At 41.3% G+C, this 72,089-nt stretch overlaps 1 long non-coding RNA gene across 1 annotated transcript; it reads right to left on the reverse strand.

Moving 5' to 3' along the window:
* Positions 1 to 7,827: 7,827 nt before the first annotated feature.
* Positions 7,828 to 57,340, reverse strand: LOC150039764 (uncharacterized). Its single transcript, XR_016534248.1, has 3 exons — positions 57,254 to 57,340; positions 40,521 to 40,630; positions 7,828 to 7,928 (listed from the first exon to the last, which is right to left on the reverse strand). It is a non-coding gene; the product is annotated as an uncharacterized LOC150039764 (long non-coding RNA).
* Positions 57,341 to 72,089: the final 14,749 nt, after the last annotated feature.

Raw genomic sequence — 72,089 nt, forward strand, 5'->3', positions numbered from 1 at the left:
ACACCAGTGGACTGGATGCCAATGGCTCCCGTCTGTTATCCCAACTACTCAGAATGCAAAGATCTGAGGACCACGGTTCAAAGCCAGCCTGGGCAGGAATGTTCATAAGACTCTTATCTCTAATGATGATGATGATAATATTAATAATAATAATAAAGCAGAAAAAAAGCCCAAAGTTAAGTTGTGGCTCAAATGGTAGAACACTAGCCTTGATCAAAAGAGCTCAAGAACAATGACCAGACCCTAAATCCATGCCCCAAGACTTTATTAGTTAGTTCAACTTCCACCTATGAGAGAAAGTATACATTTCTTTTAAAGCTCTGGGCCTGTTTCACTTCACTTAACATAAAAAAAACAATCCCAGGTGATTTTATTTAGAGGGATCAGTCGTAGGACTTGAACTCAGGTCTGGGTGCTGTACCTAAACTTTTTCACTCCAGACTAGTGCTCTATCACCTAACCCACAGCTCCACTTCTAGATTTCTGGTCATTCATCGGAGATAACAGTCTCACAGACATTCTTACCCTGGTTGGCTTCAAACCACAATCCTCAGACCTCAGACCTCCTGAGTGGCTAGTTGGCAGGCATGAGCCTTGCTTCCAGGTAATTTAAAAACAAAACAAAACAAAACAAACCATCCATCCACCCACCTCCCTTCACCTGAATAACTTCAGAATCACTTTTGTCTCAGGATGCCTCAAGCTTCCAGAAATTTCATCAGCGCTGAGGCAAGACTGTGGAGAGGATTCTTTCCTAAAGGAGAGAGATGGAAGTGGGGGTAAGTGGTTGCAGCCACACAAGCGTCCTCCCTTCCCATTTGAGTGTGCCCCTTGTGGCCCCTGCCCCCAGGGACTGTGCAGGGTGAGCAGCAGCCTGAGCTCACAGATGCCACTTCTGAATAGTCATTTAGTTGCTGCTGCTACTTTCCACCATGTAAATGTTCATTTCATGTTTCAAAATTGTTTCAATGAATGAAATCAGAAGACATCCTCCTTGGGTGTGGAAGAGAGAGTCAGGACAAAAACACCATAGGTGAGATTAATGTCACTTAAGACACCCATCCCCTACAGCTGCCCCTTCACAATTCAATGGAGATCCCTGCCAGGCTTTTCCTATAGACTTAACAGTCGATTCTCAGCATCCCAAGGGACTTGGTTTAAAGGCTAAGTCCCACCCCGCAAGCAAATGAGCCATTCCACATTTGCATCCACTTTTGCATATCACCCACACATATTCTCCTACCTATGTTCAAGAATCTCCAGGTATGGAAACAAGATGTTTATCTTGGGTGGTTGCTGTTCTTAATGTACTATCATATTTCTCTTCTCTTATTTTTGCCCTTATGGTTAATCTCATGTTGTTAGTGTATCTGGCTTTGTTACCTGGTATATTGTATAAACATTTATTTGTTTATTTGAAATAGGGAAGGAAGGGGGAAAAGAAGATGATTGGGAGTGGGTGGGAGAGGGAAATGGAGACAAAAACATGAGAGGGGTTATCAATGTGTGAGAAGTAATGCACCTACTACCTGAGGAATGTAAATGCAACCCCTCTTTATATTATTCAGACAACAAAATAAATAAATAAGTAAGACTCTCCAGGTGACTTGTAATGTAAGACCCCCGACTCAGCGGGACGTCTTCCAGAAGGAGACCCTTCCCAAGGAACAACGAGACCACGCAGTCGGATGCAAACAGCAAGAGGTTTATTTGGGTACACGGGCGCCCGGGGCGACAAAGTCTCCTAGAAGACTTGCGCGCCGAGGCTGGGGAGAGGGGAGTATTTATGGGTAGCTGAAGCGTGGTTACAGAAGCAGAAGCATGGTTACAGTGTAGGGATTGGTTAATTCGAATAAGGCTAGGGGGTTTATTCTGGACAGTAGTGGAATTTTCCTTTTTGGCTAGAGAAGGGCTTACGTGTCCTTCTTCTGGTCATAAGATGTTTCACACACACTCCTTATCTTACTCCTTATCCTGTTTATACAATTTCAGTTCTCGGTCATCCTGACCGTGAACATCTTGCTGGTTATTTTTCAATTTCTTTTTATGACTAAACTGCAGCTGCTACACAAAACGGAGTCACTTCTGCTATCCTGGGAATTACAGTTAAGGCTATACATTTCTCAGTAACACTTAACTCAGTGACAATTACAATTCACAAACCAGTCAGTTTTCCAGAACTCTGTTTTGTTTGCTTGGGTTTGCTCCACGTTGGGCTGTGTGTCCCTTAGGGAGAGGGGCAGTCCTGAGCATTGCTTCGTACTCAGGGCTTATTTCCTTGTGGGGGGCCTGTGTCCCACCTAGGGTTAAGCAGTCTTGCGCTGGTCCCTGCTGCCTGACAGGTGAGTGCCTTGTGTGTGGTGGGGCTGGACATTTCCCACCCCTCCCACAAGTCCCCTTCCCCTCCCTGACTGGGTTTGCTTCAAACCTTCAGCTCCTTCCCCTTCCTCCCACTCCTCTCCCCCCCTTGCTCCTCCACTTCCTCCTCTGAGCCCTCAATGGCAGCTCTGAGTCACTGCTTCTTCCCCCTCCCCCTTTTTGGCAGATGGGTAAATTGAGTTACCCTGAACCAAGTCCACTTTCCCGGTTTTTTTTTGTGGTTAATCAAAGAGTCTTAGGTCCTTTTGTGCCGTGCTGGCTTTGAACCTTGATCCTCACATCTCAGCCTCCTGACAGGCTATTATTACAGTTGTGAGCCACTATTCCCAGCCTTTCAAAGGATATATTTATGTATATATTATTTTGTCAGTCATTGTGGGTTGGAAATCTAGGCCTGTGCACTGTCCTTGAACTCTTCAGATCAAGGATACTGCCCTAACCCTGGGCCTGGATTTTTCCCCTAATCTCTTCAGTTGTAGGCTACCACCCTACCCCTGGATCTACAGCACCACTCTTGGTTTTGTAGTGGTTAATTGGAGCTAAGAGTCTCTAGATCTTGGGTCCGGGACTATGGTCTAGTAGTAGAGAGCTTGCCTAGCATGCACTAAGACCGGGGTTCGATGCCTCAGTAACACATATATAGAAATGCCCTGGCTCAGGGGCAGGGCAGTAGCCTTGAGCTGAAGAACTCAGGGACAGAGCCCTGGCACACATTTCAAGCCCCATGACTCACAAAATATAAAAGAAAGAAAAAGGTTTGAAAGCTGAACATTGTGGTTTGAAGCCAGCCTGGGCAGGATATAGTCCATGAGAAACATATTTCCAATTAACCACCAATGGGCAGGAAGTAGCAGGGCTCAAGCCATGAACAAACATCTCAAATTCAAGCCTTAGTCCTGAACACTCTCCAAGTTTCATGAACCTCACATGTTACTCACAATGAGCAGCTTGGATTATAGGTATGAGTCTCCATTTTAAAATCTTTAATTGGCCCTTCTTTGCCTTCCTTGTCATTTATTATTGTTCTTGATTTTTTTTGTTAGTTAAGGTCATATGACTTGTTATTAAAGACTTGACCACACTCCTTGAAGTTCTTCTCTCTATCTGTCCCTCTCTGTGTCTCCCTCTCTCTCTATGTCTCGGTCTCTCTCTGTCTCTCTCCTCTTTCCCTCCCTCCTTCTTTAAAGGATTAGTACCTACAAAGTCTTTCTTCAATAAGAATTTAGAGATTGTGAGAAATCTATCATGTTGCTTTTCATTGATGTTTGGGTAGATTTTTTTCTTTCTAATATATTTTTATTATTTTTTGTTTATGTATACCGAGGAATCTAACCCAGAGCCTTATGCATGCTAGCCAAGCAGTCTATCACTAAGGAAATTGTTCCTCCCTTTCTCCCTCCCTCCTTCTCTCTCTCTCTCTCTCTCTCTCTCTCTCTCTCTCTCTCTCTCTCTCTCTCTCTCTCTCTCTCTCCCTCCTCCCCACTCTTTTTCTGTCAGACAGATTTTGGTGCTGGGAGTTTGGCCTAGTGGTAGAATGCTCACTTACCATGCAGGAAAGGCCAGGTTCTATTCCTTAGCACTACATACATAGAAACAACCAGTACTGGTGCTGTTGCTCAAGTGGTAGAGCTGTGGCCTGAGACAGTACTCAGTCTCTGAGTTACAGCCCACATACTGGCAATATATATATATATGTATATATATATATATATATATATATATATATATTTTCTGGTTTGTAAAAGGTAAGTCCTCTGAAAAGCCAAAGACAATTTGTAGAGGTTTCAAATCTAACCCTCTTCAGTTCCAATCCAGCCTTGGCAGGAAAAATCAGTGAACCTCCAAATAACCTCCAAGAGGCAGGAAGGTATAGAGCTCTAGCCATGAGCAAAACACAGAAAGTTCAAGCCCACCCATGTTACACATGAAAAGTATCATGGAGTTTTCTTCCCAGACTGGATTTCAACCTCCTCATCCTCCTTTTGGTGCTGGTACTTGGACTTGAGCTTAGAACCTGGTCAGTGTCATCGAGTTTTGGTTGCAAGCTCTAAACATTCAACACACCATGCTAGAATATAATACCACACCCTATAATTCGAATATCTTAACTGAAAATGGACAAATAAAATGAAGTCATGTTTTTAAATTATAATATGTGGTATAGCTTTTCTCCTCAATTATTCAAACCATGGTTTAGGTGATAGCATTGACAAATACAATGCAATGGCTAAGGTAGTGATTTGCATAGGATTTTGTGTGTGTGTGTGTGTGTGTGTGTGTGTGTGTGTGTGTGTGTGTGTGTGTTTTCCTTATGGTGGAACTCTTCACTAGCCATATATTCAACTTATTTATTTATTTATTTATTTATTTATTTATTTATTTATTTATTTTTGGTGCTGTCTGGGCACTCTACCACTTTAGGGAATTACTTGGAAATAAAGCCCCTCATTAGACTTTCCTGACAGGGCTGGCTTGAATCCATAATCCCGACATCTCAGCTCCCTGAGTAGCTAGGATTATAGAAGGCATGACCAATTCTTCCCCACCCAGGTAGGGTGGATTTGACTTATAGCAGTCCAGAGCACTTTAGATGGCCATGGCTCTAGTGGACTCACACACTGGCAAGAGCTGGGAGCAATACAGTAGGTCCAATAGCCGGCACCTCCAGACTCAATTCAGCATCTAGACTCCAAAGAATACCCAGAGTTAACTCAAGATGGAGGTAAACTGGTAGGCTCCTAAATCCTGGGGTTATGGCTTATTTGCTTTTAGAACTGGGGTTTGACTTTTCTGTGAGGGGGGATGATCTCACGATCTTTATGAAGGGCTCAGGTGTTTTCCCTCTAGTTAGTTTTTGGGGTCAAACAGATTTGGCTGGGGACAGCCTGAATCACAGAGTCTCCCACTTACACAAAGTTACAAATAATGGAGAGGACAAAATAAGGGGATGCCCTGGCCTGCAGGGTAGTCAACTGGAACTCGAGGAGGAGTGGACCTGAATGACAGACAAACCAGACACGAGAAAGGAGACCAAGACAGTATTCTGATCAAGGTCTCAATCTTTATTTTTGCACAGCAGAATATATATGTTTAGCAGAAAGGTGATTGATGCAAGCAGGTTGCCTAGTGATATTGCTTAGTAACCATCTCTATACAACATGTACCTGAAACAAACTTGGGGAGGGGGTCAGGAGGTGGTCATACTGTTTTTTCCAAGCAGGATACATAAATCAATTCTTTTTGCTTACAGAATATTGCAGTTGGGTCATCATGGAAGGGGTGGTAGAAACAATAAGCAATTCTTTCAAGTTGCAGACAGAGTCTTACAGTTACTAACTTCTTTTAGTGTACAGAAACTTATAGTTCTGGATATCATAGTAACAGGTATTTGGTTCCCAGCATCTCCTCCCTTTTTATTTAATTTATTAAAAGGCCAAATATCGTTATAATACAGGTGAAGCAGCTTGAAGCAAAGCCATATCTCAAGGAAATCAAATTTTAATCAAGATTGGCATTAACCCATGGAAGGAAGTAGGGACCCATCCCCCTGAAGTGTTTTACAGGGTCCTTTTGAGGGGAGGGGATCCAACCCCTGTGCAGATGGGTTTGCTTCCACTAACGCGAAAGGTATTTTTGCATTGAGCCTTCATCGGTAGATACCGCTTGGTTCTACCCTTCCATAGGTGCCCATGGCCTACATCTAGCCGGTTCGGGTTCCAGCCACCTTGGTAGAACTGCTGTTCTTTATTGATCTGCTTGGATAGTAGGAGATGGTGGCCTCCGTGCCTTCACCGCCTCTTAAGCAGCTAAATCTATCCTATGATAATGAATTTGAAGGGATTTAGATGCCAGGGAGTCGATTTGCTGTTTTACAAAGCTCATAATTCTATTGAATATGTATGGTCCTATGGATACAATAATCAAAATACCAAACAAAGGACCTAGGAGGGGAAGGATATAAGGCAACATTCCATTTAATCCAGTCCAAAAGGGGTTATCAAACAATTCTCGGCATTGTTTGATCAAGTCCTCCTGGAGGTTCTTAATCTTGTCCCATCTTGTCTCGCACAATCCCTGACTTGTTTGCATAAAAGCAGCACCGCTCCTGTAAAGCCAAACAAATTCCTCCATGTTCTGCGGTGAGTAGATCTAGCCCTCTTCTATTCTGAAAAGCTACCTCAGCCAGGGAGTCAATCTGATCCTGAAGGTCATTGATAGTGCTGGACAATGCCTGAACATCCTCTATTAACTAACTGATTGGACAATTTAGTGTAAGAGTGTAGTGACACTCCCAATCCTGCTATTCCTGCACCTAGGGATGCATGATTCCCAATCCTGCCAGGAGGGGAATAAAAACATCCCACTTATGTCTTCCTCCTATCATTTATAAGCAGGGAATTGGCAAAGGTTCACCTCCAGGAATAATGTCTATATCGGGGAGCAATGAAGCAAGTACACAAACTCCGGTCCAATTTATAGGAAGTTGGGTAAAAGCCAGGTTGCCTCCACAAACAAATACCTTTCCTACAGGAGGGCAAAGGGAAATAGGAGAAGAATAATTAGTAAATGCTAAACAATCGCTAAAAGAAACTACTCCTACATTCATATCAAAGGTATTATTCTGAGATTGACCAAAAAAGCACAAAGAAGCATTAAAGCCAACAGGTTGAATTTTAAAGAAATGGTTAAGGCTGCAATTTAAGGTAGATTTAATAGGGCTAAGGGAGTTATTGCTTGGAATAGTGATTGGGATTGGTGTGCCCATTGACATACACAATCAACAATTTTCAGCTAATGAAGGACTGGAATAATTAAGCATGCTATGAGTAGCCTCTAAATATTAGCAGTATGTACATCCAAATCTGTCTGTTTAGGCTTGGGAGGGCTAATGAATGGTAATTAATTTTAGGATATAATTTTCTTTTTAATTTTATTAACCTTTTATGAACTTTGGCATCTCTGATAACATCATTTGGGCCTCCTCCATCCGAACTGTGAATTGGTGCATGCTTGGGCCAATGGCTGTATTGTCCTGCAACTCCCAAACAGGAGGCCTGGGTATATTTTTAGTGGAACCCAACACTTGAGGGTTATTACTTCAGTCGCCACCTGCTACAGCATTTTTGTTTGTTTTAAAACAACAATGAAATAATAATTATTTTTAGAAACACATTCCTGTACTTTATCATAGCAGGAGGAATGCATCTGGGTTACATAACATAGTTACATGAAGGAGGACATGGTCCCAGTTTGCCTTTTAGGGGGGAATGGTCTTAGGCTTATCAGCACACTGCCATTCTGGTTGCTGAAATCTTCCCACACTACTGCTTATGAGTGGCAAATAAGCATCAAAAGCACCACAGTCTACATGTTGAAGGTATTTAGTGGGAATAATACTAATCCATCTCCTATGGCAATTACAGTGGTTACCAAAAAGGGAATGTAGGAGGGCTTTTTTATCTAGTAGAGGTCCGAATCCTCCGATGACTGATGACAGTAGCAACAGCAAGACTGACATTTGTAGGATCCACAGCATTTTTGATGATTTTCTAGAATAGAAGAAAGGGTTTTTGTTCTCAGGGAGCTAGCGTTCCCTGGAAAGTGAGTTATCAATATGCTTTACAAGTCCTTCTGGGAGCCAACGAGCCATGCCTTCTTTACTATCAAATATACAGACTGATCCTCTTCCCCAGATTAACACTGGGTCAGGGCCCTTCCATTGGGAGGACAGAGGATCCTTCCACATGACAGTGGCATAATTATTAATGGTTTGGGGGTGCCAAAGGCAATCAGCTGCAGATCTTTCATTAATGTCCAGTGTTAAAAAATTAATAACAAACAGAGCATGATGAAGAATATTTTTGGAGTTCCTTTTGTGGAATAAAAGGTTTGGTTTTTAACTTTTGAAAAGTATTTTTAAGGGTTTGATGAGTTCGTTCAACAATTCCTTGACCTTGAGGATTATAGGGAATACCAGCGATGTCTTTTATTTGCATCTGGTGGCAGAAATGTTGAAAATTTTTGCCAGTATATCCGGGGCATTATCAATCTTAATAATCTTAGGCTTTCCCATAACTGCCATGCAATTAAGTACATGGGCGATAACATTCTTGGAGGCCTCGCCAGAATGTGGTGTGGCAAAAATAAATCCACTAAGGGTATCAACAGTAACATGAAGACATTTAAGAGTACCAAAAAATGTAACATGAGTGATATCCATTTGCCAGAATTCATTAGGAACCAATCCTCGGGGATTGACACCTAAATGGGGTGTTGGCAACAGGGTAACACAATTTTGGCATTGTTTGACAATTTGCCGTGCCTGCTCTCTGGAGATTTTAAAAAGAAGACGAAGAGTCTGGGCATTAAGGTGATATAGCAAATGAACTTCTCTGGCTTGGGCTATTGGATCATCTTCAGCTAAAAGTGCCAATTGGATAGCTCGGTCTATTGTTTCATTGCCTTTTGTAAAAGGTCCAGGGAGGCCAGAATGGGCACGGATGTGGCCTATAAAGAAAGAGCAACTTCTAGTGTGAATATATTGTTGAATTAAGAATAATAAGGGAGCAGCATTTGTAGTGGCTTAATAAAAGACACTGTTTCAAGCAAAGGCATAGAATGAGGAGTATAAGAGCTATCAGTGTACAGATTAAAAGAGGAAGTAGGTAACTGAGCAAAAACTTGTAAAACTGCAAGCAATTCAACCAACTGGGCAAAACAATAGGTGGATTTTAAGGAAGTAATTTTGCCATTAATAGAAAAGGCAGCTTGCCCATTGAAGGAGCCATCTGTGAACACAAGGGAGGCATTAGGAAGGGGCTTTTGGGAGGTCTGTACAGGGAAGGTAATGGGTTGATATCGCAAAAATTGAAGAAGTTTATCAGCAGGATAATGATTATCAAAGGTGCCTAAAAAGGAAATGCATGAAACAGCCCAATTATCATCATTTTGAATTAACCATTGAATCTGAGAGGGGGTATATGGTAAAATTATTTTATCTGGTTCTTTGCCAAATATTTTTCTGCTTTGTTCCCTTCCTATTTTAATTAGCTCCATCACCCTTGTAGGTAGGGTGTAAGGACCTTAATTGGTGCAGCAGGCAGGTGTAACCAATAAAGGGGTCCTCTCTGCCAAAAGGCTCCAGTGGGTGTGAAACTAGAGGTCATAATTAACAAAGGTAATTTGCTGGTTGGAAATGGCTGCCTCTACTTTGGAGAGAGCTTCTCAAGTAGGAGCATTCAAAGAGCATTTAGAAAGGGGGTCGGAATCTCCTCTAAGAATGTCAAACAAGGGTTTAAGCTCTCCAATTGTCAGTTTAAGATAGGGGCAGAGCCAGTTGATGTCACCTAAGAGTTTTTGGAAATCCTTTAAGGTTTTAAGATGATCGGTCCTAAGTTGAATTTTTGGGACAATATTTTATTAGTAAAAATCTCAAAGCCTAAAAATAGATATGGAGGTTTTAACTGAATCTTATCTGGTGCAATTTGCAGACCTGCACTGGTAAGAGCATTTGATAATTGCTAAGAAAAATGAAGAAAGGTAATCAGCATCTGGTCCAAGAAGAATATCATCCATATAATGAATTATATATAGAGAGGGATCCTTTAATCTGAATGGATCTATAATTTGAGTGACAAATATTTGACATAATGTAGGGCTATTGGCCATCCCCTGGGGCAAAAATTTCCACTGAAACCTAGGCATAGGGCCTTTAAAATTTACTACTGGTAAACTAAAGGCAAGGTATTGGTGATCCTGTGGATGAAGAGGGATGGTGAAAAAGCAATCCTTTAGATCAATGGCAATTTTATAATATCCCTTAGGAATGGCAACCGGAGTAGGAAGGCCAGGTTGAAGGGCACCCACGGGAATCATGGCTTTATTAATTTCCCTAAGATCTTGAAGAAGTCTCTACATTCCTGATTTCCTTTTTATTACAAAAATGGATGTGTTCCAAGGGGAAGTCGTAGATTCAATGCGGCCTGCAGCAAGCTGTTCCTGTACTAACGCTGTGGCTGCAGCCAACTTTTCAATTGTTAGAGGCCACTGATCAACCCGCACAGGCTCTGTCCTTTTCCAATAAATCTTATCTGCATGGAGTACAGGCATGTCAATGGTCACTAAGAAAAATTTTTATAACCTATGCCAGCACGATCAGCCTTAGAATCGACCTGAATGGGCGACATAAGACCCTGAGAATTTTTTCCTTTGATTAAGCATCTGTTGAGTAATTAATTTATTGGGGCTTCACATAATGAGTCCCATCTGAGAAAGAATGTCTCTGCCCCATAACTTACCTGGAAGGCCGATGACCACATAAGGCTGCACCGTGCCTTGGTTTCCTACCTCGTCTTCCCACAGAATAATTTTAGAACTGAAGAGGGTTAGAAGTTTGTCCCAATTCCTTTTAGGTGAATCATAGAAGGGTTAAGGGGCCAGGATGAAGACCAATCCCTATTGGAAATAATAGTAGCATCTGCTCCTGTATCAACAATGCCCTAAAAAATCCTTCCATGTAACTTTAACTTTAATAAAGTCTCTTATGTGTAATTTCCTGTGCCCAATAGGTATCTGAGGAACAAAAATTATGTGTGCCTCTCTGGCGTTTGTGACTAGGGTTGTCAGCAATGAGAGGTAGCAAGGCCAATTGAGCAATCCTCTGACCAGAGAAAACAATTATAGGTCCTTGAGAAACAGTTGCCACTATTTTTATTTCCCCAGTAAAATCATTATCAATAATGCCTGGTGAAATATTAAGACCCTGGATACTGGGGCTTCCACGTCCCAAAATTAAGTCAAATGTGTTCGGGGAAAGAGGGCCAAAAATTCCAGTGGACAGGATCTGAGTCCTGGAATCAGGAGTTAATATTGATTGAGAGGTGGCACAGACATCCAGTCCTGCATTACCTGGCATTCCTCGCATGAGGGAGATGACATTAGATGAGCTGGAGATTGGGGGACACACCTGACAGCCCCAGGGTTCGATCCCATGGTTGCTCCCAAACACCCATAGGATGGGCCCCTCATCAAGTTTCCCTGTTTTGGGGTAATGGATTTACCTGATTATAAGTTTTTGATCGGCATTCCAAGGCCCAATGTTTCCCTCTTTTGCATCGGGTACAAAGGGGCGGGGTGGGGGGGAGGCCACTCTGTCTTAGGGGCTGTTCATTCTCTCAAAAAGTGGCCAAGCTGAGGACAAATTCGGGCGGAAGGTGGCAGCGGTTCAGGGTGAGACGTACTGAGCTCCTGCCAAGATTCATGTACTGGCAGTGCAGGAGACAGTCCGCTAACAGAAATTGATCCTAAGTAAGCTTAAGACCACAGAGAACTCAGGCAGAGAGGAAAAAAGGGAAGAATACCAGCTCAAAAAGAGAGACTGCAGACAGAGCCACACAGAGCCTGAGCAAGCCCAGTGCCAACAACTGGCCGTGCACGGACCTGCCAGCTTCACAGAACCGGAGAATACAGCAATTTGTGAGTACCTCCGAGAAGTTTCCACTTCTGTTCAGGGAAGGGCATTGGGTGGGAGCCCCTCCCCCTCCAGCTGAGAGCAGCGCCATCTTAACTGCTAGCAACGACTCAGGCAAAGCAATTGGAGCGTGAGAGGTGATGCTGACAGCTCCATCTTTCTAACTGGCAAAGGATTTCCCAGAGATCCTTTAGCCTGAAATCCAGCCCTAATGCTGCTGAAGTCCATCCCCTGCGCCTACCACAGACCTGGTAAACGAAGCCGCCCTCGGATCTTTCAGCTTTGTTTTACCAAACAAGCAATCTCAACCGAAAAACCGCAAAGCCAAATCACAAGAGAAAAAGACTTTGTGAAGTGTTTAGATGCCGAATTTAGTGGAGACACAAGTTTCCTATCCTGCCACCCCCCCAAAAAAAACTGAATAATACCCTTTTTTAATTTTTTTTCTTTTACCCCATTTCATTTGCATTTTCAAATGTTCTTATTTTTCTCTTTGCCATTTAACCTACACCATTTTTTCTAATGTTATGATTCATTACTTTTTTTTTCTCCTCTCTTTTCCTGCAATCCTGCTGTCACTGTGGTCATTCCTAGAAACACAGTGACAGCTCTGGGTACAGTCTGAATAAAATGATATCCATATTGATACAGTGACCTGTTTTTTTATACTCCTGGTTCTCAACCCTAGTATCTCTTGGGTAAGAACTCAGAACAGTGAGGAATCTCCCCCCACTTTTTCTTTTTTGTTTTTTTTTTTTTGTGTGTGTGTGTGTTCTGTTCTCTTTTGTTTGTTTCTGTTTTGTTTCCTGCCGGGGCCAACCGGCAGCAAACCAGGGTTCGCAGATTGGGGTTCCTGAAATAGGGGGCAAGGACTAGGAAAAATTAGAAGAGAGACAAACAGATGGGGTTCAGGAGGGCTACAGCCCAAATCAGGAGCCACAGCTTAAGAAGCCTGTCGCCCAAGACCGTAGCCCAGTTTATTTCCAGTTCTCAATCTTAAATACACATCTTTAAACTAGGGAACTGCCAGGGGCTACATTCGTACAAACAGTATCAAGTCTGAAATAGGTTGAATGAGAAGCTATCAAGTCCCAAACAGGTTAAATGAGAAGCTATTGACACAGCCCAAAATCATGATAAGAGCTTACTTCCTTGTGTACTCAATTGTGCGGGTCCAAGGTCACTGACCCCACAGTCAGTCCCCAACATCTCCCCCGTCTTTATTTTAAAAGAAACACAAGTGCAATTTTTTTACTCTTTTCTATACCCCTAATTTATCCTGTCACATTTTCCAAAAATGACTTTGGTCCCTTGGTCTGACGGGGATTGATGGGCGGAGATTCAACTTCTGTGACTTCTTCAAGCTGACTCAGGGGTGTTGTCTCTGTGCTTGACGAGGGACCTTAAGAAGCCTAGCCTGTTTTAACAAGGGGTTGCAAGGATTAGATATTAGGAACAATAATTTACTCCAAACTAGAGATCATATTTGACATTTAACAACTGCACAAACCATCTTTGGCTACAATAGTGTAGCTTACATAGCACCCATTTGCAAAGGCTTTTTCTTGATTGTCTGGGGAACTAAATTTCTGCAACCTTAAACAATGCTTTAGTTGTCAGATCCACAAACTTTCCTGAATTTGTGGCTGGAGTCAAATCAAACTTTACTCAGAACTTTAAACTACCACTATCACAGATGATTGACAAGTTCCTGCCCAGTTATGGAAGGCACGGGCATTAGTAAGGCATGCTTACAAACTATTCTATGACCTCCCGGCTCTGATTAATATTGAATGGCCAAGCACGAGTGACTCTAGGATCTGACACCATCTCTGCCATCCACGCAGAGGCTTTCTGCATCTGGATGCTTCGTTGTCCCAGTAGTGTCTCTCCACACAGGGATAAACATCCCATGGGCATTTCACTTGCTTGGTTGCTGGACTTGAACTCGGGGTCTGGGTACTGTCCCTCAGCTCTCCAGCTCAAGGCTAGCACTCTGCCACTTTGAGCTCCAAAGCAACTCTGCCTCAATTAGCACTCTGCTGCCAGATTAGACACCACAGTCTCACAGGGACTTTGCTTTGCCCGGGATTGGCTCAGAACTGCAGTTTTCAGATCAGTGAGTCCTACAAAAGGCCACGTTACTCCAATTAAAGCAACAAGGTGGTCAACACAGAAATAGTCTCTAAGCATGAGCTTACCTAGAACCTGGTAAAAGCCAAAGTTACATCTGAATAAGGATTGCTGTACTTCTCCATGGGCTAGCTGGAAGTTATTTTGGTAGTCCTGATTTTCCCTTTTTCTCTTTCTTAAAACATTTAAGACAACTTCACTTTCAAATATTATTCAGAAACCCAATTCTAATGTTCTTTAAAATGTTTACACTTTTTAAACTTAAACACTTAACATTTTAGTCTTCATTTGCATTTGAAAAACCTTTAAGGGCTCAAGGCACTCCCTTTTCTCCAGGTCTCCTTGGGCTCAAGGAACGCCCTTTGCCTTCAGGCCTCCTTTTAGAAGAGGCTTTTTTTTTTTCAGTTAAGATTGCTGCCTAGAACTCCCACAGTTTAAACCCAAATATGTTTTTCCTTAATGCAAGAACTACAAACATCATCAATGCACCAAAAATCTAAGTCTGAACTTAGTTTCCTCCTTTTTCTAAGATACATCCAATTGCAATCCAGTAACATGAAACCAAATCATACAGAGATAAACCTTTAAACATTCCTTTAAAATACTAATCACATTATCCACATTTTACCATTAGATTTCTAGTGTCAGTTTGCAAGAAAAGACAGACAGACAAAGTTTCTGACGTTAATGAACAATTTTACATTTAAATCTCTAATACATGTCTCCAAACTTTAACTTAAGGTAATAAATCCCAAATTCCCTAATACCTCTGTGCTAAACAGGATACAATGTTTACAATGTAAACAGCTATATGCCCTGCAATAAAATGCAGATTTCAGGATCTAGAAAAATATTTACCAGTTTTTCTTTAAGACAATGCAATAATCCTTTGAGACATAGTAAACATTCAAACCTAATATTTTTGTTGAAGTTTTAAGCTTAGATTTACCCAATTGTCTTTGTGTTTAAGTATAAATTTATCCATTGTTTTATACAGCATGCTGACAATTTAACCTTGAACATGTTCACTCACTCATTCACACACATTCATACTCAAAGATCATAAAGCGCGCAAAATTAATATCGGCCGTTCAATTTCCGGAAGTTTGTGTCAAGAGAGTTTTGCCAATTTTACTCTTACAGATGAGAACCAGGTTCAAAACAAAACTTTTTGCAAGGCAACTTAGCTGGAATTTATTTTTCTAGGGCTTGTTACAACTGCAGACATGGGGGAGCGGCCATGCTAGGCCCAGAAATGTTCAAAAAAATAACAAGGATGTGTGCTTGAGTATGCACAGAAAAACCATATGGATCCATACTTAGAAATGGCACCAATTTTAAAGACAAAACTGGACAAGAAAAAATATGTAACACGAACAAGACAGAGAAACGGAGACTTTTAAATAATCAGACATTGACATATAACAAGAAAATTGGGCTCAATCAGATACACTTAACACAAAAAACATGAGCTCAAATGAATGTTTTCACCAAACAGTTATTTTTAGATTTAGACATGTCTTGCTGGTGGGACTCTCAGGTATGCCTTGTTATTGACAAGAAACTTAGAAGGGGAGGGGGGGTCAAGGCGTCCCTTGACCACCCAGGCCTCTGTTTTAGGCCCACAGTGCACCTTTTCAAACAAACAAACAAAAATAAAATAAAATAAAATAAAACGCAGACATACAAGGGGGTCGGCCGACTTCTACTTACCTCTGGAGGCCTTTGCTTTTCACCTGGGCATCTTTTACAAAAAGGTTATTAAGAAGAGGGATGGTAAAGACAAAATAATGTCACATATTAAATTGTGTAGAGTCAATGAATATGTTAAAAGGTCCCTACATAATAGTAAAAGGAGGAGAAACACAGCTCATGTGAATGTGTGGAACAAGTGGATCAGTAGCAGTCCCGATTGACATGCACAAATAACTGAGGTCCTTCCCACGTCGCAGGATGCACCACTGGAGGGTTGGGGGTGTAGGCCCAGTGAGTCGCTGCTTGGATGGGCACTGTCACTCTCCACGATCCGAACGCAGCGTTCAGGCAGCCAGCGGGCGTCATTTTCTCCTTGTGAAAAAACACATACATGCCCTCGACCCCAGGTTAGAACAGGATCGGGTCCATGCCAAGCACCAGTTAGGGGATCCTTCCACTTTACTAAGGCAAAAGGACGCTGCGCTCTTTTTTCCCAGAATCGCTGAGCAGCAGATAAATTATTTGAATCCAAATTCAAAAAATTTAAAACAAATAAAGCATGATTAAGTATATTCACAGGGGTAGCGGGATATGACTCTCCTTTCTGTATTTTAGCAATTTGATGTTTTAATAATCCATTAGCTCTCTCCACAATGCCTTGACCTTGAGGATTGTAAGGAATGCCTGTAATATGAGTGATATTATAGGAATGGCAGAAGGATTGAAATGCTCGGCTTGCATAGCCAGGGCCATTATCTGTTTTTATTTGCGAGGGAATCCCCATCTCAGCAAAGCATCGAATGCAGTGAGAGATACAATGTTTAGTGGCTTCCCCAGCAAGGGGGGTGGCCAAGATAAAATTAGAATAAGTATCTACAGTAACATGGACATATTTTAATTGGCCAAATGATGGAACATGTGTGACATCCATCTGCCAAATGTGATTAGAAAGCAGTCCTCGTGGATTTATACCTAAATGGGGGGCTGGTGAAAAAGGGACACAGTTGGAGCAAGTCTTAACTATTTGACGTGCCGCTTCTCTAGATAATTTAAACTGTCGGCGCAAGGCTCGGCTGTTTTGATGATGGATGGCATGTGACTGCTTAGCAAGTTCAACCTGAGTTAAGTAAACTCTGGTGGCTGAGTCAGTAACTGCATTGCCCTCACTTAAAGGGCCAGGAAGATTAGTGTGAGCTCGAACAAAGCCAAAAAAACAGGGGTGGTTGCGAGAACAAAGCAAATTTTGTACTTGGCGAAATTGGGTCTGAATATTGGAGTTAGTAGTTCCAATAAAGGGAACAGTTTCTATGACTTGAAGAGCACGAATTACATATTGACTGTCTGAGTATAAGTTAAAGGGCTCGTCTTGTAACAGGACGAGTGCTTGAAAAACAGCCTCTAATTCCACCTCTTGGGCGGAGGAAAAACCCGTAACCCAAGATTGAGTTTTCCCATTAATGGTCAAAGCAGCCTTTCCATTAGAGGATCCATCTGTAAATACCAAAGCAGCAGAAGATAAAGGCGAGGCCTGTACTATGGAAGGAAATAGAAACGTATGACACGCAGCAAATTGGAGAAGTTTGTTAGACGGGTAGTGATGCAAAATTTTCCCCGTATAATTGGCCCAAGCAATGGCCCAAGGATCGCAATGGGCGAATAGCCAATCTTGTTGTTGTAAATTATATGGGACACAGATAAAATGAGGTTCCAGACCTAAATATTTACGGGAATCCACTCGGCACATGTGTATCAGATTAGCTACCAATTCGTAGTAGGGGGTCAGCACTTTGCCGGGTGTTGATGGTAGATAAAGCCATAAAAGTGGGCCATCCTGCCACAATACAGCAGTTGGGGAGTGAGAAGTAGCTAAAATATAAACTCCCCATGGTTTAGAATAGTCACAATAGGTCATTTGTTGCTGGGAAATTGCCTTTTCTACAATTTGGATGGCCCTCCTGGCGTCAGGATTTAATTCACGCAAGGATGTAGGGTTGGTATCTCCTTTTAAGAGATCAAAAAGGGGTTTTAACTCTCCTGTGGAGAGCTTTAGATAAGGCCGAAGCCAATTTATATCTCCTAAGAATTGCTGAAAATCATGAAGAGTTCTTAAGTGGGAAGTTTTTAATTGTATTTTTTGGCTTTTAAAATAGTGTGGGCCTAATATATGGCCTAGATATGTAAAAGGGGGGTGTTCCTGAACCTTTTCAGCTGCTATTATAAGGCCAAAGAGTCTCAGATCTTGCTTTAGTTGTCCAAAGGCTTGTCGTACGACGATAGGGTCAGAACAAGCCAACAAGATGTCATCCATATAATGAACAATATAAACAGAAGAAAATTTTTCACGAGTGGAAGAAATGGCTCTAGCTACAAAACTTTGACATAAAGTTGGGCTATTTGCCATGCCCTGTGGGAGCACAAGCCAGTGATATCGGTGCATGGGTTCTTTAAAATTAACAGAGGGGACGCTGAAGGCAAAGCGCTTACAGTCTTGAGGCGCCAGGGGTATAGTATAGAAACAATCCTTCAAATCTATAATAATCTTATAAGTATCCTTTGGGATTGCCATGGGTGAAGGCAAGCCAGGCTGTAGGGCCCCCATCAGTTCCATTGTGGCATTTATTTTTCTCAAATCCTGTAACAGCCTCCATTTACCTGACTTTTTCTTTATAACAAAAATTGGAGAATTCCATGGAGAGTTAGAAGGGGCCACATGCCCCAAGTCCAGCTGTTCCTGTACCAGCTGCTGTACTGCAATGATCTTTTCTAGTGAAAGAGGCCACTGTTCAACCCATACCGGTTGTTCAGAGAGCCAATTTATGGGATCAGCATGAGGGGGAGGGCAAACGACAGCTCCCGTCAAGGGATACCCTAATCCTTGTCTCGTAGGGTGAGACTGGGGTTGGAGTGGCTCTAGCTCCCCCTGTGCTGCTCGGCCTAGTCCCCTAAAGGGGAGGAGGCCTTGATCAAGTAACTGCTTAGTGACCGCAGCACTAGGACTAAACATATACACTCCCATTTTTTCCATGATATCACGACCCCATAAATTAATTGGCAGATGATCCAGGACAAATGGCTGAAAATGACCAGAGTGCCCTACCTCATCTCTCCAAACAAGGATCGCACTGCTCTGCTGTGGGTCAGTTGCTTGCCCAACCCCCTGTAGGGAAGTCATAGAGGTTGTCAGGGGCCATTGGGCTGGCCAATGCTTTTTAGATATCACAGACACATCTGCTCCAGTGTCTAATATTCCTTTAAAGGGCTTTTCTTGTATAAATATAGTCATCTCAGGCCTCTCTTGTTTTATGCTTTGTACCCAATAGATATCAGAAGATCTAAATCCTCTCTGTCCACATGGGGAATTAGCAGTCTCCCCGGGAGGTAAAGGCACAAGTATTAATTGTGCTAATTTTTGACCGGCTGGGATCGATACCACGTGTTTCGGGGCAGAGGCCATAACTTTGATTTCTCCAGTAAAATCCTGGTCAATTTTGCCAGGTGTAATCTGTATCCCTTTAAGGGCTGAGCTACTTCGCCCTAACAGCAATCCAGCCACTCCCGGGGGAAGGGGGCCGAAGACCCCCGTGGGGAGAGCTTGTGTCCCCATCTCTGGGGTCAATACTGAGCAGGTGGAGGAACAGAGGTCCAATCCTGCACTGCCTGGGGTGGCACGGAGGAGGCTGGAGACTGATCTTGGGGGGTTGTTAGAAGATGCACTTGTGGCCGAGAAGAGGGAGGGACTGCCCCATGGTTTTGCGGGGCCAGGGGCTGGCCCCCTCTCCAGTTTCCCGAAAGCGGGCGGCCATTGCGATCTGTTCTTGACCTGCAATCTTTAGCCCAGTGCTTCCCTTTACCACAGCGTGGACATGTGCCAGGTGATTTTTCTCTCTTTTGCCTGGCCTGGCGTGGGCATTGCGTCATCCAATGTCCTATTTGTCCACAAGAAAAGCAACGCCCTGGGGGTCTAGCATCCCGAGAATGCCGCTGACCTCTATATTTTAGAGACTCAGTAACAGTCTTTCCTTGAGGAGCGGCGGCTAAAGTAAGGCCTTGTACATGGGAGGGTCCAATATCAGCACACAGTGAAATAAAGTCCGTGATTCCTCCCTTATTCCTATGGGGTCTGATAGCCGCCTGACAGGCGGCGTTGGCATTTTCATAGGCTATGTGTCTAACTATACTCTCCCTTGCATTCTCATCTTGTACTAGGCAGTCTGCAGTCTCCATTAATCGAGACAAAAATTCTAGATAAGGTTCATTCGGTCCCTGTTTAACTTCTACTAGATTTTTTGTACGATTGGAATTGCGTAACTTTTTCCAAGCCTCTCTCGCCGCAGCATTTATTTGTAAATAGGCCTCCTTTGCATAACCCAATTGATCTTCGGTGTTTTTATAGGTTCCCTCTCCTAACAACTGATCAACAGTGTAAGGCAGGTTCTTAGACCTATTTGTTTCAATTTTAGCCCGACACTGTGCAGTGAACTCTGTCTCCCATAATAAGTACTCTCCTGCACTAAGGCATGCTCTGGCAAGCCGCTTCCAGTCATTTGGGCATGCAATACCAGCACACGCGGCCTCCAATATTACTTGAGTAAAAGGGGCAGTTGGCCCATATTGGGAGCAGGCATTTTTTAAATCCTGTAATAGTTTAACAGGAACAGGCTGATGGTATACTTGTTCATCATGATCAACTAAACTAAGGAAGCATCGAGGCCCTGAAATACCTTCCCTCTCTCTAGCAGCCTGAGTCAGGTTTAATTGCGATGCACTGTGCCTGGTTGTGGTGCCTGTTAAAAGGGACTTGTTGCTAGGGCCTTTAGGCTTGCCTAAAGGTTCAGAAAGGGATTGAGGCCGTAAGGCTGCAGCCGGAGGCGGTGGGTGTGAGGGGTAAGGTTTAGAATCAGACACCATGGTGGCCTGAGGGTCATATTTCTTTCCTACTTCTGGGGGGGCTCTCTGCTCTGTCCCCATTTTCGATAGAAGATGTAGCATTTCTTCTAACTTCTTCTCTATCGTAGCCACCCGGCCCTCCAATGACTCATCATAACTTTCCTCCTTGGTATTCAGACCTGAATTCTGATACTCAATATCTACTGGTTGTTGTTCCCTTTGCAAGATCTCACTTAGACTCTCTTGGGCTGCGGCATATGGCTCAGCCTCAGGTTCTTCAGAAGGGTCCTTTAACTCATAAAGTTCCCTTAATTCAAGATTAAGTTCAGCATTTTCATGTAGAGGATCTATGTATTCACTTACTAAACTCCATACAGTAGCAGCCTCTATTGGGGTCTTCTCGGGGCCATATACATCATAATAATCTAGAATTCTTTTTCCTATCCGCTGCCAGGCTTTTTGGAATTCCTCCTCTATAGACCTCGGGCATGCCTCCTCGACAAACTGTAGGAAGCTCTGAAGCACCCCTTTTTCCACCCGCGTTCCGTGGGCTTCAAATAGGCCTGTTAAGATTGGTAGAAATAACCCATGGCTATTAGCTTGACCCATAATTTTTACTCCTGACTATACACTCTCTTAAGATCTTCTCTTAATAGTCCTACGATGTGTTACTCACCACAGGGAGGGGTCCTTCACCTTCGTCCCAGATTTTCAGGGTCCCTGTTCAGGCGCCAGATGCCGGGGCCAACCGGCAGCAAACCAGGGTTCGCAGATTGGGGTTCCTGAAATAGGGGGCAAGGACTAGGAAAAATTAGAAGAGAGACAAACAGATGGGGTTCAGGAGGGCTACAGCCCAAATCAGGAGCCACAGCTTAAGAAGCCTGTCGCCCAAGACCGTAGCCCAGTTTATTTCCAGTTCTCAATCTTAAATACACATCTTTAAACTAGGGAACTGCCAGGGGCTACATTCGTACAAACAGTATCAAGTCTGAAATAGGTTGAATGAGAAGCTATCAAGTCCCAAACAGGTTAAATGAGAAGCTATTGACACAGCCCAAAATCATGATAAGAGCTTACTTCCTTGTGTACTCAATTGTGCGGGTCCAAGGTCACTGACTCCACAGTCAGTCCCCAACAGTTTCCTTTTTTGTCTTTTCCTTTTTAAAATTTGTATCATTGAAATCTCCTATATCAACCTCTCTCTTTTCTCTACATATTCTTCTTATTACTCTTCTTATTTGGATAAGTTTTATCAAAGTTCATCTAAACTTCCTACACAAATACTCTACCTGTCTCTCCCCTTAGGTCAGATATCCTTGCAGGATACCCTTTCTTCATTACTATAATATTTTTACACACCTGTATTATTCTTTTCCTACCTCCCTTGTCATCTTTCATATTATTTTTCTTTCTCTGGTCTTCTGTTGATCCTTCAACTCTTATAATGCATGGATGTACATTTGATGGTGTTGAGCAATTCTGTGTATCTAGGTGTTCAATTATACTCTAGGTCCAGAGGGACTTAAAAACAATAGAGATTGGATTGAGGGTCTTATTGTTTTGGCCATAATTTGCTCATCTGTGATTGTATTAGATTTGTATGAAAGTGTACAAAAAGAAAGAGAGAGTGTTATTACCAATCTAAAAGAGCTAATATCTATTGTCAGCCAACTAAAAAGGTCTAGGTTGGTTATATCTGAAAAATTATAATCTTGTTTAGTATTAATCTTGCTCCCATCTTCAAATGGGCAGAACAAGAAACTCAAGAAAAATATCAAATCAAGGAATAGAATCTCCCACCCAACATAAAAAGGCAATGGAGCAGTCAGTGGCAAATCTAGAGGAGAACCTTCCAAGTGCTATACAAATGCAATTGATAAACATCATTAATGAAAAATGTGAAACATAAAGAAAGAGATAAGGGAGGAAGCTCTAGCTAAACAAGAGGAAACCATAAACAAGGTGATATGTGAAAAAGGGAAAGCCATAAAGGAGGCCATAATAAAGGTTTTTCAAATAAAAATGGAAGAATTCATAGAATCCACAAACAAAATGATGACTGAACTCCAACAACTGTCCAAAGAGAATAAAGCTGCTGAGCTTACCACTCAAATGGAAATCAAGGAGCTAAAGAAATCCAAACATCATCTGAGACAAGAGATGCAAGGCATGAAAAATGAGCAATTAGAAGCAATGGACATGAAGAATAAAGTATATAGCTTTGATAGCAGGTTAGACAATGCAGAAGAGAGAATTTTCAGAGTTGAAGATAATTTAGTTGTTATAGAAAAAGAACAGAAAATGAGTCAACTCAAATCTAGGAAATATGAGAAAACACTACAGGAGGACCAAGATACAATTAGGAATCCTAATTTAAGGCTAATTGGTATTGAGGAGGGTCTGGAGAAAGAGGTCAATGGTACTGGAAATATACTTCAGGGAATCATCTCAGAGAACTTCCCAAATATTCAGAAGGGCAGGTCCATTCAGATACAAGAAGCTTTTAGAACCCCAAACAGACCTGGCCAGAAAAGGACATCCCAACACCACATTATAAACTGAACTGGATCAATAGAGGCCAAAGATAGGATCCTAAAAGCAGCCAGGGAGAAGAGAACAATCACCTATAAAGGCAAACCAATCAGAATAACCCCAGATTTCTCAGCAGAGACCATGCAAGCAAGAAGATATTGGAAGGATATATGCCATGCCCTGAAGTCAAATAACCACCAACCAAGAATACTGTACCCAGCTAAGCTCTCATTCATAACTGAGGGAACAATAAAAACATTCCATTCCAGGGAAAAGCTGCAACATTATGTAGCAACAAAACCAACATTACAGAAAATTCCCAAAGATGTTCTACACATAGAAAACCAACACAAATGTAATACAGAGAAAGACATGGTACCTAAAACTCATAACATGTAAGTACCACAAAAACTATCAAGACACAGGCCCTAATGAAAGCTTGTAAAAATGGCAGGAACTGATAAATATTTCTCAATCCTGACTCTCAGTATCAATGGACTTAACTCTCCAATTAAATGACATAGATTATATAGTTGGATCAAAAAACAAGATCCATCGTTCTGCTGTCTTCTAGAGACACATATTACCCCCCAAAAAAAACATCTTTTGAAAATGAGAGGTTGGAATAAACTCTATCAAGCTAATGGCCCCCATAAACAGGCAGGACTTGCCATCCTCATATCACATAAAATAGTCTTCAAATTAAAATTAGTAAGAAAAGACAAAGAAGTTTACTACATACTAATAAAGGGATCTTTCTTCCAGGAGGACATAACCAACCTAAATATCTACACATCCAATCCCGGAGCTCCGAACTTCATCAAGCAAACTTTACTTACACTGAAACCTTACATAGATCGAAACAGAGTGATTGTCGGTGACTTTAACACACCACTCTCACCTATGGACAGATCAACAAGGCAAAAACTCAACAGAGACCCCTTAGAATTGAACAATTAGATGGACTAACTAGATCTAACCGACATCTGCAGATTATTCCACCCAGCAACAACACAATATATGATTTTCTAAGCAGCACATGGAATATTTTCCAAAATAGACCACATTTTAGGCCATAAAACAAACCTGGACAGATTCAGAAACACTGAAATTACTCCCTGCACTCTCTCAGACCACAAGGGCATCAAATTGGAACTAAACACACATCTCCACCAACAAAAACCCTCTAACTCATGGAGATTGAACAACACATTGTTGAATCACCAAAGGGTCATTGAAGAGATCAGAACAGAAATCCAACAGTTTATGAAATTTAACAAAAAGGAGCATACTAAATATCAGCTCTTTTGGGACAAGCAAAGGCAGTTCTCAGAGGAAAATGTATAGCGCTGAGTATCTAAAACAACAAGTTGGAAAAATCACAAATCAACAGGAAAATGTCTCACCTTAAGCTCCTGGAAAAAGAGCAACAAACCAACCCTAATCCCACTAGAAGGAAGCAAATTATTAAAATCAAAGGAGAATTAAATGATTTGGAATCCAAAAAAAGATAGAATCAACAAAACAAGGAGTTGGTTCTTTGAAATAATTAACAAAATTGACAAACCCTTAGCAAATCTTACCAAAAAAAGGGAGCATACCGAAATAAACAAAGTCACAGATGAAAATGGTAATATCATGACAGAAATTACCAAGATCCAGAGTATCATGAGGGAATACTTCTCAAACCTTTACGCCAACAAATTTGAGAGTCTAGAAGAAATGGAAGAATTCCTAGCCATTATTAACATACCCACACTGAACCAAGAAGAACTAACCCAACTCAACAGGCCTATTTCAAGCACTGAAATAGAAATGGCAATAAGAGACCTTCCATCTAAGAAAAGCCCAGGGCCAGATGGCTTCACAGCTGAATACTCTAAGGTCTTCAAATAGAGATCACACCAATACTCCTCAAGCTCTTCAACAAAATTGAAAATGAAGGTTCTTTACCAAACTCATTCTATGAAGCCAGTATGACCCTCATCCCCAAACCAGACAGAGATTCATCAAAGAAAGAATTATAGACCTATTTCTTTGATGAACATCGATGCAAAACTTCTCAACAAAATACTGGCCAACCGTCTACAACAACTCATCCAAAAAATTATACCCTATGATCAAACTGGTTTCATCACAGGGAGGCAAAGCTGGTTCAACATACGCAAATCAATTAATATAATTCAACACATCAACAGGAGCAGGGACAAAAATCACATGATTGTCTCAATAGGCATTGACAAGATCCAACATCCCTTTATGCTAAAAGCTCTGGAGAATCTTGAAATCCATGGAACATTCCTCAATATAATAAAGGCTGTGTATGACAAACCCTCGGCTAGTATTATACTTAACGGCAAAAAGCTAAAGCCATTCCCTGTAAAATCAGGAATGAGACAATGATGCACACTCTCCCACTCCTCTTTAACATAGTATTATAATTCCTAGTCAGTGCAATAAAGCAAGAAGCAAGCATAAAGGGGATCCAAATAGGGAAAGAGGAAGTAAAACATTCCTTCTTTGCAGATGACATGATCCTGTATTTAAAGAATCATAAGACTCTACTCCCAAGCTCCTTGAGCTGATTCAAAATTTTGGAAGGGTAGCAGGGTATAAAATTAACCCTCAAAAAATCAACTGCCTTCCAATACACCAACAGTGAGAGGAATGAGGCAACAATCAGGAAAGCAACTCCTTTTTCAATAGCCTTAAATAAAATAAAGTACCTAGGAATTACCTTAACTAAGAATGTAAAGGACCTTTTTGATGTAAACTTTAAAATCCTGAAAAAGGAAATTAAAGCAGAACTGAGGAAATGGAAAAACCTCCCATGCCCCTGGATTGGAAGAATCAATATTGTGAAAATTACAACTTGCCAAGGACTATTTACAAATTCAACGCAATACCCATCAATATCCCAATGTCATTCTTTGAAAAAAAAGATATAGAAATAGAAGAGGCAATCCCAAATTTCATATGGAATAATAAAAGACCCTGTATACCAAAACACTTCTTAGCAGAAAGAACAGCGCAGGAAGAATTTCAATACCAAACTTAAGACTCTATTAAAGAGATATAATTATCAAAACAGCTTGGTACTGGCACAAGAACAGGCCTGAAGACCAATGGAATAGAAATGAAGACCCAGATATTAAACCACAGACCTATGGCCACCTAATCTTTGACAAGGGAGCCAAAAAAATAGAATGGATGAAAGACAGCCTCTTTAACAAGTGGTGCTTAGAGATCTGGGTAAGCATCTGCAGAAAACTAAATTTGGATCCTTCTTTGTCACCCTGCACTAGAATTTCCTCCAAATGGACCAAAGATCTCGAGATAAAATCCAACACACTGAAAAGTTTACAAGAAGGAATAGGAGATACACTAGGTCTTGGCACAGGTTGAAACTTTCTCAATAAGGATCAAGAAACACAACAAATCAGACAAATGCTAGATAAGTGGGCCTGCATTAAACTGCAGTGCTTCTGTATGGCAAAGGACATAGCTAGTAAATTAATTAGGGAGCCTACAGAATGGGAGAAGATCTTCACTAACTATACAACGGACAAAGGCCTTATATCTAAAATATATCAACAGCTCAAAACATTGAATCTATCCAAAACTAATCTCCAAAGTAACAGCAATCCCATTAAAAGGTAGGCCAAAGACTTAGAGAGTCTTCTCTGAAGAAGAAATAAAAATGGCCTATAGACACATGAAGAAAAGCTCGACATCTCTGGTCATAAAAGAAATGCAAATCAAAACAACTCCAAGATTCCACCTCACTCCAGTTAGAATTGCCAGAATCAAGAAAACTAGTAACAACGGATGCTGAAGGGAATGTACCCAGGAAGGGTCACTACTACACTGTTGGTGGGAGTGCAAACTCGTTCAACCACTATGGAAAGCAGTATGGCAGTTCCTCAGAAGACTAACCATACAGCTCCCCTATGACCCAGCAATTCCACTACTAGGCATTTATCCTATCATCCAGAAACAGGGCATACTAAATCCACTAGAACAATGATGTTCATTGCCTCACTATTTACCATAGCAAATATATGGAACCAAACGAGATGTTCCTCAGTTGATGAGTGGATCAACAAGATGTGGTATTTATACACAATGGAATTCTTTGTTGCTGTCAGAAAGAACGACATCGCCTAATTTCTAAGGAAATGGAAAGGCTTAGAAAAAATCATATTAAGTGAAGTAAGCCAGACTCAAAGGAACATAGTAGTCTCAAAATAACAAAAAACTGGGGCAGGGAGTTTGGCTTAGTGGTAGAGTGCTTTTCAAGCATACACAAAGACCCAGGTTCTTTCCTTGGTACCTCATAATGAAAAAAGCTGGAAGTGGTGCTCTGGCTCAAGTGGTTGAGCCTTGACAAATAGTCCAAGTACAGTGCTCAGACACTGAGTTAAAGCCCCATGACTGGCACAAAAAGGAACAAAAAATGAACTAAAATAAAGAAGATATAAGAAACAACCCAAAATTTTCAAAACTTGACGGGTGAGGTGGCTCACTTCTGTAATCCTAGCTAATCAGGAGTCTGAGATCTGAGGATTTCCATTCAAAGCCAGCCTGAGCACTAAAGACCAGGAGACCTTTTTCTACAATTACCCACCAGAAAACTGGAAGTGACATTAGCACTCAAGGGGTAAGGAGGTATCCTTGAGCTGGAGAGTTCAGGGACCATACCCAGGTCCAGAGTCCAAGCCCCACAACTGACAAAAGAAAAAATTGACAATGGTTCATATACAGAAATTCCCTTCTTGACTACTTGCTTGTTAAACATGTCATTTAAAATATGATGTGAAAATCAATGTTATAAATTGTTTAAAAAATATAAATAAATTGCTGGAGTGTTAGCCTGGTGGTAGAGTGCTTGCCTAACATGCATGAAGACCCGGGTTCGATTCCTCAGTACTACATACATAGAAAAAACCAGAAGTGGTGCTGGGGCTCAAGTGGTAGAACTCTAGCCTTGAGAAAGTCCAAGGACAGTGCTCAGCCTTGAGTTCAAGGCCCAGTACTGGCAAAAAAAATAAAAATAAAATTTATAGACATTTGGTGAATGTGAAGTGATACAACTTTAGTTTTTATTAGTATTTACATAGTGACTAATGGTAACATCTGAGAAAAATGTTGTGATTATAGCCAATTCATAAATCTTCACCAGGGCATATGTTGAATAACTATCTAGAGTTCAGTCAACTCATAAAGAAAAACAAAAACGATTCATTTCTATATCCCACTTGCTAAGGTCACTGTGGTTTGAAGTCAGCCTGAGTAAGAAAACCCATGAGACTGGCTTTAGTGTGAGTCTACCAGTGGTCGACTTAACTTGGTTGGTGTTTTGTTGCAGAGTAGAGCTCTACTGCTTTCTCCCTCTCAGTGGTTCATTGGAGATAGAGTCTCATGGACTTTCCTGTCCCTGACTGCTTTCAACCATGATCCTCAGATGTCAAGCCTCTGTATCATTTCCTTGTGTCTCCAGTGTCCTTTTATCTCCTATGAACCACCAAAGTAATAAAAAGGCCAGACTTCAGCTATGGTTCCCATAATGGAGGCTGCTCCCTTGAACTCCCTGTGAATGTTAAGGAAAAAGCATTTGTGAGGACAGTTACCAGGACATTAGTTCAATCCCCAGCACAGGAACAAAAACAACAATGAGCCAAGTGTAGAGATGAAAAATAACTACCCCCAGACCCAAAATTATTCCCCTTCAGTAAGCAGAATAAAAGAATAAAAAAAACCCTCTGATTCGAAAAATCTCCAAGGACCCATAGGCTGAATAAACAGGAACTTCTGGACCCCAGTCAGCCATTGTTTGCACAGGTGTCCTTAAACTCCAGGAACTAACCTATTTTGTGTCAAAATTAGACTGCATGAACAGCATTGCATAGCATTTATTTCCCAAGCCATAAAACTACTCTTTGACAGTTGAATGGGACCCAGCTGGGGTGAGAACTTCCCATCAGTTTCCTCTGGCCTGAGAAGCTCCTAATCCCTATCTTACATCACTCGACCACAGGATGGGTGTAAACCTGTGATTTTTTCCTTTAAAAAGACTGTGTAAACCCTGACTGTCAACTCCTCCCCCCACCTTACTGCCTTGGGGTGAGCATGCACAGAGTTCCTTACCTGGCTCATAACCCGCAATAAATTTTGCTTTCGCATTTTGGACGCCTCTATCTCAGTTTTCTTTGGGGACCCCGTCTCAGAGCACAACACCAAGCAGTGCAGAAGTGCTTCATGTGTGTAATTCTAGCTAGTCAGAAGGCTGAGATCTGAGGGATCTGGTTGAAATCTAGCCCAGGCCAGTAATGATGTATGAGTCACTTACACCAAATTATCCCTCAAAACGCAGAAGTTGCATTGTGAAGCAAAGTTGAAGAGTGTCTACTTTTGAGCAAAAGAATTTAGGAATACTGCCCCGATCATAAGTTCAAGCCCACATTGGGGTAAAGAACAAAGCCAGTAGTTGAACTGTGGCCCAAGTACCAGGCCTTCTTAATGTTGAGAGAAAAAAAGAAAAACACAAAAAAACAAAACATCTAAACTGAAAAAGAAAAGAGGGAGAGTGGTTAAACACAACAAGAAACTAGAGATCCTGAAATAATAAAACTGGAAAAACTACAAAAAATATATGTACAGAAATAGTGACCTAGATGAAAAGGAAGAGGAAAGTAGAGGAGAGCAGTTAAACACTTTTAAATCATGTCACACATCTGGAATCGTATCTGCTGAGGTTGCTGAGATCTGAGGAGTGTGGTTCAAAGCTATCCTGGGCAGGAAAGTCTAGGAGACCTGCTGAGTGGAAGTGGTTGGCTTGAACTTGTTTTGCTCATGGCTAGAGCTCTAGTACTTCCTATCTGTTGGCTCATTACAGATTAGAATCTCATGGACTTTCCTGCCCAGGCTGGCTTTGAACCACAATCCTCAGATCTCAGAACTTCTGTAATGCCCCCATGTTCACATAAGAGTCCTTCCCCTTAAACCACCAAAAAAAACAGATAAGAATGAAAGAGAGAGAGAAAGAAAGAAAGAAAGCAAAGATGGAAGGAGGGAAGGAAGGTGGTAGGGTGGGAGGAAAGGGGTTAGGGAGATAGAGGGAGTGAAGGAAGAAGGGAAATAAAGAGAGAGAAAAGAAAGAGAAAGAAAACAGAATGAAAGAAATGGAGGGAGGAGGAAAGGAAAGAAAAAGAGAAGGAAAGAAAGAAAGAAAGAAAGAAAGAAAGAAAGAAAGAAAGAAAGAAAGAAAGAAAGAAAGGAAGGAAGGAAGGAAGGAAGGAAGGAAGGAAGGAAGGAGAAGGGAGGGAGATGGGAGGGGGGAAGAGAAGGAAGGAGAGAAGAAAATGAACAGAGAAGAAAATAGAAAAAGAAGTAAAGAAAGAAAGAGACAAAGAGAAAATGTAAGCAAGCTGACAGGCAAGCAAGCAAGCAAACAAGAAAAGAACAAATAAAATAAAGTTGAACTTTTTGTGGTGTGAATCCTGCTAGCCTGAAGGGAAAAAAGCAAAGCAAAGACAACAACTTCAGGGAGACTGGCCAATCCATAATAAGTTAGAGAATCTGAATTTAAGCAACAACAACAATAAAAGCTGGGGGAGATGGCTTATGCCTGTAATCCTTGATGTTCAGGAAGCAGAGATCTGATGATCAAAGTTCAAAGCCAGCCAGGATATAAAAGGACCTGAGACTCTTATCTCCAATTAACTTCTACAAAAAGAATTGGGGCTTGCTTCAGGGTAGGGCGGTAGCCTTGAGCTGAAGAGCTCTTCGAGAGTGCCCAGTCTAAGTTTAAGCCCCATGACCCACCAAAAAAGGAATAAAAAGTGAATTAAAAGGAAGGAGAAGAGCTGGGAGTTTGGCCTAGTGGTGGAGTGTTTGCCTAGCATGCATGAAGACCCACGTTCGATTCCTCGGTAACACATACATAGAAAAAAGCTGGAAGTGGTGCTGAGGCTCAAATGGTAGAGCTCTGGCCCTGAGAAAGTCCAAGGACAGTGCTCAGGCCCTGAGCTCAAGCCCAGGACAGGCAAAAAAAAAGGAAGGAGAAGATATCGAACAGACAACTAAATATTTTTAAAGATCCTTTATGCTTATATCCTATTCTTGCTCAGTTCACTTAGAACATAGGATTGTAGTTCAAAGCCACCCTGGGCAGGAATCCATGATCCAGCCTGCCAATAGTGAACTTAAAAGGATTGGTGATTTATTCATGATTAAAGCTCTACTACCTTCTGTTTCTGGGTCGTTTAATGGAGATAAGGGTCTCATGGACTCTCCTGCTCAGGCTGGCTTCAAACTACCATCCTAAAATATCAAACCTCTGCAGTGCCCTTGTATTTCCATGGCACACTTATATCCTATGAACCACCAAAAAATTAAAAGGCAGAAGTTGAACTATGCCTTATGTTGTAGACCTAGGGAGCCTTGAATTAAAAACAAACAAACTCCACCAAACTCATAAGTCCATTTTGCTCTAATGGTACTCCCTAAAACACTGAACCAAAAAATTATTTTGTGCAGAGACCAGGACCTGGGTTTTAGCCCTAGCAAAGAAACAAAACAATAACAAAAAAATGATCCAGAAAGTGTAGCAATCCTTCCTGTGTGTAATTCTAGCTACTTAGGAGGCTGTTTAAAAGCCAGCCCAAGCAGGAAAATTTCTGTAAGGGCCTGAGCACTATCCTTGGGCTTTTTCAAGGATGGAGCTCTACCACTTGAGACACAGCACCATTTCCGGCTTTTTCTACGTATCTGATACCAAGGAATGTGTTCCTGGGAGAGAAGGAAATAGAAAGGGAAGCAAAGAAAGAAAGAGACAAAGAATGAATGTAAACAAGCAGGCAGCCAAACAAACAAGCAAATAAGAACAAATGAACTAAACAAAGCCCCAATTTGAACTTTTCTTCCAAGTATGAATCCTGCTTGCCTGGAGGGAAAAAGGGAAAGCAAGATAATAACCTAAGGGAGACAGGCCAATCCATAACAAGTTATACAAGGAAGAGATATCAAAGAGATAATTGAAAAATTTGAAAACACAGGCCAGGGTTCAGCTTCATGGTAGACTGCTTGTCTAGAATGCACAAAGACCCAGGTTCAATTTCTCAGTATTACATACATAGAAAGAAAGCCAGGAATAGTGTTGTGGCTCAAGCAGTGGAGCTATCTCCTTGATCATGGCCCTGGACAGTGCTCAGACCCTGAGTTCATGCCCCAGATCTGGCAAAACAAAAAAAAAGAATTTTAAAATATGGATCACACTTGTATCTTACTTGCTATGATCACTGAAATCAGAGGATTGTGGTTCAAAGCCAGCCTGCACAGGAAAGTCCATGAGACTTGTTTTAGTGAGTGGTAGTGGTGAGCTTGAGCATGCTTGTTTTTCATGACTAGAGCTCTAATACTTCCTACCCAGGTTGGCATTGACCACAGCCTTCAGATTTTAGAGCCGTGTCCCCCATGTTCACATGAGACTATTTCTCCTATAAACCATGAAAGAAAGAAGGAAAGAAAGAAAGAAAGAAAGAAAAAAAGAAAGAAAGAAAGAAAGAAAGAAAGAGTGGGGGTCAGGGAGGGAGGTAGTCAAACAGAAGGAAAGAAACAAATGAAATGAAAGAGAAGAAAGAAAGAAAACAAAAGAGAAACAAAAAAATACAAAGGAGCCAAAGGAAGCAAGTAAACAAGGGCCGGTTCTAGGCATAGAAGCTCATACCTGTAATCTCAGCTACTTATGAAGTTAAGATCTGAGTATCAAGACTCACAGCAAGCTAAGGGGTAGGTTGGTAGCCTTGAGCTGAAGAGGTAAGGACAATGCTCAGGCCTAGAGTTCACACCCCATGACACACAAAAACAATAAAAGACAGAAAGAACAATATAATGAAAGAGAAGAGAGAAAGAAAGGAGCGCAAGCACGAAAAAGAGAGAGAGAGAAAGAGGGAGAGAAAGAGAGAGAGAGAGGAAGAAAGAAGAAAGAAAGAAAGACTAACTGACTTTTGTCTGTGTTTTCAGGTGTAAACCTGCTAGCCTTTAGGGAATAAAGCAAATATTAAAACCTTAGGGAGAATGGACAATCCAAGACAACGAAGCAGAGTACCTGAACAAAGTTTGTAAAAAAGGGGGGTGGGGAGAAAGAAAAAGAAAACCAAACAAAAATGAGTGAAAAGAGAAAACACCAAAGGGCCACTGAATGTTTTGAGAACATGGTTCAAGCCTATATCCTACTTATTCCAGTCACTGAAATCACAGGATCATAGTTTAAATCTAGCTTGGGCAGGAAAGTCCATGACAGTTGTTTTAGTGTGTGCCTGTCAATGGTGAGCTTCAATTTGGGGTGTTTGTTCATGATTAGTTCTCTATTGATTTCTGTTCTGAAGAAGATAAGTCTCATGGACTTTCCTGCCAGGCTGGCTTCAAACTGGGATCCTTAGATGTCAAGACTTTGTGTAGTGCCCTTGTATTTCCACTCTTATCTCCTATGAACCACAATAATAATAATAATAATAATAATAATAATAATAATAATAATAATAAAGCAGAAGTTGAGCTGTGGCTTAAGTAGAAGAGCCAAGGAGCCCTGAATTTAAAAAAAAAAGAAAAGAAAAAATCATGAGTCCAATTTTAGCTCTAATTTTATTCCCTGCTAGTTTTGATGAAAAAAAATCTTGGCTATAGATCAGGTACTGAATTCCAGTCCTATAACAGCAACTAAAAAAGAAAATTAATAAACAGCCACGCTCATGCCTGTGCCACTGACTAGTGGCCTCTGGGTGGTAACTGAAGTTAGGAATCTCTTGTACTCTCCTGCCCAGGCTAATTTTGAAATTCAGTTCTCAGACTTTAGGATACTATCTAGTGCCCTTGGTTTCTCCAGGGACTCTTATCTCCTATTAACAACCAAAGAAGAACAATAACAACAAAAAAGGCAAAAGTAGAGTTGTAGCTCAAGTAGTCGAGCATGTTAGCCTTGAATTAAAATATAATTTAAAAAAATGCAGAATATTCCTCTGCAAGAGTCACCAGGCCTTAAGTTAAAGCCCTAAGTACCAAATTTAAAAATAATAATAATTGGAAGTTGAGTTTTTCCTCTTATTGTACACTTTGCTTACTTTGAGAGGAAAAAAGCTACTCACTGACAGTGATCAGGACCAGAATTCAAAACCTAGAAAAAGAATAAAAAATACATAGCCAGTAGTTTATCTGTCGCCCAGGTATAGAATCCATTTTCAAACAAATAACCCAAACAAACAAAAAGAAAAATACAAACTGAATGTGAGTGTCTAGGCCTTAACAACCAGCCAAAAGAACTGAAATAAAAAAAAGAAAAGTAGTAAAATAAATCACGAAATGATATAAAGGTGCAAGAAGAGAGGAGCCAATTAAAGAATTTTAAATCATGTCTCATATCTGTAATCCTGCTTAGGTTGCTGAAATCTGAGGATTGTGGTCCAAAGCCTGCCTGGGCAGGGAAGCCCATGATATTTGTTTCAGTGAGTGGTAGTGGTGGTCTTGAACTTGCTGTCTTTGGCTCCTGGATAGAGCTCTAATACTTCCTGTCTCTTGGTGGTTAAATGGAGATGAGAGTTTCAGGGACTTACTTGCCTAGGCTGGCTTTGAAACGCAATTCTCAGATTTTACAATACTATGTAGTACCCTTGACTTCCCATAGCACTCTTTATCTTCTATTAACCACAAAAAAAGAAGGAATAGAAGTAAGGAAGAAAGGAAGGAAGGGAGGGAGGGAGAGTGGCCAAGTGGTGGGGTGATCAATTAGCACGCAGGAAGCTCTGAGTTCTAGGCCTCGGTACCACATACACAAAAACAGCAAGAAGTGGCACTGTGGCTCAAATGGCAGAGCACTAATCTTGAGCAAAATGTGTCCAGGACAGTGCCCAGACCCTGTGTTCAGGCTCCAGGAATGGCAAAACAGAAAAGAAAGAAAGGAAGAAAGAAAGAAAGAAAGAAAGAAAGAAAGAAAGAAAGAAAGAAAGAAAGAAAGAAAGAAAGAGGAAAAAGAAAACCAAAAAGAAAATAAGAAGGAAAAGGCACAAGTTGAGTGGTGGCTCCAATAGAAGAGTTGTGTGTTGCTGCCTGCTGCAAGAATGCTTCACTTCGGAGGTGGACTGGGAATGATCACAGACTCAAATACCTGCAAGCAGAGGTCTTTTATTTCTCTCTCCTGTCTTCTCTCTCTGTCTTTCTCCTTCTCCCTGCCTTTCTCTTCCCTTCCCCAGAAATCCTACACTGTTTATATCCTTAAGCAGCCAATCACAATAAAGGTCATCTGCACAAGCAGCAAACAAATCTGGAAGAAATCTAGTGATCACATTCTATCCACTAGCATGGAAGAAACAAATAAACCAATGCAAAGAAACTTCCAGGTCAGCAAGTATGACTCATTGGCAAGTTGCCAGGTGCCATTTTATAATCTTACTTCCTCAAGTGGCTGAAAGCAATGGTCTCCAACAGTTGTGAGCCTTAATATAAAAATTTAAAAAAAAGGAAAGCAAAAGAAAGGGTGTGGAGGGAGGGAAATGGGGACCAAGACATGAGAAAGGGTTTCAATGTATGTTAAGTAAAGAACTTTCTATCTGGTGAATATAATGTAACCCTTCCATTAATTACTATATATATATATATATACATATATATATATATATGAAAAAAAGAAAAAGACAATCCTCCTCTGGGAGAGTCAAAAAATAGATCCTGAAGTTGAGTTTTGTCTCTAATGTATACCAACTAGCTTTGCGGTGGGGAGAAAGAAATGATTTCTGGATTACGTTGAGTCTCAAAGTTTAAGTCCTAGCATAAGACCTGAAAACTAATAAGGTCATATAGTATGACGTTAAATGAAAGGATCTCTAGGATATAGAAACATAAGCCATATAATCAATGATTGTTGTCCTTAAGGTTCTATGTTATCTCTCATCTATTTTGTTGTCCCTTGGTTATCTCATATTGTTACAGTATCTCACTTTGTTAACTGAATTATCGGATATAATTTTATTTGGTTATTTGAAAAGGGAAGGGGGAAAACACGGTGAGAGGTGGGGGTGGGAGGGAACTGAGGACCAAGACATGTGAAAGGGTATCAATGTATGTGAATTAATGCACCTTCTATCTGGCAAATATCATGTAAACCTTCCATTAATTACAATAAAAATTATATGAAAAAAAAGAACCAAAAACTAACAATTTTTTAAGAGCCAGGGCAGACACCAATGCCTCACACCTGTAATCTTGGCTGTTCAGGGGCTGCAATTTGAGGATCGTGGTTCAAAGTCAGCCTGGACAGAAAATTTCCTGTGAGACTCTTACTTCCAATTAACCACTCAAAAACTCTATGTTGCATTGTGTTACAAAGTGATGGAGTGGAGTGCAACTTTGAGCAAACAAACTCAGGTACAGCTCTCAGGCCCTTAGTTCTAGCCACACAATGCGGTAAAAAAAAAGAAAAAGAAAAGCCAGTAGTTGACCTTAGCAGAGACTCCAAACTTTTTTTTTAATATTTTTTTGTCATTATCAGTCTAGGGCTTAAACTCAGGGCCTGGGCACTGTCCTTGGGCTTTCCTCAAGACTAGCACTTTACAACTAGAGGCACCACTTCCAGCTTTCCTTTGTGAAACTGAAGAATCGAAGCTAGGGCTTCCTGAATGCTAGGGGAGCACTCTACCATTAGGCCACGAGCCTCCAAATTGTGGGTTTAAAAAATAAACAAAAACTGAGGGTGGGTGGTTAGACTAACAACAAACCAGATGACCTGAAATAAACAAAAAGAAGCAACAGAAAAAGTAAAATAAATGAAAAAAGGTGAAGGAAAAGAGCCAATTAAAAATTTTTTTAGTCCTGGGCTTGAGTTCATGGCCTGAGCACTGTCCTTGGACTTTCTCAAGGCTAGAGCTCTACCACTTGAGTCTCAGCACCACTTCTGACTTTTTTTCTATGTATGTGGTACTGAGGAATCGAGCACATGTCTTCATGCATGTAAGGCAAGCACTCTACCAGCAGGCAAAACTCCTGTGTGCCAGGAGTTTAACTTAGGGACAGCCGGGATAGATTCCTCAGTACCACGTACAATAAAAAAAAAATACCCTAGGTACGCCCAGTGTGTTGACTCACGCCTATAATCCTAACTACTCAAGAGGCTGAGATCTGAAGATGGAGGTTCAAAAGACCAGGCAGTAATGACCATGAGACTCTTACCTTCAATTAACCACTAGAATACAAGAAGTGGCATTGTGGCTCAAGAGGTAGGATGGTAGCTTTGAGGTGAAGAGCTCAGGGACAGCACCCAGGCCAGAGTTCAAGCCCCATGATTCTCTCTCTCTCTCTCTCTCTCTCTCTCTCTCTCTCTCTCTCTCTCTCTCTCTCTCTGTCTCTCTCTCTCTCTCTGTCTCTGTCTCTCTCTCTCTGTCTCTGTCTCTGTCTCTCTATCTCTCTCTCTGTCTCTCTCTCTATCTCTGTCTCTCTCTCTGTCTCTCTCTCTGTCTCTCTCTCTGTCTCTCTCTCTGTCTCTGTCTCTGTCTCTCTCTGTCTCTGTCTCTCTCTGTCTCTCTCTCTCACATACACACATATACAATCCTAGGTGGTGCTGTGGCTCAAGTGGTAGTGCTCTAGTCTTGAGAAAGTCCAAGGACAGTGCTCAGGCCCTGTGTTCAAGTCCCAGGACTGGCAAAAAAAGCCTGCCTGGGCAGGAAAGTCAGTGAGACTTCTTCCAGTGAGTGGCAGTGGTAGGCATGAACTTGCTATGTTGGCTCAAGGCTAGATCTTTACTACTTCCTGCCTACTGCTGGTTAATTGTAGATAAGTCTCATTTCCATGTGACTCTATCTCCTATTAACCAGTCTCCCTCTCAAAAGGAATCTCTGAAAGAGAGTGATTTTTCAAATTGTCCAAGCTGCAAGGCTTAAGAAAAATTTTGAAACAACAACCAAAAAACCCAACCAGGCTCTAAGTTAAAGCATTAACATCAGTACAATTAAAAGAGAAAAAAAAAGAAAACAGAAGACAGGAGAGAGAGAAACAGAGAGAGAGAAAAAAAATGAAAGAAATAATTATATTGCCGGACACGGGGGCTCACATTTGTAATCCTAGCTACTCAGGAGGCTTAGATCTGAGGATGAAGGTTTGAAGCCAGCCCGGGCACTAAAGGACTTGAGACTCTATCTCCAATTACCCTCTAGAAAATGGGAAGTGGGGCTTGGCTCCAGGCTAGGCTTGAGCTGAAGAGCTCAGGGACAGTACCCAGGCCATGTTCAAGGCCCATGACTCACACAAAACAGAAAAGAAATAATTATAATTTTTAAAAGCCAGAGGCTAGGCCCTGAGTTCAAGGAGTAGTACCAGCCCAGGAAAAGCAAAACAAAACCAAAGACAACCTTGATATATGTTGCAAGTAATAGCACCCAGTAGACTTAAGAAAATAAACAAAAACTTCAGATAGAAGCACCAGCCCTTGGGTTAAAGGCATAGTACCAGCACCCAAATTTAAAAAATAAACATGAGCAATCAAGGTTTGGCTCAAATTCTACAGCCTGCTAGCACTGAAGAAAAAATTTCAGTGAGAGTATACTTGGCCCTGATTTAAAACCCTAAGGAAAATCACAAAAGGGCAAAACAAAACAAAGAAATCAATGTTAACTTGTAGCTAAAGAATCCTAGCTGCCTAGCTCGCTGAAATCTTAGGATCACAGTTCTAAGCCAGCCTGGACAGTAAAGGCCATGAGACTTCGTGCATTGTATGCCAGTCCTGGGGCTTTAACTTGTGGTGTTTTGTTCATGGCTAGAGCTGACGGGAGCCAGCAGGAAAGAAAATACCTTCTCAGCCATGCATATAGTTTCTGTTAGTCAACGGGTTCTCAGAAGTTAGGCGATACTTCCTGCGGTTTGACATTAGTACAACTGAATAATCATTGCCTTCATTGCCACAACTGAACGATCGTTTCAATGACTTCATTGCCATGACTTCCTCATTTTTGTTTTTGATCTCCCCCTAGCCTGAAAAGTACCCACCAGCTAAACTAGTATAAAACCAGTACTGCAACCTTCAATAAATGAGAGCTTGATCAAACCTTCCGACTTGCTCTCCTTTTTCATGTCTGTTGCACCTCCATTCATCTGCCCTTCTCTTCCCAAGTCCCAGTTGAAAAAACCCGGGTGGGCTGGGGCACCTGGAGCCCAAAGTGGGGTCTAGGACACAAGGAAGGATGTTGAACACATGCCAAACATAATCAGCCCATACTGCTGGGATCGCCGCACATCAAGGGTGTGAGGGAAGATGCACATTGAGATCATCGCAGGACTGCCTGACTTTGAGCTCGATCTGTGTAAGGTAAGAGGTGAGTTTCGCATGTATGGGGCAGGCATTAACCACTCATGATCTCTATCTTAAGGGTCTCAAGGACTCTCTCAAGGCAAGAGGAACTCAGGTTAGGAAAAAAGATTTTAAAAGACTCTTTGATTTTGTCACTGACATATGTTCCTGTTTCCACAGGAAGGTACCATTAATGAAGAAAGATGGGGTAGAGTGAGAGGTTGCTTTCAGGACTATTATAAAATTTTTGGCCCAGAAAAAAATTCCTGTCCAGACTTTTTCATATATAAATGATGTCCTTCATATTCATAAACCAGCTCCAGACTTGCAGGGGTAATTCAAGAGGGAGAGCATCTTATACAACGACACTCTCGGCCCCCCTCTGTATGCCAATCTACTTCTATCCCAGGCAGTCAGGAAAACCTTAAAACCACCTCAATGTCTCTAGGCCCTGCTCCCCTAGCAAGCTTCTTTATCCCTCTCTTACCAAGGTTGATAATGACAAGCCTAATGGAAAACTCCCTACAGCCAACATGATCTCTTTGAAAAAAGAGGCTACAAAATACCATAACCCTGACTGGCTGCCCCCTTACATTCCTGCACCACCCCTCTGTGCCCCTGTCCTTGACACAGATGATGTTTCCGGGACCATTACTAGAACCAAACTTAAACTCTCTCAGTAAGCCACTTCCCTTAAAGAAATTTTACAGCAAAAAAGGGAACATTTACAAATTATTAAGGAACTGAGAGCCCTTGACTTAGAACTGCAAAACCTTCCCCTTTCCTTTTCCTCTCCACCTAACTCACAAAATCCAAAAGGAAAATCAAAAAATTATCAAGCCCCCTCGACCCTCCAGATATTCACCATCAGTCAAAGCAGCAAGTCCATTTCAAAAACTCAGGGCTCCGAGGCCACTCCCCTAAATGTGGAGGAAATAGCCTCCCCAAATGAAGACTCTGATCAGGAAGAGGAACATTCAGGAGACTAGATCATGACCCTGATGAGGTCCCCGACCAAACATATCTCCATTTAGGATTAAAGCATATTAAGGAATTAAAAGTTGCTGCTTCAAATTATGGCCCAACCACTCCCTTTACCTTAGCTCTTTTAGAAAATCTGAGTGACCGATGGCTGATTCCCAAAGTTTGGTATTTCTTGGCACGTGCCATGTTGTCTGGGGGTGATTTCGTTCTATGGAAGACTGAATCTGTTGAAAATTGTAGAGAAATATCTCAGCATTGTGTATGTGATAAATTACTGGGCAAAAGTCCTTTGACTCTAATGAAAAAGAGGCTCGCTTTCCCCCTTGCCTTTAGGCCCAAATCCAGCATGTGGGTTTAAAAACCTGAAAAGGGCTCTCCCCTAAGGGATTGGCAACCACCTCCCTTGCCAAACTTTGACAAGGGCCCAATGAGCCTTACAGCAATTTCATTAGCCACCTTACCGAAGCAGCTGAACGGCTTGTGGGAAGTAAAGAAAACAAAAGCGCTTTCATTAAACATCTTGCTTTCGAAAATGCTAACCCCGCCTGCCACACAGCCATTCGCCCACACCATGCAGGCAGTGATGTATCTGTCTATATCCGTCTATGGGCCGGCATCAGCTCGGCACATGCCATGGGTTTAGCCATTGGAGCAGCCTTAAAAGACTTTGCCAATGTCTGTCGCTCAAAAAACTGATTTAATTGTAAACAATCTGGCTATTTTTCTAGAGACTGTACAGCCCCTCTGGCAGAACGCCCTCCTCCAACAACTGTCTGCCCCTGATGCAAAAGAGGCAAGCACTGGTCTTCTGAATGTTATTCAAAAACAGACATTGAAGGCAAGCCCCTCTCCCCAAAGCAGGAAAACTTCCAGTGTGGTCAGCCCTGGGCACCTTCCTTGAGACAAACCCCTTGGGCTGTCAGGTTTGTCCCACAAAAAAAAACACTCTCTTACTCAGATGTCTCCTCCTTCCAACGAGTCACCCCAGGAATTTCAGGACTGGACCTCTGTTCCTCCTCCCATACAACATTAACTCCTACTATGGGAACTCAGATTTTGTCCACCAGAGTGCATGGTTCCTTACTACCCGAAACCTTTGGACTCCTACTAGGCCCTGCTAGTACTGCTTTAAAAGGACTTCATATAATTCCCGGGATCATTGATAATGATTACCAAGGAGAAATAAAAATGTTGGCTTTCTCCACTTCTGGACCCCTTAATATACGAGCTGGCCAAAGAATAGCCCAATTACTTTTCCTTCCCCTGGTTTCCTCTCCCCACTCATTTCACTCAAAAATTAGAGGAACCAACTGTCTTGGCTCATCAGATGCCTATTGGGTACAGCAAGTCACATCTGATCGCCCCCTTTTAAAATTAAAATTCGATGGAAATCTCATTATGTGTAGCCCCAATGACACTATCACCCATCAAATGCTAAAACAAGGTTTCCTCCACGGTCAGGGTTTACGAAAAAATTCCCAAGGCATAAGAGACACCATCTCCCCTGTTATCAAAACTGATCACCTAGGATTAGGAGCAACACATTTTTGATGAAGGCTGTTCACGTTCCGGCACCCCATGCAGATCGGATTTCCTGGAGGTCCAATGATTCTGTATGGGTTGATCAATGGCCTCTCCCCTCAGAGAAGCTGGCAGCAGCTACAGTGCTGGTGCATCAGCAGTCGCTGCCAGCCACTACCTCCCCTTGGAATACCCCTATCTTTTTTATTAAGAAAAAGTCTGGCAAATGGAGGCTTTTACAAGACCTGAGGGCCATCAATATAACTATGATTACTATGGGAGCTCTTCAGCCTGGTTTGCCCACTCCCATAGCCATACCACGAGGATATCACAAAATCATCTTTGATCTTAAAGACGGATTTTTTTTTACTATTCCCCTACATCCTCAGGACAGACAGAGATTTGCCTTTAGTTTGCCCACCATTAACTTCAAAGGACCCATGCTGCATTATCAATGGCAGGTTCTCCACCAAGGCATGGCCAACAGTCTCACATTGTGTCGAAAATTTGTAGCACAGGCCGTTGATCCCCTCTAGGATTATTGGCCATCCATTTACATCAGACATTATATGGATGACATTCATATAATCCATATAATGGCAGGTCCTGATAACTTACAATTACTACATTGCTGATAAGACCTGACTCAAAGACTAACTGATTTGGGGTTACAAATAGCTCCTGACAAAATCCAACTACAAGACCCATATTTTTATTTAGGCTATGAGCTTTTTCCTCATAAAATAACCACCCAAAAATTCCATTTAAAGATAGATCACTTAACAACATTAAATGACTTTCAAAAATTGCTTGGAGATATAAGTTGGATCTGACCTTATCTTAAACTCACTGCAGGTGACCTTAATCCTGTCTTTGATATAGTTAAAGGAAAACCTGACCCAACTTTCCCCCGTTTTCTTACACTACAAGCCCTTGATGCCTTAGATTTCGTTGAAAGGGGAGTCCAAGAACAGGGCTTGACATTCATTTCCTATGACAAGCCCTTTCTCTTTATTATTTGTGCAACCTCCCATATGCCCACTGGGGTCTTCTGGCAGGATGGACCACTCCTGTGGGTTCACCTCCCTTCCTCCCCTCTAAGGTCCTGATGACCTATCCCTCCCTAGTTGTTAAGATCATTCTTCTAGGAAGAGAACAAAGCCGCCAATATTTCGGCCAGAACCAGCACAAAATCATGTTGCCCTACACAAAAGAATAGATAAATTGGCTACTCCAGTTTACATATGAATGGCCCTTGGCATGCTTATCCTTTTCTGGCACAATTGATAATCATTACCCTGCAGATAAACTTCTCTATTTTGCCAAGCAACATCCCTTTACCTTCCCTAAGCTAAGCCCTCTGCATCTTCTCCTCAATGCTTTGACTATATTCACTGATGGATCTTCCAATGGCACTGCCTCTTTTGTTGCTGAAAAACAAACCTCAATTGTACAAACCTCCTATAATTCTGCCCAATTAGTGGAGCTTTATGCTATTTTACAAGCCTTTTCTACATACTTCCACCACCTTTCAACCTTTATACCAATAGTGCCTATATTGTCCAATCAGTACCCCTCTTAGAGACCGTCCCTTATATTAAGACTTTCACTAACGCAGCTTCTCTTTTCCTCAACTACAACTTATTCTTGCTAGGCGAGCACCCTTTTTTATTGGTCACCTACGGGCCCACACTGATCTGCCTGGACCTCTTTCTGAAGGAAATGCTTGTGATGATGCTGCGACTAAGATTTCTCTCCCTGTAATTCTTGGCTTGGTCGATTAGGCTGTCAAAGCTCATTCCTTGCATCACCTTAATGCTCATACCCTGCGCCTTATATAAGTACAAAATTTCAAGAGAACAGGCCAGACAGACTGCCATACAATGCTCAGCCTGTGTGACTTTTTGCCTATCCCCTACCTTGGAGTAAAACCTCAAGGGCTCACCCCTAATGAGATCTGGCAGGTGGATGCCACCCATTTGGCTGAGTTTGGAAAACTCAAATACATCCGTGTAACCATTGACACCCTCAGTGGATTCATCTTTGCCTCCTATATACAGGTGAGGCCTCTAAGGATGTCATTGCACATGTCTTACAATGCCTCTCTACTGTAGGAAAACCAAAAACTATCAAGACAGATAATGGACCAGGTTACACTGGTCAAAATTTCCAACACTTTTGCTCACAGCTACAAATAAAACACATTACTGGCATCCCTTACAATCCAGAAGGACAAGGCGTTGTTGAACATGCCCACCAAACTCTAAAAAATACTGTTCTCAAACTAAACAAGGGGATATTGCATATGGTTAAAGAATATCCAAAAAATCTTCTTAATCATGCTATGTTTGTTATTAACTTCCTTACCTTGGACAAAGATAGGAAAACAGCTGCTGACCGTCTTTGGCACCCAGATACTAATAAAAACGTTGCCATAGTCCTATGGAAAGATCCTCTCACATGTAAGTGGAGTGGACCTGACCCTGTACTAATATGGGGTTGGGGGTCAGTCTGCATATTTGATTACAAAGAAGGTGGTGCTAAATGATTCCCAGAATGACTGGTCAAGCAGGTTGATTTATCTGTAGCCATCCAAGAGGACACTCACCCTTGAGAAGGTTTTATTTTTCTCTCCACAGGACAATGCCATTCAATGTGCTGCTGCTGCTCCTCGGCCTGACCACCCTCTCAACAACAACACTCCTCCAATTTAATCCCCACCAACCCTACAAAATGGTACTACAAAATCACAGAGGACTAGATCTTGTATTCCTCCAGTAAGGTGGCCTATGTGCAGCCCTAAGGGAAGAATGCTGTTTCTACACAGATCATACCGGGGTGGTTCGAGATAGCACGGCAAAGGAAAAGGAAGGTCTAGAAAAGCGCACAAAACAGAGAGGAAGAAGAAGGATGGTTTCAGAGTTGGTTTTTGACTTCCCCATGGATTACCTCTCTTCTCCCTTCTACATTAGGGCCCCTTGTGGGACTCCTATTGTTACTAGCCTTTGGACCTTGGGCTTTCAACTGAATCACAAGATTCATACGACAACAAATTGATGCCCTAGTAGCCAGTTTCACTACCATCGATTGGACTAGATAGACCAGGGGCTAGATGAGCATACAAGTGAAGTAATCTCTTCAGAGACAGCGTGACATCCAGAATCATGCTCACCTAATGGCATGGGTATCAGTGAAAGGGTGTGGAGCAAAGCATCGCAGAGGAGAGACAACTGTATCTCTGGGCTCCCTGAGAACCATTCCTGATTTCATAGAGCCACAGATCCCAGTTATGACTTCTTGCTAATTAATATGAGATAAGAATTTCACAGACATTTTTGCCCAGGCTGATTTTGAACCAAGATCCTCAGATCTCAGCCTCCTAAGTAGTTGGGTGTGAGCCACCAGCATTTGATTAACAAGGACCCTCTTAAGCACTCTCATTTGCACTGTTGATGGTCTTATGGTTGCTTCATGGATTTTTCTATTTACTTGATTGTCCCTGGGAATCTCCAAATAGCTGATCAGCTGTGCCTCAGGGAGATGCCTTGTTTGCTCCTAGACTGTATTGTGGACCATTCACTCCTGACATTTATCTGATAAATGGTGAATGTCTACTCATCATCCTCTTGTTACTTCACTTAATATTATATTTTATGTGATAGAACTACCTAGTAGTTTGGTGATACTACTGAGCTATTTAAATCAATATAGCTTTAGATAACTATCTATCTGGAAATGTGCACTCTCTCATTTTTAAATTAAAAAGAAAACAATCAACTGCATATAGGTTGTACATCAGTCATTAATAAAACATTAATAAAACAGGTTTGGTATCTTAGCATGAGCTTTTTTCCCCCAACACACATATATATACATATATACATATATATATATATATATATATATATATATATATATATATATATATATACACACAAGCTTGTGTGCGCACACGCATGCACAAACATGTGCGCCCATACATACAGGAGGTGGAAGTCAGGGAAAGAGAGTGAGGGAAAGGAAGAGAAAGAAAAAGACGGAGGAAGGGAGGAAGAGAGGAAAGGACAGAAAAAATGCCTATACAAAGGAGAGTAAATCTGCACTACAAATGATATTCACTGGGGGATACGTTCAGGCAAACATTTCTGTAAAGAAACAGAGTCAATAGTTTTGTTTTTGAGATCCACATGATCTACCATAATTATGCCACTCTGTTGTGGGAGTGTGATGGCAGCTACCGAATAACTCGTTTAAATGTTTAGTTACACACACTGAAATGTGTATTTCCCTCTGTGAATATGTATGTGTGTGTGTGTCTACACAAGTGCTCGTGTATATGTCCACAAATCCATGCAAGTAACTGCTAGTACTGAAGACCTAACTGAAGTCCCTTAGCTTTTCCCTACTACTAAAGCCACAGATCCACTTCCAGATTTTTGGTGGTTAAATGGAGGTAAAAATCTAACAAACGTTTCTGCCCAGGCAGGCTTCAAATCTTGATTCTCATAACCCAGCCTCGGGAGAAGAGGTATTATCCTCTTTTACCTAGCTTTTATTTTACACAATTAAAAAAATATGGCTAGGGGCTGGAAGTTTGGTCGAGTAGTAGAATACTTTCCTAGCATGCACGAAGACCCAGGTTTAATTTTTGGGTACCACATACATAAAGAAAAGCTGGAAGTGGTACTATGACTCACGCTGCAGAGCTCTAGCCTTGAGAAAGCTCAACGACCAGTGTGCAGGCCCTGAGTTCAAGCCACAAGAATTTATAAAAAAAGGGGGGGGAGGAAAAAAAGCCACCAAAAGGCAAATATGATATATGCAATAGCTTATTACACAACTGACTCAGAATGTTTCATTTGAAAGGACAACATTTTGGAAAGATATGGGGTAACATTTTAGAGTATGTGAAACTAAAGTTACATTACATAGACAATCTGAGTCCTGATGAAAATTAACTTGAATGATAACTGAGTATTTTTGGCCCAGCCAAAGAAATACGTATGTGTACTGGATATAAGAACATAATGTAAAAATACTGTTAATTTTCTTAATTGTAAATACTGTTAATTTTCTTAAGTATGGATAATTGTGAGAGACTTATCTCTAGCCTTTTGCCATGCTCAAGCATTAACTCAAAGTGGATCAAAGACCTCAATGTCAGACCGGAAACCGTGAAACTGCTACTGATAGAGGAGGAGACACACTGGAACTCATAGGTACAGGTAAAAGATTCCTGAACAGAATACAAGGGTCACAACACATTGGAAAGACTCGATAAATGGGACTACCTAAAAATACAAATTACTGCACAGATAAAAGCATAGCCATAAAAGTAGAGAAACAGACAAACAACTCAGAAATGATATTTACCAATAATTCATCTGACAAATGCTTAATACCCAGTATTTACAGGGAACTCAAGAAACTAATCCCCCCAAAACCCAACAAACCATTCATTAAATGGGCAAGGGAACTAAAGACAGACTTATCAAAAGAAGAGATTAAAATGGCAGAAACTCATATGAGAAAATGTTCATCATCCATGGTTATAAAGGAAATGGAAATGAAAACAACCCTAAGATACCACCTTACACCAACAGGAATGACCAAGGTTTTGAACTCAGACAATCACAGATACTGGCGGGCTTTTGGAGAAAATGGAACCCTACTGCACTGCTGGTTGGATTGTAAATTAGTTCAGCCACTCTGGAAAGCAGTGTGGAGGTTTCTTAAAGAACTGAAAATTTACCTTCCCTATGATCCTGTCATACCACTTCTGGGAATCTACCTGAACATCATAACCAAAGATATGATAAGGACACCTGCTCAGCTATGTTTGTCTCTGGACTATTCACAGGAGACATGTGATGGAAACAATCCAGGTGCCCTACTGCAGATTAATGGATACAGAAAATGTGGTATATATATACAATGGAATTCTACATAGCCAACAGAGAAGATAAAATAATGGCATTTGCAGGGAAATGGATGAATCTACAGCAAATCATGTTAAGTGAGACAAATCAAAAGCAAAGGAACAAAAGGTGCATGGTATCCTTAATATGTGGCTATTGGATCCAAAACAGTACAAGAGTGAAGACTCAATATTTGCATACCCAATGCTTTGGACATTGTATTGGAAATATAAACACAAGTACATAGACATAAAAACCTATGACTCTATAGACATAATGTTTTATTACATAGATTAATACGCATTTTGACATACAAACCCTTATCCTAATTTTGATTATGTTCTAAAAACTAAGTGCCAATGATTGTATATAGAGATTAACTTCTTGAATACTTCTTTGTTAAACATGTCATTTGAAATATGATGTAAAAATCAATGTTAATCTATTCTTCAATAAAAAATGACAAAAAAGAAAGAAAAAACCACGAAGAAAATGGAAGTGAAGCTATTGTTAAAAGTAGTAGAGACCTAGCCTTGAGCATGGTCCCAGGCCTGAGTTCAAGCCCAACAACTAACAACAAAAAAACCCATAAAAACATGTTTAAAGCCACTTGCAATCTCACCTTCCACAAATGGTGAAATTTTTGTTCTCAGTCACTTTAGTATCACTTTGTGGATATTTGGGGAACTAAATGTGCACAAACACAATCATTTAAAAAAGTTCAAACATTTACATGACGAGCACATAAAGGACAGTTTGTGTTTGTTTTCTTTCTAGAAGAAGATATGTTGACTTACCTCAGAATGGGGACGGTTGCAGCTCCAGGCATACTCGAACGGTGCCCCATGCAGCCCCATTTGGACCAAAAACACGGAGGCCCATGCGGAAGAGGCACTGGCACCAGATCACCACCCTGTGTGCAGAGCCAGCGATGGGAAAGCTCTGGCAATCTGCATGATCACATGAAGATGGGGAGCTAAGAAACTTGTCAACAAGGCCAGAAGAGAGGCCGAGCCGAGTGCTTCCTTCCTTCTCTGGTGGTGGTAGTCTCTCAGCAGCCAGGTTCACCGGGTGCCCTGTGCTCATGCATGGCACTTCTGCTCCAGGACCCAGCACTGTGTGGCTGCGCATACACATGCAGACGTGCAGCACTGGACTAATCTTGTGGTGGTCCAGCTCCCTTTGCATGTTGGCCTTGAGGCTAGCAAAGCCCATGCCTAAACTAAACCATGGAAAAAGGGAATTTCAGGGACATCTTCCGGGGTTTGAGCACTATCCTATAAGATCAGGGCCTTTGGGGGGGTGCTCTTGATCTCTCTGTATCTACAGGTCTTGGGGCTTCAACGCAGTGAATTGATACAGTTCCTGTTTCAGTTTTCTGTTTTTCTCTTGACTGATACCCTTTCCCTTGAGCCATAGCACAACTTCTGGCTTTTTATATTGTCAGCCATGGGACTTCCATCTGCTAAGCAGAAGACTAAAAGTTGTCTCAAAAGTTTTCTCAGAATCCAAAAGTTTATGACATTTAACAAAAAGGAGTACACAAAATACCAGTTCCTTTGGGACACAGTTCTCAGAGGAAAATGTATAGCTCTGGGTGTCTAAATAACAAATTGGAAAAATCACAAACCAACAATTTAACATGTCACCTTAATCTCCTGGAAGAAGAGCAACAAACCAACTTTAATCCAAGTAGAAAGAAGCAAATTATTAAAAATCAAAGCAGAATTAAATGAATTGGAGTCCAAAAAAATTATAGAAAGAATGAACAAAACAAGGAGTTGGTTCTTTGAAAAAATTAACAAAATTGGCAGACCCTTAGCAAATCTTACCAAAAAAAGAAGGGAGCATACTGAAATAAACAAAATCGCACACGAGAGTGGTAATATCATGACAGAAGTTACCAAGATCCAGAGCATCAGGAGGGAATACTTTTCAAAACTTTATGCTAACATATTTGAGAATCTAGAAGAAAGGGATGAATTTCTAGCCAATATTAACATACCCACACTGAACCAAGAAGTCCTAATCCAACTAAATAGGCCTATTTCAAGCAATAAGAGACCGTCCACCTAAGAAAATCCCTGGGCCAGATGGATTCACAGTAGAATTCTCTAAGGTCTTCAAAGCCGAGCTCACACCAATACTCCTCAAGCTCTTTAACGAAATTGAAAGTGAAGTCTCTTTCCCAAACTCATTCTATGAAGACAGTATAACCCTCATCGCCAAACCAGACAGAGATTCATCAAAGAATGAGAACTATAGTCTCATTTCTTTGATAAATATTGATGCACGACTTCTCAACAAAATACTGGCCAACCCTCTACAACAACTCATCAAAAATATTATACACTATGATCAAACAGGATTCATCACAGGGAGGCAAAGCTGGTTCAACATACGCAAATCAATTAATATAATTGAACACATCAACAGGAGTAAGAACAAAAATCACATGATTGTCTCAGTAGATGCAGAAAAGGCATTTGACAAGGAAAGGCATTTATGGGTGCAGCACCCCTTGATCCACATCTCTCCACCATCCCACCCCAGCCCTCAGGTTTCTTCATCTTTCGATTGTGTATTAAAAGTTTTCCCATTGAAGAGACATCGTGTCAGCACTGTATACTAACCTGTATCATCCCTTCATCATCTCCCCCCGCCACTAATTATTTGGTGTGTGTGGTAACTGGTATCTTCTCATTGCAATCCACTCATTTCCATTCATCCTCTGCCCTCTCCTCCACCCACCCACAGAAGCACCCATTCCCCAGCACTCATTTTGCCAAACTGTGACTTAGTATTCTGAAAGAATGACATTATTGGTTATCTTCACGAGGAGACAGAGTCCATTAGGGCTGATTTCATGACCTTCTCTTTCTTCCCTCCTTTGATAGCACAAATTCTCCACTTTGCCGGGGCTCTCCTGCTGGATCTGGTCTGGCTGCCTAGGAAGGCAGGCATGGGGCATGCATGAGGCCAGCAAGTGGGTGCAGGTGTGGGGTCAGCCTTCAGTGGTGTTGTACATGCAACTGAAACCCCTGTATTGGTGCATATAACACACATGCACACACGCAGAACAAAACTCAAGCTCCACACAACCTCTGCCGCTGGCAAATTACTTTTCTTCCACAGTGCTTTCATATTGTTGAAAAAGCCTTTGGAGATCTTTAGCCAGACAAAAATTCTAAACTTCGAGCCTAATAGGTTTTTTTTTAACTTTTGTCTACTGTAGAGGGCTTTCAGGAGGGCATTGGTCACACCTGCAATCACACCTTTCTTAGCTATACTTCCTAAGCCTCAGCTACCAGTTTGAATTTCCTCTTATTCTCAGGGTTTTATGATTTCATCTTTTATTTTCTTTCAGCATCTTAATTTTAAATAAATATTTCCTCAAGTTTAGACCAAAGACTTTGAGTTTGGTTTGCAAATACAATACTATGACACTGCTTGCCTAGCATGCACAAAGACCCGGGATCGATTCCTCAGCACCACATACATAGAAAAAACCCAGAAGTGGGGCTGAGGCTCAAGTGGTAGAGCTCTAGCATTAAGAAAGCCCAAACACAGTGCTCAGGCCAAGCCCAAGTACTGGTTAAAAAAAATTGAAGGTAGCCACAATACTATGACACTAAACATGATGAATCGGGTTGTTTTTAAACTGGATGCACTGCAGACGCCTCTTTGCCACAGCCCGGGCATGCCTATGTCTTCATTGTGATCCACCACAGTTTCACAGATTGTGGAAGCAAGTCCCAGGACCATCCACAAGAAGGCTGAGGTCCTTGGGCCTGGAGCCGAAACAGGTCTTAGGATCCCATGGGCCTGGAGAAGGAGAGGAGCACTTGGCCACTGTCCTCGAGGTTTCTGAAATGCAGCCATAAGGATGCACAGAGCAGTACACTCCAGTCCTTAACAACAGCCCATGAGGTTTAAGAATGCAAGGGGTCCATGCCTGGCTGTGATTGGTCCATTTTGCCCTGATGTCACATATGGCTGTGATAATTGTTTTGATATTGATTAATAGGAGTTAAGAATTTCATAGAAAGCCAGGTGCATGGGCTCACGCCTGTAATCCTAGCTACTCAGGAGGTTGAGATCTGAGGATCAAGTTTCAAATCCAGCCTGGGCACAAAAAGACCTGAGACTCTTTATCTCCAATTAACCTCTAGAAAATGGGGAGTGGGGCTGGGCACAAGGGTAGGGCAGTAGCCTTGAGCTGAAGAACTCAGGAACAGCGCCCAGGCCAAGTTCAATCCACATGACCCCCAAAAAATGTTTCATGGGAAACCAAACATACAAAGCAAAGGCTACAAAGTGGGATTATGATTCAAAGCTAGCCCAGTCAGGAAAGTCCATGAGACTTCCATCTCCTGTGAACATTATGAGGCAATAAGTAGTACAGCTCTGCCCTTGAGCAAAGATCATCAAGTTCAAACTCACGAATTGCATATACTAAAATGTATCATGGACTTTTCCTGACTAGCCATCGTCCTGAAATATCAGCAACTTGACTAGCTATAAATTAAGGTATGAGCCATAATTTTATAAGCCCTATTTAGCTGTTCTGTTCTTTAGATTTCCTTTTAATTCACTTGATTATTTTTTTCCTCAAGCTAGCAGTTTGCAGATTTCACCACAAAAGAATTTTTGGTGGCAATGGATCCTGTTGCTGCTTCCTTCTTTTTCTTTGTCCTCGTCCTCTTAGAGCCAAAACTGGATTGCAGTAGTATGTTTTTGCTGTTGTTGTTTTTATTTCAAGGCTAGGAGACTCTACCACACAAAAATAAGTCTCGTGGATTTTCCTTACCAATCATCCCATTACAGTGACATGAACAGGTGGGATTACAGGTGAGAGACATGCTTTATAAATATGTAATTAGCCCTTTTCTTTTTTTCCATTTTTAAAATTTTCATGTTTTCTTATCATTTTTCTGTTTTTAAGTTCAGGACCTCTCTCTTGGTTTTAGTGCCTAGCCACTTATCTAAGTGTTGTTTTGTTCTATTTTGTTTTGTTTATTGAAAGTAGTAGACTCTATTACTTGAATCCTACCTTGATTTTGGCTCTTTTTTATTTTTGGAGCTTTAACTATGGTTTGAGCTTAGGGCCTTGCAACTGTCCATGAACTTTTGTTTTCATTTTTTGTGCTTAAATCAAGCAAATGTACAATTACAGCCAAACGGAAAGTTCAGGTCTATCTTCCCTAGAAAGAAAAGTTCTGCTGGTGCCTGTGTGTCAATTAAATGTCAGCCATCTTATCTTCATGGTGGGGGAAGATGAAGACCCCACATAGGTGAATCCCTCGAGACAGGATGGGCAATTATCTGATTGTTTCTAGACCTGTCACTCCAGTGACTAGGACTGGCAGTTTTCCTGTGACCCTGCTCCCTGGCCTACTTAGGCCTGAACAAGCTCAGATGCCATCACACCATGTCATGTGTCACTGAGTCCCTGTCCAGTGTCCTGGCTCTTGTCTGGGCAGCATGGTGTCTCAATTCAGCTCTCCATTGGAGCTGAGTTGGTTTGTTGGTACATTTCTTCTTTCTTTCCTCTCTGACCTGTTTCCTCACTTTGTTAAGTGTATTTGCTGGCTGTTCATCTTTGTGATAGGAGTCCATCATACAGTCACTGGCCTTTTAATAAAGCCTCCAAGAGTATACCCCATAAAATGTGGCTTCTCTGCATTTTCACCTTATAACACTACTACTTGAACCACAGCTCCACTTCTGCCTGATTTTTTTTGTTTTTTTGTTTGTTTATTTGTGTTTTTGGTTAATAGAAGAAGCTGGATAGTACCAGTTGCTTGTAATCCTAGCTGCTCTGGAGGCTGAGATCTGAGGATTAGGGTTTAAAGCTAGCCAGAGCACTAAAGAACAGTGAGGAACAAGAGACTCATATCCAATTAACTACTAGAAAAATGGGAAGTGAAGCTGTGGACCCCAGTTAGGGCAGTAACCTTGAGCTGAAAGAGCTCAGGAACAATGTCCACGTGAAGAGATCAAGCCTCAGGATCCAGAAAAAAAGAAAAAGGAAAAGGCTTGAAAGCTGAAGATTGTGGTTTGAAGCTCTGAGCTTTTTGTTTTGCTTTGTTTTTTATCATAGTTCAAGAACTTTATGAAAGCTGAGATCAAACTACCAGTGCCTAAATCTGAGGATTGGGGTTCAAAGTCAGCCCAGGCAGATAAATCCATAAGACTCATTTAAAGCCCAACACAGAGTGCTACCTTACAATAGTATGCTACCTTAAAACAATATTTCTATTTGAGATCCTAAGTTCAATACCTAGAAGTGACACAAAAAAATCACAAGTTCTTGATGAACTTTCTTGCCTGAGTTGACTTGCAATCATCTTCAAGTTCTGTCTTTTGTGATCTACAGGTGTGAGCCACCACTTTCTGCTCATTGTAACATCTGTAATTGGCTGTTTGTGCTATTATTCCACCCTGATTATTTACACATTTGTATTTGTTTCTTTGTTTTTTTTATATATTTTTTTGTAATTAATAGAAAGATTACATTATATTCACCAGACAGAAGATGCATTACTTCACATACATTGATACCCTTTTTCATGTCATGGTCCCCATTTCCCTCCCCCCAACACTGCAAATGTTCTTCTGCCCCTTACCTATCCAATTTCAAATAACCAATCAAGCCTATACATAATATATCAGATAACAAGGTGAAATACTGTAACAATATGAGATAACCAAGGGACAGCAAAAGAGATGTGAGATAACACAGTACATTAAGGACAACAATCACTCATTCTATACATTTTGTTTCTTTATCCAGGAAATCCTTTCATTTAGCATCATACTATATGCACTTATGTATCTAGGTTCTGTTCTATTGTAAATCTCTGCTAGAAGAGCCCAAGATTTTTACTGATTATGACAAATGAGGGAAACCATTGAGCCTATGTTCCGTTCAGTCTGGCTTACTTCACTTAATATGATTTTTTTCTAAGTCTTTCCATTTTGTTACAAATGGGGAGATGTCGTTCTTTCTGACAGCAGCATAGAATTTCATTGTATATAAATACCACATCTTGTTGATCCATTCATCAACTGAGGGGCACCTGGGTTGGTTCCATATCTTTGCTATGGTAAATAGTGCAGCAATGAACATCATTGTACTAGTGGATTTAGTGTAACCTTGTTTATGGACGATTGGGTAAATGCCAAGTAGTAGAATTGCTGGGTCATAGGGGAGTTCTATGTTTAGTCTTTTGAGGAACTGCCATACTGCTTTCTGTAGTGATTGAACGAGTTTGCACTCCCACCAATAGTGTAGTAGTGATCCTTCCTGGTCACATCCCCTCCAGCATCTGTTGTTACTAGTTTTCTTAATTCTGGGCATTCTAACTGGAGTGAGGCAGAATATTAGAGTTGTTTTGATTTGCATTTCTTTTATGGCCAGAAATGTTGAGCATTTCTTCAGGGGTCCATAGGCCATTCTTATTTTTTCTTCAGGGAAGACTCCAAGTCTTTGGCCTATCTTTTAATGGGATGTTTGTTTCTTTATGTGGTCCTAGCCATAGATCTCTGGGACTGGTTACTATACCTTTTTCCCCCCTCAAATCAGTTGCTTTCCCACCTGAGCCACAGTACCACTTCCAGTTTTTCTGTTTATATAGTACTGAGAAATGAAACCCATAAATGCTATGCAAATAATCTACCACTAAGCCACAGTTCAGGACCTACTTCTGGCTTGGAGTTGGAGATTAGAGGTTCATGGAATTTCCTGCCAAGGTGTATTTGGATTCACCATTTTCAGATTTCATGATTTGTAGGATTATACATCAGCCACCGATGCCTAGCTCATTTTACTATTTTTTTTGCCAGTACTGTGATTTGTACTCAGGGACTGAGCACTGTCCTTGGGCTTTTTACTCAAGGCTAGCAATCTAACACTTAACCCACAGTTCCACTTCCAGCTTTATCTATGTATGTGGTACAGAGGAATCAAACCTGGTCTTCATGTATGCTAGGCAAGCACCGGGGAAAACTCCAAGCCCTATTTTTAAATATCTTTTTGGTCATATGGCTTGAACTCTGGGTATGGGTTTTGCCCCTGAGCTCTTCAGCTCAAGGCTACAAACCTACACATTGAGTCACAGTGTCATTTTTGACTTTTTGTTATTAATTGGAGTTAAGAGTCTCATGGAATTTTCAGTGCTCAGGCTGGCCTTTAAATGCAATCCTCAGATCTCCCCTCCAGAGTAGCTAGGATTACAGTGGAGAGCCAATAGGCCAGGCCATTATCCTATTCCTTTTTTTTGTAAGACATGGGGCTTGAATTCAGCTTGGGTGCTGTCCCTGAGTGCTTCAGCTCAAGACCTCCACCTTAATCCTGGGTACTTGCAGTGTCCCTGAAATCTTCAGCTCCAGGCTGCCATCCTACCCTGGAGCCAAGACCCACTTTCCATTTTCTAGAGGTTAATTGGAGATAAGACCCTCAGGTCCTTTTGTGTCGAACTGGCTTTGAAACTTGATCCTCAGATCTCAGCCACCTGAGTAGCTAGGATTATAGGCATGAGCCACCGCACTGCCTTTCATTTTACTATTGTTAATTGGCTCTTCCACTTTCCTTTTTATTCACATTATTACTACTACTACAACTACTACCATACTATTAGCATTATTGTATGCTGGTCCTAGGGCTTGAAATCAGGAACTTGGTGCTTTCCAGGATGTTTTTCCCTGGAGCATATCCACTTGAGACTCACTTCAACCTCTGATTTTTTTCCATTTCCTTTTTGCTTTTTTCTTTCCATCCTTCCTTCTTTTTTGTGGGTCATAGGGCTTGAATTTATCCTGGGCACTGTCCCTGAGCTCTTCAACTCAAGGCTACCACCATAACCTTGAGTCAACTCCCACTACCTGTTTACTAGTGTTTAATTGGAGATAAGAGTCTCATGTTCTTGGACCAGGAGTTTGACCTAGTGGTAGAGTGCTTGCCTAGTATACATAAAGGCACAGGTTTGGATGCCCAGTACCACATACATAGAAAAAGCTAGATGTGATGCTGTGGCTCAAGTGGAAGAGTCCTAGCCTTGAAAAACCCAAGGACAGTGCTTGAGCCTTGAATTTAAGCCCCAGAAAATAGCAAAAAAAATTCTCAGATTCATTTGTGCCCAGGCTGGCCTTGAACCTTGAACCTCAGATCTCAGCCTCCTGAGTAGCTAGGATTACAGGCGTGATCAATCATGCCTGGCTTCCTTCTTTTTTTCTTGGTTGTTTAACAGACAGAACTGTCTTATGGAAAATCCTGGAATTATCCCAGGAACTGAAATCTGAGGACTGTGGTTTGAAGGTATCCCCAACGAGGAGGTCTAAGACACTTTTTTTTGTTGTCATTGCTGTCCTTGTTATTGTGACAAAGGTGATGTACAGAAGACTTACAGTTTCATTAGGAAGAAATGAGGACTTTCCCACCAGACAATGGCCTCAAAAAATACACTTCCTCCTGTGTAGAGGCCATCCATTCATGGTCAGAATGACTTCTGACTCCAGGTAACCAATTGTTTACAAAAGTGTGATTCTGACTTCTTAGCAACAATAGAAGGGACAACATTCCTGGAGCAGAATGAAAACCCAGCAGACTCCCCCATCCATGTGTGACCCAGCTCTGTGCAGCTTGATGATAGTGCAGAAGGAGAATACCTTGACAAATTCTGTGTCCTTTTGCCTTTCATTATTAATAGGTGAGGGCATGGGGACTCATCCAGGATCTCCATTGTGTCTGGGAAGGAGGAGCCCCAGCTCCCTCTCTACAGACAGGTCCTGCAGTGCAGGCACAGCAGCCTTGGCTTTCTCCACCCCCAGCGATTTCCCAAATCTGCCAAAACACATGGAATCCAGGGAAATGTGGCCTTATGCAGGTGATATAGGTCTAGGGATAGCTGTCCTGATGATCCCATAAGCCCATCCCTCGGCTAGTGCAAGAGTGCTGACAAAATGTTGCCCGTGTGGCCAGGGGAGTTGAGGTGGCATGCCATGTGAATGACATGTGTTGGGTGGCACACACTAGATGCCTTCTGTTCTGCACACTATTGTCCATGCATGACTAAAGCCAGTGTTGCATTCTATCTGAATCTAAGCAAGGTCAGGGGTCTGAGAAGCCAATGAACCCAAAAAGAAATGGTTGAAAAGGGACAAAGTGAAAGGGAGTGAAGGAAAGCACCAGGGGAAAAAAGTCTACATTAAAAAACAAACCTTTCCTTTTAGATTCTACATACTGTATACATAGCAAGGAGAGAAACAGCTTGGATTTATACTTTAGTGTGTGCAGGTGCAGTGTTAGACAATGTAAATATATACATATCAGTATAAATACATGATGGGAAAGAACAAAGCAGACATGAGTGATGTAGCAGAGATGAGGGTTAGCAATTTCCTACCCTCATCCTCTGTAATCCTAGGTAATCAGAGGATCTCAGTTCAATGCCAGCCTGGGCAGGAAATTCTGTGAGACTGTTATCTCCAATAAACTACAAGACAAAGGAGAAGGAGAAAAAGAAGAAGAGTAACAGGTGGAAGATAAGAAGAGGCGAGGAGGAAGGGGGAGGAAAGACAGAAGTGGCACTGTGGGTCAAGGTGTATAGCTTTGGCCTTGAGCAAAACTAAAGCTCTAAGACAGTGCCCAGGACCAGAGTTCAAGGGCCCAACATAGAAGGAAAAGAAGGAACTTAACTACTATGATTCATGAATGATCATAAAAGTCTTATTGCTTGAATGCATCAGGGAGTGAGGGAAGGTTTGGTGGCTAGCAACTGAATGTACTCCTGGCATGTACCCTGTCTTGGGTGCCTCAGGTTGGAATGGGAGAGCTCTCACTGCATCACAAAACAATGTTCATAAATTCTGTGATGTCACATCCATCTTTGCCTTTGCAATAGGTAAGTTTCAGGCACTGGTCTTGCACTGAGGTCAACTCAGCTACGCAGAGAGGCACAAACTTTGAGAGGAAATTACTGCCACTCACCGGACCATGGCTTGATGAGCTGTCCTAGTCGGGTGCTAAGATCACATGAGCTAGAGCACAAGGATTCTGAGCACTGAGGACCAGAAACTATTGAAGGGATTGGAGGAATACAAGTTGATGTGGTGTCTCCATGCTGCTTTCATGTTGGAGAAGGAAGCTTTATTTCACAGAATTCCAGAAATCAGAGGCATAAGATTGATGATGACGTAAGAAAAATGTTATAGTGGGGAAGGGAGGAAATATCCCTGAAAAGGAGACATTGGATGTGAGAGCAGGGGCTTCATCCATGCAATTATGTAGGAGTAAGTTGTCCAGGCAGTGGGCACAGCAAGGACTCCCAAAATGGGGAGAACGGACTTGACCTGCTTCAGAGAAAGAAAGCTGCACTGACTTGCTAAACATCATGAATCAAGGAAAGGGCTCCAATGAAGAGACCAGACATGGAGATAGTTTAATGAGAACGTTCCAGACAGACCCCGGGCCCCAACTACCATCTCCACTCCTCACCCTATTTTTGACTCCACCCCTAAGCCCCATTTCCAGCTGCACACACATCCCTCTTCCTTCCAGAATCACTCTGCACCCTCATTGCCCCCAGCACACTTCATCCCCACTCATGGGACCACCCTTCACTACCAGTCCTGATATACCTCTTATACCTCAATTCTGGCACCAACACTAATTCCCATTTACAGCTCCATCCCTCTACCCCACTAACTGCCCACAACTTCCCCACTTCCATCCCCACCCCTCACTTCCTTTTCCACTCCCCATCCCTCATTCCCCCATTTCTAGGACCAATTCTTATTCCTCATCCATTGGCCCAAACCTCAACCCCATTTCTGGCAGTACCCCTCACCCCCAATTCCTAGACCTACCCCTCACCCCCACTTCTTGGACTCACTCCTCACCTCCACTCAGGGCTCCATCCCTCATACAGGCTCCCATATACCTCTCCCTGTTTTCCAGTTGCATGCACCAGCCACCCAGTTGAGTGTTCCTTAGAGCCTTTGACAGTGTCTCACACCTATATGCTTTATGTAGGTGCCAGAAAATATACAGATTATTTTAAGTTCTGCTAATACCAGAACTTGAATTCAATGCCTGATTCCTGTGCCTTAGCTTTTATCACTCAAGGCCATTAATTTAACACTGAAGCCCTAGCTGCACTGCCAGTATTTCGGAGATTAGAGCATTTTGGGCTGTCTTTGAATGTTTCTCCTCAGATCTGAAGCCTCTAGAGGAGCTTGGATGGCAGTGGTGGTCTTCTACCCACCTGACTAGCTGGAGTGATGAGTATGATTCACTGGCCTCCAGCCTTCAATGAGCTTAGGAAAAATGAGTTGTTTTCATCATCAGGAAGAGGCCACAACCAGAGATGTGTGCCAGGCCTCTACATCTGCCACAAAACTGTGTGGTACTATCATAGCCTTGCACTGCCACAGCCCCAGGACCCGAGATGAGTCAGTCACTCATGTGTTTCATTGGGGCATAAGATGGTGACCTGTATGTAGACCCTGGCTCCAGGTTTGAATATCAGATCCCCTTGTTTCCTTCTCCACATGCACCACTCCCCAGACACCCCCATTTTCTGGAGCCCATCCTTGGCAATACTAAAGAGAGAGAGATGAAGGGCCAGGAGTTTGGCCTAGTGGTAGAGTGCTTGCCTAGCATGAATGAAGACCTGGGTTTCATTCCACGACACCACATAGCTAGAAATATGCTGGAAGTGGTGCTGGGTCTCAAGTGTAGAGCTTCAGCCTTGAGAAAAGTCCAAATACAGGGTTCTGACCCTGAGTTCAAGGCACAAAACAAGAAAAAAAGGAGAGGGGGGAAGGGAGGAGGGGAATAATAGAAGGATGAGAGGTGGGGATAGACAGGGATGCAGTCATCCCCACCGAAAACACCTTGTATCATTTATTCTGAAACACACACTAAATGTTATGTTTATTGGAGAAATATTACTTTTATACTAGACATACTAGGCACATATTCTATAATTGTTGACTTTGGGGCTGGGAGTTAGGCTTAGTGATAGAGTGCTTGCCCTACCATGAATAAAGATGCAGGTTTCATTCCTTGGTGCCTCAAACATAGAAAAAAGCTGAAAGTACTGCTGTGGCTCAAGTGGTAAAATTCTAGCCTTGAGAAAGAAGCCCAAGGACAGTGGTCAGGCCCAGAGTTCAAGCCCCAAGACCGACAAAAAAACTACAAAAAGCAGACACATGGAAGGGTAGGGGCACACTCCAACAGTGTGAGTGGTCTCATGGGAGACAGACCCAGAGAGACATACACAAGGAGGCACCCAGAGACACACCGAGGATTACTTTTTTCCTGAATACTACCTTACCAAATGTCTAGCATCTTCCTACCTCTGTATCTCTCATCCCTTGGATTTCTCTAGCCATATAACTATTTTATTTTTTTGGTGGATTATGGGACTTAAACTTAGCTTCGACCCTATCCCTTAGCTCTTCAACTCAAGGCTACCACCCTACCCCTGGGACTGAGCATTGTCCCTGAGCTCTTCACTTACAGGCTATTGCTCTATGCTGGAGCCAAGACCCATATCCCTTTTTCTGCAGATTAATTAGAGATGAGTCTCAGGTCCTTTGGTTCCACTGGCTTTTAACCTTGATCCTCAGATCTCATCCTCCTCAGTAGACAGTAATATTGACATGAAACACCACAACTGGCACCATCTAATCATCTAACTTCCTTTAGTTCATTTTTTTCCATTACTACCAGAATTAAGATGAACAAACCCCTATCTTCATTGTGTTTTGGTATAGCTGTTTTCAGAGAAATAGAGAAAGGGAGAGTAGTCAAGGCAGAGAGATAGTTATCCTCCTGAGAACTTTATTTCAACCTTCAGAACATGGAGAAAACACAGGCTCCACACAATATCCACAATGGTGCTTTAGTGTAATTCACACACAAAAAAAACCAGAATGGGCAAGAGTAAACAATCACAATGACTCACCAGTGATTAATTCAATCAAAAGAAAAAATAAAAGTCATTTTGTGATTACTCATCCAAATTCTTTTCTTTTGCATTTTTTATTGTAATTAGTAAAAGGGTTACATGATATTTGCCAGATAGAAGGTGCATTAATTCACATACATTGATACCCTTTCATATGTCTTGGTACCCATTTCCCTCCCGCCCCCACACCCCCCACCCGTCTTGGTTTTCCCCTCTTCCCTATCAAATTTCAAATAACCAAATACAAATAAACCCAATATATCAGATAACAAAGTGAGATATTATAACAATATGAGATAACCAAGGGACAGCAAAGGAGATGAGAGACAACATAGTACATTAAGGGCAACAATCATTCCTTATATGGCTTTTGTTTCGATTTCCTGGAGGTCCTTTCAATTAGCTTCATACTATATGGCCTTATGTATCAAGATTTTGCTCTATTGCAGATCTCTGCTACTAGAGCCCAAGGTTTCTACTGATTATGACGAATGAGGGAAAGCATTGTGCCTAAGTTCCTTGGGTCTGGCTTACTTCATTAATATGATTTTTTCTTTTTTTTCCCTACAAGAAATTTTATTTATTTTTACTGTAATTAGTAAAAGGGTTACATGATATTTGCCAGATAGAAGGTGCATTAATTCACATACACTGATACCCTTTCACATGTCTTGGTACCCATTTCCCTCCCCCCCCCACACCCCCACCCGTCTTGGTTTTCCCCCCTTCCCTATCAAATTTCAAATATCCAAATACAAATAAATTCAATATATCAGATAACAAAGTAAGATACTATAACAATATGATATAACCAAGGGACAGCAAAGGAGATGAGAGACAACATAGTACATTAAGGACAACAATCATTCATTATATGGCTTTTGTTTCGATATCCTGGAGGTCCTTTCAATTAGCTTCACATTATATGGCCTTATGTATCAAGATTTTGCTCTATTGCACATCTCTGCTAGTAGAGCCCAAGATTTCTACTGATTATGTTGAATGAGGGAAACCATTGAGCCTAAGTTCCCTTGAGTCTGGCTTACTTCACTTAATATGATTTTTTCTAAGTCTTTCCATTTCCTAACAAATGGGGCGATGTCATTCTTTCTGACAGCAGCATAGAATTCCATTGTGTACAAATACCACAACTTGTTCATCCACTCATCAACTGAGGGACATCTAGGTTGGTTCCATATCTTTGCTATGGTGAATAGTGCTGCAATGAACATTGTTGTGCTAGTGGCTTTAGTATGCCCTTGTTTCTGGATGGTTGGGTAAATGCCAAGTAGTGGAATTGCTGGGTCATAGGGGAGTTCTATGTTTAGCCTTTTGAGGCACTGTCACACTGCTTTCCACAGTGGTTGAACGAGTTTGCACTCCCACCAACAGTGTAGTAGTGATCCCTCCTGGCCACATCCCCTCCAGCATCTGTTATTATTCATTTTCCTGATCCTGGCCATTCTAACAGGAGTGAGGTGGAATCTTAGAGTTGTTTTGATTTGCATTTCTTTTTTGACCAGAGATGTTGAGCATTTCTTCATGTGTCTATAGGCCATTTTTATTTCTTCTTCAGAGAAGACTCTCTTTAAGTCTTTGGCCCATTTTTAATGGGATGGTTGTTACTTTGGAGATTAGTTTCAGAGTGATTCAATTTTTTGAGTTGTTGATATATTTTAGATATGAGGCCTTTGTCTGTTCTTTGGTTGGTGAAGATCTTCTCCCACTCTGTAGGCTTCCTATTTAATTTACTAGCTATGTCCTTTGCCATACAAAAGCTCTGCAGGTTAATGCATTCCCACTTATCCAGACTTTCTCTGATTTGTTGTGATTCTTGGTCCTTATTAAGAAAGTTTCAACCTGTACAAAGGAGTCCTAGTGTATCTCCTATTCCTTCCTGTAGAGTTTTCAGTGTGTCAGCTTTTCCCTCCAGGTCTTTGATCCATTTGGACTTAATTCTAATGCAAGGTGACAAAGAAGGATCCAACTTTAGTTTTCTGCAGGTGCTTAACCAGTTCTGCCAGCACAACTTGTTAAAGAGGCTGTCTTTCTTCCATTCTATTTTTTTGGCTCCCTTGTCAAAGATTAGGTGGCCATAGGTCTGTGGTTTAATGTGGGTCCTCAGTTCTATTCCATTGGTCTTCAGGCCTGTTCTTGTGCCAATACCAAGCTGTTTTGATAATTATAGCCCTGTAATAGAGTCTAAAGTTTGGAATTCAAATTCCTCCGGTGCTGTTCTTTCTGCTAAGAAGTGTTTTTGCTATACGGGATCTTTTATTATTCCATATGAAATTTTGAATTGCCTTTTCTACCTAGGAATTAGCTTAACTAAGAATGTAAAGGACCTTTTTGATGAAAACTTTCAAACCATAAAAAAGGAAATTAAAGCAGAACTAAGGAAATGGAAAAACCTCCCATGCTCCTGGATTGGAAGAATCAAGGGCTATCTACAAATTCAGCGCAATACCCATCAGTATCCCAATGGCATTCTTTAAAGAAATAGAAGAGGCAATTCATCCAAATTTTTAAGTAAATCCTTATTTACTCACCAAAGAACCAGAATGAAGCTGTGGTTCAATCGGTAGAGCATTAACCTCAAGCAAAAATGCTGAAGAATGGTGCCTAAGGTCAGAGTTCAAGCTGCCAAGACTTGTACCAACACACAAAAAAACGTATCCCCAACTGTGTGTCTTTCCATGTTCAATGAATGTTTCAGGAAATAACAAAAGGATAAAAGGTGTTAAGACAAGCTGGGCATGGTGTTTCATGCCTGTTTTCCTAGCTACTCAGGAGGCTGACATCTCAGGATTGAGGGTCGCAGATTGCCCTGGCACTAAATACAAAAAGACTCTTATCTTCAATTATTGGACCACACATATGTAGGAGATGTTAGGAGAGTAGTGAAGAAATGGATGCTTTCTTTGTTCTTGAATAAGTCATTGAACATTTGTTTTGTTTGCTACTTTTCTTCTATCTGAATCACTTCCTGATAAACACTGAGGTGTGCCTTCCAGAGGAAAGATTTTCCTCCACTGTTATAGTAATGAGATTTGTCTCTACTCTGTTTTGTAAGTACAGAGACATGAATTGTTGTTAAAGGAAATTCCACAGATGTTCCGTTCATACAATTTCTTTCCTGTGTGTTTTCTGATGCAAACTGAGGTATGACTTCTTGAAAAAACGTTCCAGGTGCAGGTGGCTCATGCCAAGCTACTCAGCAGGCTGCAATCTGAGGACTGTGATTCAAAGTCAGCCCCAGCACAAAAAACTTCGGGAGACTCTTATCTCCAATTAACTGCCAGAAAATCAAAGTTCAAGCCGACAAATAAAAAGTAAAAACAAACGAACAAGGAAAAAAATACTTTGCAATTTTTTTCTTTCATAGGATTTTTGTCATGTGGTGTTTAGTGAGGAACCTTGAGCTGTGACTTATGAGTGAAGGACTGCACATTTGCTACATTCATAAGCCTCATGTCTGTGTGGGTACTGTGATGCAAACTGAGTTTTCTTCTAGGAAAAAGCCTCCAAATATTTTATTACATTCGTAAGGTTTCTCATCAGTGATAATTCTTTTACGGTGGCTTCGATATAGTTTCTATGTGAAGACTTTGCATATTAGAGACATTCATATGGTTTCTGTCCTGTATGTCTTTCTCTGATGGATAATAAGGCCTGCCTTATGGCTGAAAGCTTTTCCACACATGTTACATGTATAAGTTTTCTCTCCTGTGTGTGTTCTCTGATGGACATTAAGTTGTGTCTTTTGAGTAAAAGACTTTCCAGATCTCTTACATTCATGAGGCTTATCTCCTGACTGTGTTCTCTGATGCAAAGTGAGGTAGGACTTCATTTTGAAATCCATTCCACACCTGTTACACTCAAAGATTTCTCTCCTATCTGTGTTCTCTGACGGTTAGTAAGTTTTGTCTTCTGGGCAAATGACTTTCCACATTTATAACATCCATGAATTTGCTCTCCTGTGTGTGTTCTGTGATGATTAGCAAAGTTTGTATTCCAGGTGAATGACTTCCTGCATTCAATACATTCATGAGAATTCTCTCCTGAGTGTGTACTCTGATGGGCAGTAAGTTCTTTTTTAATGGTGAAAGACTTTCCACACATGTTACATGAATAAAGTTTCTCTCCTGTGTGTCTTTTCTGATGAACAATAAAGCTTGACTTGTCACTGAAAGACTTACCATGCATGACACATGTATAAGGTTGCTCCCCTTTGTGTACTCTGTGATGGTTAGTAAGGCTTTCCTTCCTGGTGAAAGACTTTCCACACTTGTTACATGTATAAGATCTCTCCCCTGTGTATATTCTGTGGTGTCTAGTAAGGTTTTTCTTCAGGATGAAAGACTTTCCACACATGTTACATGTTTAAAGTTTCTCTCCTGTGTGTCTGTTCTGATGAAAAGTAAGGCCTGACTTGTCGGTGAAAGACTTTCCACACATGTTACATTTATAAGGTTTCACCCCTGTATGTACTCTGTGATGGCTAGTAATGTTTTCTTTCTGGGTGAAAGACTTTCCACACATGTTACATGTGTATGGTTTCTCCCCTGAATGTACTCTGTGATGAGTAGTAAGGTGGTTTTTCTGGGTGAAAGACTTTCCACATGTGTTACAAGTATAAGGTTTCTCTCCTGTGTGTATTCTCTGATGGGTAGTAAGGCGATCTTTTAAAGTGAAAGACTCTCCACACATGTTACCTGAATAATATTTCTCTCCTATGTATATTCTCTGATTCCTAGAAAGGTTTGCCTCCCTGGTGAAGGACTTTCCACATTCTTTGCATCCAAATGGTTTCTCTCCTGTGTGTGTTCTCTGATGATTTTTAAGGCCTCTCTTCTGGGTGAAAGACTTTCCACATTTGTTGCACTCATATGGCTTCTCTTTCGTAGGAGTTTTCCAATGGCTCCTAAGAGTTGATTTCTGGGTATGTGGTGTTCCACATCAGGAACATTCAGGTGTTTTCTTCCCTCTCTGAACTACTGCTTGGGTATAGTGAGTTCACTGTGAATTTTCAGTCTTCCCTGTGTTTGTTATTGTTATTGTCAAACGCTCCCATAAAAACGAAATTATGCTTAAAAATATGCTCTAAGTTTAATACCTTCCCTTCTTTACCATATTCAAAATACTGCAGCTCATTAGGACTCTCAAATTTTTGACTAAAATGCTGTGAATATCTAAAGGATTCTTCAACTACAGGAGACACAACTGGCTTATCTGCAGCATGTATGTCATCAGACTCACTATAAAGAAGCATGTTCTGACACTCACTGAATTCTTCTGTCTCCATCCCGAAGTAATACTGATTTTTCCTAACCACCTCTGCCTTATGTTTTGAAATCCAATCATAAGTTCTTACTAACCTCACTCTTTCTTCCACTGCTACTTCACATAGACATTCAAGTGAATTTTTCTGGCTGGACTTGATTATGTCTTCCATTTCTTGAATAGCTTTAATAGGTTACAGTGTGAAAAAGACAAAAACATAAATAAGATTCAAATATTTTTAATGTAAAAACATTTTCTTTGTTTCTTTTTTCTCTAATTTTTTGGTTTGTCGTGGGGCACTCTGGGCCTGGGCACTGTCCCTGGGCTTTTCAGTTGCAGGCTTCCTTGCTACCCCTGGATCCATGGTGCCATGTCTGGATTTCTAGTGGCTAATTGGGAGATAAGAGTCTCAGGGTCTTTAGTGACCAGGATAACTTTGAAAAACGATCCTCAGATCTCAGCCTGAGTAGCTAGGATTATAGGCATGAGTTAACATGGCAGGTCAAGGTAAAGACAGTTTCTCCCATCCTGTTAATATTTGAAGATATCAAAATAGCAATTGACTTATGAGAAATATATATACTTTCCCATGACATATTAACTAATACTGATATTTTACAGTGGAAAATAATGTTTTTCTGTGTTTTCTTTTTATATGAGAAAGAAACCTTTACTCAAATAATTCTACTATGTATTGGCTGAGTACTTACCATCTCTCTATACTATCCTTACGTTTGTGTTTTTCAAATATTTGTTTTGATTTTTCATAGGGACATGAGCTGTTCGTTTTTGTGGGTGGGGTCATGGGGCTGGAACTCAGCCTGCACGCTGCCCCTGAGCTTTTCAGCTCAAGGCTACTGGCCTACCCTTGAGCCAAGCCCTACTTCACGCCCTACTTTAGAGCAAAGCCCCACTTCCCATTTTCTAGGGGTTAATTGGATATTAGAGTCTCAGATTCTTTTGTGCCCAGTGCCGGGGCCAACCGGCAGCAAACCAGGGTTCGCAGATTGGGGTTCCTGAAATCGGGGGCAAGGACTAGCAAGAAATAGAAGAGAGACAGACACACCGGGTCCGGGATGTCCGCAGTCCAGGTAAAGACTGCCGAGACTGCTGCGTTTATTTTCCACTCCAGCTTCTTCCCTCCGCCAGACCCCGGGAACCTCCAGGTGTTACATTCATATGGTAATTCTCAGGTCATTTACATAGAATAGGGCCAGAAAACAATAAGACAATAAAGCCATCGTCTGATGCAAGTCAAGGTACAGTTTGATTCCACTCTGGCTCCCAACAGCCCAGAAGGGCTTTGAAACCTGATCCACAGATCTCAGCCTCCTGAGTAGCTAGGATTACAGGTGTGAGCTACTACATGCAGCTTTAGGCTGTTGCTTTTATTTTCTTGAAATATGTATATTGTGCTGCTTTCTTTCTCAACCATTAGGTAAGGAACAGGAATATTTTCTAGATTCAGAGACCACTGGAGTATTTTATTCATCCCCTTGCCTTTCACCTAAGCCACAATGGTTCCCAAGATTTAAGGTTTATATATAAGTCTCTTCAATACTAACTTCTCACTGTCAATTCTTTTATGTATTTGTGGGAATTTTAAAGTTCATTTCTGTCAATCTGGGACAGAGTCTAAGTCCAAATTCTTTTTATGGCCATTCTGACCATCAGAACCATGAAAGATGAAGAGTACTGCAGCTTAGGATCTTCTCAATCATCCACCATAGACTAAATTTTTGATCCAGATTCCCAGTCTCTGACCACCACTGTTAAGCCATTTTCCTTATCACAGAACACCAGCACTGGCATATTTCTTTATAAACTATACCTATTCTAGTTATACAGTAAATGAAATCTCATTTTCTCTGTTTCTAATTTTTTTGCTTCAGAATGATTACCACAAAGAGAAAGAGAATTTCTAATTCTAACTCTACTGCCACACAAAATTCAACATGTCTCCAAATGTATTCTTGCTTCATAATTTGTTGAGAAAAAAGATCACAAAATCCTTTGCCACATTCATAACTCAGGGGAATCAGGAATATTATTGCTCAGTACAGCTCCAGATGTATTTATCTACTGGTCTGTGGCTCCACCAATACCATACAAAATGTGTTAATTCACCTGTAAATTTCTTTTCTGAGACATTTCCTATCCATGGTTCTGCACCTTGCTCCAGCTTTACAATCAGTTTAGGTTTGGGAAATCAATACCTTGTTGATAAGAAATAGGGAAGAACTATTGCTCATGGTATGTCATCTGTGTTGTAAGGTCTCGCACATCCTGTCCACAAGGTTACACCTAAATCTTCTTTCCCATTTCTCATTGGCTCCATTATTGAATTTTCCTAGCATTGGATTTTATTTCCCATTGTGTGGCTTGATCTCAGCTCTTTTACTGCAGGCTAATCTTCTATCAATTTGAGCCCAAGCTCCACTTCCAGTTCTTGAAGGGTAGGAGAGTGTCACATGAGGCTCTTGACTGGCATTGATGCCTTCAAACTGATAACCTCGCAGAATATCATGAGGGAATACTTTTCAAACCTGTACGCCAAAAATTTGAGAATCTAGAAGAAATGGATGAATTCCTAGCCAATATTAACATATCCACACTGAACCAAGAAGAACTAACCCAAATAAACAGGCCTATTTCAAGCTCTGAAATAGAAATGGCAATTAGATAACTTCCACCTAAGAAAAGCCCAGGGCCAGATGGATTCACAGCTGAATTCTATAAGGTCTTCAAAGCAGAGCTCACAGCAATACTCCTCAAACTGTTCAACGAAACTGAAAATGGAGGTTCTTTACCAAACTCATTCTATGAAGCCAGTATAACCCTCATCACCAAACCAGACAGAGATTCATCAAAGAAAGAGAATTATAGACCTATTTCTTTGATGCACATCGATGCAAAACTTCTCAACAAATTCTGGCCAACTGTCTACAACAACTCATCAAAAAAATTATACTCTATGATCAAACTGGATTCATCACAGGGAGGCAAAGCTGGTTCAACATTCGCAAATCAATTAATCTAATTCAACACATCAACAGGAGCAAGGACAAAAATCACATGATTGTTTCAATAGATGCGGAAAAGGCATTTGACAAGATCCAGCACTCCTTTCTGTGAAAAGCTCTGGAGAAACTAGGAATCCATGGAACATTCCTCAATATAATAAAGGCTGTGCATGAGAAAACCACTGCTAGTATTACAGTTAATGGTGAAAATGTAAAGCCATTCTTTCTAAAATCAGGAATGAGACAAGGATGCCCACTCTCTCTACTCCTCTTTAACAAAGTATTAGAATTGTGAGCCAGTGTAATAAGGCAAGAAGCAAGCATAAAGTGGATCCAAGTAGGGAAAGAGGAAGTAAAACTTGCAGATGACATGATTCTGTATTTAAAGAATCCTGTAGATTGTACCCCCAAGCTCCTTGAGCTGATTCAAAACTTTGGAAGGGTAGCAGGCTATAAAATTAACCCTAAAAAATCAACTGCCTTCCTCTACATCAACAGTGAGAGGACGAGACAATAATTAGGAAAGGAACTCCTTTCACAATAGCCTCAAAGAAAATAAAGTACTGAGGAATTAGCTTAACTAAGAATGTAAAGGATCTTTTGATGAAAACTTTAAAACCCTAAAAAAGGAAATTAAAGCAGAACTAAGGAAATGGAAAAACGTCCCATGCTCCTGGATTGGAAGAATCAACATTGTGAAAATGACAATCTTGCCAAGGGCTATCCACAAATTCAACGCAATACCCATCAATATCCCAATGGCAATCTTTAAAGAAATAGAAGAGGCAATTCAAAATGTCATATGGAATAATAAAAGACCCCGTATAACAAAAATACGTCTTAGCTGAAATAACAGCGCCAGATGAATTTGAATTCCAAACTTTACACTCTATTACAGAGCAATAATTATCAAAACAGCTTGGTACTGGCACAAGAACAGGCCTGAAGACCAATGGAATAGAACTGAGGACCCAGATATTAAACCACATACCTATGGCCACCTAATCTTTGACAAGGGAGCCAAAAGAATAGAATGGAAGAAAGACAGCCTCTTCAACAAGTTGTGCTGGCAGAACTGGTTAAGCACCTGCAGAAAACTAAAGTTGGATCCTTTTTAAAACCCTCCACTAGAATTAACTCCAAATGGATCAAAGAACTGGAGGTAAAAGCTGACACACTGAAAACTTTACAAGAAGGAATAGGAGATACACTAGGCCTCCTTGGCACAGGTCGAAACTTTCTTAATAAGGACCAAGAATCACAACAAATCAGAGAAAGTCTGGATAAGTGGGAATGCATTAAACTTCAGAGCTTTTGTATGGCAAAGGACGTAGCTAGTACATTAAATAGGAAGCCCACAGAGTGGGAGAAGATCTTCGCCAACCAAACAACGCACAAAGGCCTCATATCTAAAATATATCAACGACTCAAAAAATTGAATCACCCCGAAACTAATCTCCAAAGTAACAACCATCCCATTAAAAAATGGGCCAAAGACATAAAGAGAGTCTTCTCTGAAGAAGAAACAAAAATGGCCTATAGACACATGAAGAAATGCTCAACATCTCTGGTCATAAAAGAAATTCAAATCAAAACAACTCTAAGATTCCACCTCACTCCTGTTAGAATGGCCAGGATCAGGAAAACGAATAACAACACATGCTGGAGGGGATGTGGCCAGGAGGGATCACTATTACACTGTTGGTGGGAGTGCAACCCCATTCAACCACTATGGAAAGCAGTATGGCAATGCCTCAAAAGGCTAAACATAGAGCTCCCCTATGACCCAGCAATTCCACTACTTGGCATTTACCCAACCATCCAGAAACAAGGGCATACTAAATCCACTAGCACATCAATGTTCATTGCAACATTATTAACCATAGCAAAGATATGGAACCAATCTAGATGTCCCTCAGTTGATGAGTGGATGAACAAGTTGTGGTATTTGTACACAATGGA

Source organism: Megascapheus bottae, unplaced genomic scaffold (genome assembly GCF_031878675.1).
Source record: "Megascapheus bottae isolate mThoBot1 unplaced genomic scaffold, mThoBot2.hap1 HAP1_SCAFFOLD_45, whole genome shotgun sequence".
Lineage (NCBI taxonomy): Eukaryota > Metazoa > Chordata > Mammalia > Rodentia > Geomyidae > Megascapheus > Megascapheus bottae.